General features: G+C 40.2%; 2 protein-coding genes and 1 long non-coding RNA gene across 3 annotated transcripts; all 3 read right to left on the bottom strand.

Annotated features, from left to right (window-relative positions):
* Window positions 1–7,201: 7,201 nt before the first annotated feature.
* On the bottom strand, window positions 7,202–12,282 carry LOC124276908. Its single transcript, XR_006898688.1, has 5 exons — window positions 12,125–12,282; window positions 11,390–11,424; window positions 10,523–10,662; window positions 8,396–8,515; window positions 7,202–7,678 (listed from the first exon to the last, which is right to left on the bottom strand). It is a non-coding gene; the product is annotated as an uncharacterized LOC124276908 (long non-coding RNA).
* A 3,759-nt stretch (window positions 12,283–16,041) lies between these two features.
* LOC124276905 (charged multivesicular body protein 4b-like) lies at window positions 16,042–29,132 on the bottom strand. Its single transcript, XM_046712571.1, has 6 exons — window positions 28,977–29,132; window positions 23,406–23,626; window positions 22,392–22,569; window positions 20,836–20,947; window positions 20,199–20,304; window positions 16,042–17,580 (listed from the first exon to the last, which is right to left on the bottom strand). Exons 2-6 carry the CDS (start codon window positions 23,599–23,601, stop codon window positions 17,504–17,506), a joined length of 669 nt encoding a protein of 222 aa, XP_046568527.1. The 5' UTR covers window positions 23,602–23,626; window positions 28,977–29,132; the 3' UTR covers window positions 16,042–17,503.
* A 2,360-nt stretch (window positions 29,133–31,492) lies between these two features.
* On the bottom strand, window positions 31,493–36,029 carry LOC124276880 (charged multivesicular body protein 4b-like). The gene is made up of 6 exons (XM_046712542.1): window positions 35,904–36,029; window positions 35,025–35,221; window positions 33,881–34,058; window positions 33,130–33,241; window positions 32,712–32,817; window positions 31,493–31,885 (listed from the first exon to the last, which is right to left on the bottom strand). The coding sequence occupies exons 2-6, from the start codon at window positions 35,194–35,196 to the stop codon at window positions 31,809–31,811; spliced, it is 645 nt and encodes a 214-aa protein (XP_046568498.1). The 5' UTR covers window positions 35,197–35,221; window positions 35,904–36,029; the 3' UTR covers window positions 31,493–31,808.
* Window positions 36,030–72,089: the final 36,060 nt, after the last annotated feature.

Below are 72,089 nucleotides of genomic sequence, written 5' to 3' on the forward strand. Positions count from 1 at the left end.
ATGTACTTGAAATGTTACTTTGATTTGCAACCAATCTAATTTCACTGATACAGAGAACATTTGCAAATAAAATTCCCTTGCCATCATGACAAGAGTGTCTGCACATGTCCATATGCTTAAAAAATTTTAATATATTGGACCGTTCATAATTTATGACTAGGGGGGTGATGATGATTTTAGGTGCGGTGTTTCTGGGGGTTGGGGTGTCTCCCAGATTGTTTTGGGAGGCAGGGGAGGGGCCAATTATGTACATGTGAACTAGGGGTGTTCGCTGATTTTGAACATGACAATGTGTGTGTGGGGGGGGTGGGGTGGGGGTGGGGTTTGAATGTGTCTCTGTGTGTGTGACATTCACATTGTACATGTGCCCCTAATATTAAAACCTTGCATAGTGAACAGTTCGTACATTACACGGCAGATCTAGACTATGCCATGTTCCGTAATTATTTTGTACTTACTATGAATCATTTTCGAGGATCTCTCCGTATTTTCGTCAACCACTGCCTTCTTCTGATCTTATTCTTGGGAATATGGTGAAAAAATACCGTAAAATCCTTACGGGCATCACTCCAACGCAAAGGCACACACCAGTAATCTCTCCTTTCCGAGGTCGCCATTTTCAAGTTTGGGTCAACCTATTTAAGCCTCGCTTTCGATTTGACCTCGAGGTCATGCATATTGGCTAAGAATGGTCTATAGCACGTCTATAAGAGGGGCCTCATAACTGTACAGAATGTCAATCAGCCGTGATTCAATTTGAAACGACACGAACGAAACCAGAGAAGTTGAGTTCAAGAGAATGAAAAGAAATAATTCGAAATATCATCTTAATTAATTATTTTTCTAGCAATAGTTCTTTTGTGTTTTGAGCTAATTTACTCTGACTGTATACAATACCTGACGACCATACCTGAAGTGTCATTATGGCATGAGGACGAAACCATGTAAAGGGACGTAACTCTTTCGGGCTTACATTTCAGGGAGGCCGGTTGTGACAGAAAACTTTGTCTACCAATCTCTCTCAAATGTTTATACCTTAGGGGGTTTGTGAACCTTTCTTTTCGATCAGTTTTCATTATCCCAACATGGAGGATTTCTTGAAGCGTTGTTGAGTACCATCCGGACAATGTTAAAGCTGACGTAATTATTTTCGAATATAGAAAACATACACGTTATAACATCGTCAGCGGTCACTTATGAACTGATGACATTCGTAACTACTCGGGTCATTCCGGCAAGACTTCTTGTAGGTCACGGAAAGAGGCGAGTAGTTACGAATGGAACTGATGATTGAGTGGGTATCTGTCGATGAAAGCGGATTATTATACTCAAAATGCCACATTGAGCGTGATTATAGTACCGTTAGGTTCAATAGATATATTTCTTAACTATGTGATTCTGACTGCATAAAAGTGCAGACAATTGTTTAATACTATCACGGCGTATGTGTTCCAGGTGGGACTAAAGGACGAGACCCGTGAAGATCCAGGTTGGAATTGATCTTCAACAACCCATGCTTGTCGTAAGAGGCGACTAACAGGATCGGGTGGTCAGGCTTGCTGACTTGGTTGGCACATGTCATCGTATTCCAATTGTGTAGCTCTCCATATAGCTGGACTATTACTGGATGAAGCAATGCAGATCTTTGGCGGGTAGCGTTTTCCTGAAACCTACGGGTGAGTGAGTTTAGTTTTACGCCACTTTTAGCAATATTCCAGCAATATCACGGCGGGGAACACCAGAAATGGGCTTCACACATTGTACCCATGTGGGGAATCGAACCCGGGTCTTCAGCGTGACGAGTGAACGCTTTACCCACAAGGCTACCCAACCGCCCCCTGAAACCTACGAAACGTACAGTATATAACTTGTCGAACCCATGATGGTAGTTTTGGAGAACGCCTGAGGGACCCATCCCCTCGCTCGCGGCGAATTGCGGCGCCTGAACGACTGGTCCACATGTATCGCCTAAACGCTGCTCCACAGACATGTGTGTGAACTCGTAACTGTCCATGATGAAATATCAGTTTGATAATTTGACATGTGCTGCTATGAAACCATGTGTCCAATATTATATGTACAGCTACGTATGACAATGAGTCGGGCCACAATATCACGTTTCTCGGAACGTTTTCCTTGCTGCCCTGTATTACCTGGTTCAAATCCAAGTTTGGTCCGATGATATTTCCATGTTATCAGCACCATATCCGTGCACGTGCATTTCACCAACGTGGATTACGCCCAAGGTTTTAACTGCCGCCTATGAACCCGACTCATTCATTTACACAAGCATTGTTAATTTCCCTTGTATACCGACCCGCCGTGGCATAACGAGAACAATGTTACAAGCGGCGATGAACCCGATTCACTCACTCATGCATTGTTTCTAGTTCTAGTCCCAGTATCCAATGTTTGGCACTAAAAGAAAGAGCCTATGAAGATTCGGGTTAGAATTGATCTTCAGTAACCCACGCTAGTCGTTAGAGGCGACAAACGGGATCGGGTGGTCAGGCTCGCTGACTTGGTTTACACATGTCATCGTATGCCAATTGCGTTCTCGATGCTCATGCGGTTGATCACTTTCGTCTGGTCCAGATTCGATTGTTTACAGATCGCCGCCATATAGCTGGAATATTGCTGAATGCGGCGTAAAACTAAACTAACTAAAATAAGGGGTGGATGGTTAGATGTGTTTGTCCTGGTTGATTAGGCGGACAGTAAAGAAGGGTTCAGCCACTGTGCCCAGTCCTGATTTCAAAGGAATAACAGGTCCCCAAACATGATGTGTGCCTCATTATGGGATTATACAGTAGAATTAATTGGCAGCCATTTCAACGCTCTTACGTCCGGAGATTCTGAGTAACTTCAATAATCTCAACCCTGTCGTGACACTTGCTTACAACAGATGGACATGTACATTTTGATGAATTAAGTAAATATCTTTTAGATGTTGAATTGTCAGGCATACCCGCTCATGTTGGACTACTTGGAAATGAAAAAGCTGATAAATTGGCAAAAGGTGCATTAAACTTTGATGGATCAGAACGGGATGAGACAATATTGCCCTCTCTGCAGAATTATGCACCGTCAGTAAGATCCATGCTCAAACAAAACGGCAACAGAGATGGACCTCATCCTTAAAAGGACGCTATCTCTATTGCATCGAGCCCGTTGTGACTTAATCAAAGTTATCCCGAAACAATCGTGGTATGCTGCATACCTAAATATTATTAATAAAGATATTTCTGCAAATCGGACAGTGTGTAATCAGCTAGATAATGTGGCTCACTATTTACTGCATTGCCAAAAATATGTAAATCAACGTAAGTCGATTGTGGAATCACTTACAGTTCCCAATACTGACATCTCACTGACTGGACTGTTGTGCTCAAGGAATGTCACTCGCAGTGATGTTCAGAATGTCTTGATTGTACTGGTTTAAACATATTTTATTGTCCAAAAGACAACGGGATTAGACACAAGTGCACCACTTATGATCGCCTTCTCCCTAAATACAATTAAACATATTATTAGATAATACAATGTACAATTTACAATGGAAGCTTGACATTGGGGAAAACATATGCAGTGTTAGTATGTAGTGTGCTGGAAAGTGAAAAAAGTGCATGTGCTTGATTGTACTAAGGCGTGTGGGAGCTTTATTACTTTATAAAAGTTTAGAATCTTAGCAAACCTTTGTGATGGGCAAGGTGTAAATGGACCCCATTAACCTTTTAATTATCTACTAGTATGTATCTGATGAACATGGTGGTCAGCCACTACTAGTGATATCAACCACTAGTCTGCCCGATCCAGTCAGGAACAGGTTGTTATTATGTTGAACTACTGCAGCGATAACTTCGCTTAGGGACACAGGTAACATCATGTATGGTATATACTGAGGTAAACAAATAAGGGAACACCACTTGATTTCAATGTTCCTTTATTTAATCGCAGATTTTCACCCACAGTGCAATACAAAGCTTGCAAGGAAACATGGAAAAGAATAAAGAAACACCATTACTATCTTTGGTACCTTATCTATTTCCCTCAGTACAGACTAATGATACAGGCAAGGCAGTAATTCTATCCGTAAGAGTGATGTAATTAAGACACCCCGACATGGCCCCGTTTCTAACTTGGGTTCCGAGTGAACACTTTTGAACACCGCGGTGTAGTGGTTAGAGCGTCCGGAGAGCGGAAGGTCGAGGGTTCGATCACCGGCCGCGTAATACCAAAAGACTTTTAAATATGGAACTTGTTGGTCCCTGCCTGGCGCTCGGCATTAATGAGTACAACAAGGACTGGTCGGCTCGGAGTCAGTATAATGTGTCTGAGTGAAGTATTCATGCTTCACTGCGGCATGGTATCTCAATGGAACTATCGAGGAACAGCTTTGGTTTCCAAACAAAATTGATTTTAGGTCAAATCCTTTAGTATAAAAATACATAATTTGACGTGTATCTTTGTAAAGAGTACATGAGAAGAAATAACCAGCAGAGTCTTCATAGTTGTGGCCACAAGAGCAAGATGATGTTGGATATATCTTTCATATTTGTGCGCATTAAGGTCACTGTAAAGGTCAAAATAATGATTTTCATTTATTTCACTTATAATGACTCAGTTGGTTTAGGAAGTAAACATTTTAGTTAATAATATTTCCACAATGTTACCATTTCATATTGCACTAGTATTCTGCAACATTAATTAGTAGTAATGGATAAAATGTTTATTTCTATTTCATAGTGTTTTTGAATGCCACATTTCATTTTTTAAGAAGTGCTCATTTTATGTCAACCTTAAGATGAGGGGAGATAATTTCTTGGGGGCAGAATGACCATGTGCTGCAAGCACATGTGACACAGGCAGGACTCATGAGGGTCTCAAGTAATGGTAAGCCAAATGTTATTCACTTATTTTACAATTCATTTGGAAGAATTTAATGCATTTTCTTAACTTGTACCAAACATAATAAGATAATTTTTCATAATTTAGGCTTTATAGCTATTTTAGACTTGACTTGTGGAAATTGAATTTGACTTCAAAATTTATTCACAAGTATTCTTTTGGCCTAAAGTTGGTATGAAAAATGTTTGAAATATTAAGCTTGCTGTTTATTCAATGTAATTAAGATACTGGTTTTGCACATGGTATTGTGAAAGTTTTCAAGTTTGTTTGTACTACAATTTACATTGTCCAAATGTTTGTCACTATGTCGTAGATGTGTAACTTTAGGGAACAGGTTGGCCATATTCTTAATTATATTTTTTCCATTCTGTTACAGTCAATGTAATGTTTGAAACTTAGACTCAAGAATAAGAATAAATGAAGAAACAATAATTCTAGTTTGTTATCAACAGTCACTACATTCAAGTCGGAGACGAGAATGTATGATTTGGCAAATTCTGCTTCAGAACTTTAAGTCAAAATGACTGTAGATATTAGGATCAATTAAAAGTACATTTTTTAGTCTCGATAGGCACGGTGATTCTCTATGTTCAGCCGGTAATGAATTCCATAATTTAACAGTGAAGAAAGGACCTCACATAATTTACAGATTTACAGTTTATAGTCCGAAGATTTGAATCACCGCGCAGATTATAGCCAACACTATCTAGTACTCTAGGCGGAACAAGGTTACTAAGGTAACTTGGCGTAGTGTTATTAACCATTTTGTAAAACATGGTCATTTCATGAAGGTACCCTCTACGACACAACGGCTGATAATTAGTTTCTTTGTAGATTTTATGATGGCTGGTACCACGAACAGCACCACACACGGTTCTTAGAGCATCAAGATTGAGCTTTTCAATTATATCTACTTGCTGTTTAGTACAATTATCCCATATATGACTGCAATAATCAAAAACTGGTAATATTAACTGTTTGTACATGTTTCTAATGTTTTTCGGTTAAAACGATATTTGAGACTTCTTAGACAATTCACCATTGGTGCAGCTTTTTTAGCACAGTCGTTAATGTGTTCATTCCATGAGCAATCATGCGAAACCTTCTCAAGCACGACGTTAAACCCAATTTCACTTCACCTCACCTAGCACACCAAAGGTAGACAACTCTGCACAGTGAGAAATAAACGAGGTACTACTGTTACATTACTGATGTTAACTGTCATTCGGTATTAATGACCCCCTTGAGATTTCGAGCTGGATGTGACCCCTTCATATGGTCTCAGACAGTCAGGCGAGGTCAACCCGACCTTTGCTCATAACCATAATATCTCATGCTGGATTGTCTCGTCCAGACCCAATGATCTACATATCGCCTTCAAATAAGCGTAATATTGAGAGCGTCGTTAACATCAAAGAAATAAATAATAAGAATGGTTCAAAGGTGGGGTATGGAGTAGCTTAGTGGTTAAAGCGTTTGCTCGTCACGCTGAAACCCGGGTTCGATTCCCCACAAGGGTACAACGTGTGATGCCTATTACTGGTGTCCCCCGCCGTGATATTGCTGGAATATTGCTAAATACGGTTTGTTCATTTACTCAAAGGTGTCTTTGGTGTGGTCAATAACCCTTTCATTTCAAATCTGACCAGAAATAATGCAATACCGCATGAAAGCACAAGTGAAGAGTATTACAATTTTTACTGTGGATTTACTGTAATGAAGCCTCAGAAGGACTTGTCGTTCTACAACCAAAGTGTGAAAAATCCGGAAAGACCCAGCCTCTACTACGGGGGACAAAGGAGCTGCATGGTCCGTTGCAACAGTGCGGAGGTTGTGTTGCAGCGTTAGGTTTTGGTTCAAAATAATTTTCAGTATGGACTGGAGTGCTATCACCAGTTGTGAATGTCATGCTCCCTGCATTTTGGGGAGATGATGCTTTTATATTTATGATGACCGGCTTTACTAGTATTTGTTCACCAAACAATACCTTGATAAACAATACATTTGAAAAAACTTGGTATGTTATCAGTGTCATATCCATTTCGCCAAGCTAAAAAGCACAAATTTGGCATCACGAAAAAAAGATATTTATATAGTATTCTGAAATGTGCGGTATCCGATCCCATGAAGTAATGTTTTTCAACCAATGAGATTGCAGCAAAGTCCACCATCGGTGTGTCCCCCCGATTCCAATTCAAACGGAATGAATGAATGAATGGTTGGTTTCTAACCAGTTTGGTAACAACGCTATACGATGCAACTGGTTAATAAACTGAAGAAAACAGCTAGACTGAGTTTCAATCTTTTATTAACGATTAAAGCAACAACTCGATACTTTACATCCAAGCATTAACAGATTTGTTCATTTTACTGTTCAGTTAATTGTAAAAGGTTTAACAACGCCCATTTTTACACTCCTTGCTTTTAAGATGGGCATCTAAAAAGCCGCTATAATTTAAACATACCTACAGGGTGGGAGTACAGTTTTGTAGCATGAGCTATAAAAAGGGCATTTGCCGTCAAATCTGTACAATCCTTCATTTTATACAGTTTGAAATTCTTTTTAATTGCAGTTGCATCAACAGAACATTCTGCAAGGTTATGCAAATACAGGGAGGTTATAATACAGCCTTTGTTGACTGATATGTAGAGAATGAAGGTATCGTCAGGTTAAAGTGTACGTGCTTAGGAGAATAGTAAACAATTTGTTGTCATATCGGCGAGTCTTCCATCAATGATAGAGCTGCCTGTTGCTTCGTGTTGTCTTCATCTGTATCGAGATATGAAAATAATTTGACATATGAATTATTTCTGAACAGGATGTAGGGGAAGCCTATTCATCTAAGACGTCACAAGTCACTGTTGTATTCATATCATCAGGACTGGAACGCTAGAAACATCATCTCGCTAGCAGATTTCACGAAATTCCCTAGGGTTATTCTTGTTTGAGACGGTGCTTCAATGTCTAACCTGTAGTTCATTTCCCTGAACGGCGGACCCCAACCTTTTTCAGACCCAAAAGCCATTACATTTATCATTTCACAAGATGTGTTCATTTTGGAACGTTTTAATTCCTTGGTTAACCATAAGAACAAATTATAGTTTCACAGCAAATTTGTGAACACATTATCTTTGTCCAAAATATATCCCAGATCCTTCCGAACTCACGCCGGATGTCAGATAGTCGACCTCTCAATCATCTCACAAGGCCATCGTGGTAGCCATTGAGAGAGTAATTTAAGTCAGTTACAATTTACAGTCACAACGGCAGTATTTCGGCCATATCGTGAAAGTCGTCAACATAAGTACCTGACAACGAAGGACATTATTAAGCTATACTATCACAGATGAACATTTAAAACTAGCATGTAATCATAAAATGATATCACAACAGGGAACAATATAAATCACCTAAAAGTAGATGGTAGCCACTGAATGCAGCGAGGATGTCTTCAAAAACTTTCTTATAAACGACAAAGATACATACCAATAACACACTGCCTTGATGGAGGATGCTCTGTTATTCATGCATTGAAGGGTGCAGTAGCTGTGTCCTTCACATAGGATCATCCGTTGCCCGCAATATTGTTTGTCGTAAAGGGCCCAACTAAAAGCAAAAACATCAAAACATGAAAAAAAACCTATCAATTCGGTGCGTTTCCAATCTCAATAAAAAAATTAGCCGTTAATAAAATGATGATAGGATGAGTGAATTTGAACTATCATATAAGTGTCACAGGCTAAAATCTGTTTGTCACTAACACTGCACCATACTTTCCAGCACTCTCACTGATGTTGGTGTAAACAGCCCACCTTACTTGCAATTGTGCTCTGACAGGAACATCCTGGTCCTTGGCACATGCAGTCCCTGCAAATGTTGCAGATGCAGGTCACATGACTGCTCTCTATAAAAACTATATACATGTGCCAGGAGCCCAGCACATACAATGTCAGGCATCAACTATACCATGTTGTTGTGATCCAAAGGTATGTTTTGAAATTGGAATCATAATGATTGTTTTATTTAATTATGCGAAAGGCATTTATTTCTCAGGTATGAAGTATGTTCAAGATAATATTAAACAATGTTATCAGGAAATTGCCAGTGATATAATTAATTGTTTACAATACAATTAATTCCATAGAATATATTTTGAGCATTTAATAATTAATCAACATTTATATTGTCTGTGTAGAGACACACCATGTTAGGCAACAACTGTAACATGTTGTGATTTACAGGTCTTTCACTCAATAAAATCAGCCAGAATGGACTTTGTCGTTCCTGCGATATAGACAATACTAGAAAAGACAAGAATCTCAAATGATCTACAAATTTTACATGTGCTGATCAATTTTCTCCATTTGGTGACTGACAAAACAGATTAGAAGAAACCAAAAACTGGACACATCTGCTTTGATTATCACAGCGTTAGGTTTTGGGGCTTTTCAACCTGGTTTTCATCTTTTTTTGAGAATGAATAAGGAGACTTTTGGGTCACCAAGGAAATACAAAACGCACACTGGACATACTTTGAAATTATGAAATTGTAATTTCATTTAGTGCTTTTCATTTTTGAAAAAATATAATGGTTAATATACTGTAGATGGATGTTTAAGAAAATGAAAATCTTTCACTCTCGACTCATGACAGACACATGTTTGATGACCCTTCTTGTTCCTGCGGTTAGATATGCCAGGATACTGCACATTACTTCTTCATATGTCCTAACTATAGCATCCCTAGATCAAATTCATACTTCTTTACCATGTGATTTAACCTCACAATATGGAAATTCCTCAGAGACCGAATGCGTTAATCAAAAGATTTTGGCATCTTTCATGATCATTTTATTAAACAGAAACAATCTGAAATTGAACACTATTATATATGAATATGTAGCTTATTCCTCATACCATACTCACTTCAAACACATAGACTGATATTGTCCATTATCTAGTATCTACTGACCGCCTCCGTGGTGTAGTGGTAAGAGCGTCCGCCCGGAGAGAGGAAGGTCGCGGGTTCGATCCCCGACCGCGTCATACCAAAAGACGTTAAATATGGCACTTGTTGGTCCCTGCCTGGCGCTCGGCATTAATGGGCACAACAAGGACTGGTCGGCTCGGAGTCAGTATAATGTGTCTGAGTGGGTTATTCATGCTTCACTGCGGCATGGTATCTCAGTGGGCTAGCACTATAAAACCAGCTTAAGTCTGGTCTAGTACACGCAGCCGCACATACATATACACACGCATGCACGATGTCATATGAGCGAAATATTCTCAAGAACGACGTTAAACCCAATTTCTCCTCACCTCTAGTATCTACTATCTATTTCCTGATTGTACTACTTTCATTTGTGATTTTTCTGTATAACTGGAGTGTACAAGTTACAGAAAATACATATGTTTCAACCAAAATGAAGATGTTTCTTCTTTAAAGAACATAAAACACTTAGTCAGTCACAAAATTAAAAAAGAAAGACTCTTTAGAAACACTGGGTCTAATACAAGATATTCAGAGAAAAGGAGGGAAGGCATTTTTCCGAATAAAACATTAAATCCTTCGGGAGAGGAGGATGTCATTTACATTGAGTACATCTGTACTTACTTTCCCTCGTGTACAATGGCCGAGGAAACCGCGTTGTCTAAACATCTTAAATCTGGAACATCCCCGAAGATTTGAAGATATGTACCGCAAAAATTGGGTTTCTCGTAGAGCGTCACTTTGGGACAGGCGCACCAGCTTGCCTGCAACATTTTCTTATATAATAAACACTGTGACGTTCCAACATAAAAAACTGCTAGGTACAGGAAAGTAAACATGCGAAGATTGGATATGCAAAAACATTAAAATGTTAAGAAAACGTTACTATGCCAAAATCTGTCGCCAAAACACCGATAACACAATGTAACAGACACATCTACGACAAGCGTTTAGCATCATGGAACACTGATTTCGTGTTTGTGTCATTTTAGCCACTTTCAAACATGTAGTTAAATGGATGTATTTTACATGAGATATACGTTTAGAAATAATAACAATTGCTATTAAACTTAAAATAATGCTAAGAACGTGATATAACTTGACTTCGCGCTTCAAGTGACTGGGATCTTAGATAGACATACAATCGGATTTCACAATCCACTTGAAAACATTATTTGTTCAGAAGAACGTGGCAAACGATTTGTTTTCATAAAAATATTTTCGGGGGCCGGGGGAGGGGGGCATACGGCACGTGCATTTTACTTACTTTGTTGCAGTGTTTTCTAGAAGAAAATTACTATTTAAAAAATATCACAATCCTTTTGGTCGATTGCTGCCCACCACCCGCGACCACCCATCAGTCACCAGACCATAAACAAGCAATATCATATGGCAGACCCTTTTTTTTTACATAACTGACATTATTGTAATTGGTGGGTCAGCTTGTCTTATTGCTTGTAAACTAAACGAAAAACTTAATAATTAACATACCATTGTTCCTGCAGCTTGTTGTTAGGGTTCCAAACCTGAAAGGATATGCATAAATTAAACGAAGTAATGAAGCCGTGATACTAAAAGATCAAATATTTGAAAATATTTCCACGGATCACGAGGTATTTACCCATAAACACATCTACGACAAGAGATGGGGGCCAAAGGACAGTTCCTAGTATCTGCATAATGTGGACTATGGCGGTAATTTTCAGGATTTTCGCAGTTACATAAATTACGTAAAGGTCTGACTTGTACAACATAGACAGTTCACGTATTTATCAGCGATAAGGCTGATACGTACTTTTTCTATATTAAATAGTATGATGGTTTTTTGCCTATCCAATCTTGTATTAAATCTTTGAAGGGCATTTAGAAGTGGAATGGCATTATGCATAAGAAAAGCAAGATTTATGGATGTCAACTTCTTATTGTGAATAACACGACGTTTTGGAGTGTATGCTTACCGCTTTTCTCAACCTTGTATTGTATTGACATAACAAGAAGTGCTCTGTATGACAGTTTAGCTTCTGATATTGCGTCTGTCAAGCATCCAACAATGTCCTCATATCGCTAAATTACCGAATTTTTAATATGAAAATTTAATATAACAAGCAAAGACGATCGTAAATACACGACACAATTTGTCATCTTAAAACCAGTATATTAATAAGCTCGCACCACAGGCAAAATTCTCCAATGTCTTAACAAAGCAAACGGAAAGATCAATATTACCTAGAGTTGTAGATGACCGTGATGTCTTCTGTGTCTGGTCCAGGGCTGGAGTGAAGAACTTGTGTGGTGGCAGCTATTTATAGTTGGCTAGATCCGTAAACCCATGCATGTTCTTACTTTAGAAGATCCTGTTTATTGCCTGAGTTGAACAGGACACGACTGGCTCTGGGATGTGTGTGTGTGTAAAGTGGGCGGCTGCATCCTGCTCGCAAAGGTAAACAGGTCTATAGTACAGCTCCTTGAAGTTGCGTGGACATGTGCGCTGTATAAATATCCTATAATAATAATGTATCCAGGACCACACTTGGACAAAAGTAATACATTCTCTAATATCTCTGATGTTCACTTGGGATCAAACAGTGTATTGTCTAAATGCCTGAATCCCACTAAGACAAAAGTAATACATTCTCTAATATCTCTGATGTTCACTTGGGATCAAACAGTGTATTGTCTAAATGTCTGAATCCCACTAAGACAAAAGTAATACATTCTCTAATATCTCTCATGTTCACTTGGGCTCAAAAAGTGTATTGTCTAAATGTCTGAATCCCACTAAGACAAAAGTAATACATTCTCTAATATCTCTCATGTTCACTTGGGCTCAAAAAGTGTATTGTCTAAATGTCCGAATCCCACTAAGACAAAAGTAATACATTCTCTAATATCTCTCATGTTCACTTGGGCTCGAAAAGTGTATTGTCTAAATGTCCGAATCCCACTAAGACAAAAGTAATACATTCTCTAATATCTCTCATGTTCACATGGGCTCAAACAGTATATTGTCTAAATGTCTGAGAAGCGACAAAACCCTTTCCACATCCAGAAGAAATCTCTACTAAAAGCGGAGTCCACTGTACAATTGTGACTTAATCATGATTATATATTTGTTTCAGCAGTATTACAGCTGCACGGTGTTGTTTGTAGACAAATCGAGTCTGGACCAGACACTCCAGAGCACGTGTTTATGAATTACCAGGAAATAGTGATGATACGAGGTGTTCGCAAAAAGGTGAGCGTATCCTGACCCACCGGTGGCACCCGTCATAAACATATGCAAAGTCTGCTGTAGTCAATCGTTCATCTGAAATAATTCGGGAACGTGTATAAGTCCAAATAGGGAATTGCATCTGGCATCATTTTTGTCACTGATGCCTCAAGTTTTTAAATTTCCTCCACATGTCTACAATAAAACTTCTTGAAAGCTTTACTGAGGCTTTGGATGTTGTAACCTTGATCAAACAACTTCTGAGAAAGAGTGGTACGACGCCCTTTGAAATCCTGATAAAAAGAGCACGTTCGATGGTACCTCAAAAGTTGAGAAATGTAAACACCAATGGCTGGTGCTGATGGAATTTTGCTCGACATCAAAGTTGATTATTGGAAAGTTGTAACCATCCTTTTTGTCATACGGCCTTATTTAACGGAGTGTTTTTTGTCACTCTGAATCTTTATGTATAGATCTAAATGTGAAACAGTTGAGGCGGTCTCACTTGCCTCCTTAATTTCAATACCCGTGAAGATCCGGGTTAGAATTATCTTCAGTAACCCATGCGTGTCGTAAGAGGCGACTAACGGGATCGGGTGGTCAGGTTGACACATGTCATCGTATCCCAATTGCGCAGATCGATGTTCATGCTGTTGATCACTGGATTGTCTGTCCAGATTCGATTATTTACAGACCGCCGCCATATAGCTGAAATATTGCTGAATGCGGCGTAAAACTAAAATCACTCACCTTAATTTCAAGTTCAGGTAGGTTAATCAGTGGAAGGCAATTGGCTATTTGATGGTTATTGAACGATATTAGATCATCGATGTACCGGAAGCTTAAGTTAAACTTCTTGGCCAAATTACCTTGTTTTGCCATTTTAGGTAGGTAAATCAGTGGAAGGCAACTGGCTATTTGATGGTTATTGAATGATATTAAATCATCGATGTACCGGAAGCTTAAGTTAAACTTCTTGGCCAAATTACCTTGTTTTGCCAACCGATACAGAAATTCTGATTCACATGCATGAAGAAACAGATCCACCAGGAGGGGGCACAATTGGTGCCCATGGCGATGACTACTTCTTGGTGAAATGTTTTACCCCCAAATTTAACAAAAAAGGTTATCAATGAGAAAGGCAGCATTTCTCATATTGTTTTCTCGGTAAACTTCACATGGCATTTGCTTTTATTTTTGACAAATTGTCCTGAACCTCTGAAGATAGATATGTAGGTATATCTGTGTTCAACACATTTGTTTACAAATGTCACATGGATCAAGGAATGAAGTTTATTCTTAGGTTTGTCATGAGGAATTGTGGCATAAAATGTTCAAAAATCAAATGTGCGATTCTAAAAATGTAAGCAAATCCTATGACATTTTGAGAATCTACATTGTACTAATTCCGCCTGTCTCAAATATTTTCTGTTAAAGTCCTTCCTTGAGAGTATCCAAGATTATGGTTAATCTTTGAGACAGGCCTTTTTGCGGTACATTTGCTAAAAGTAACACGTTGTCTAGCCTTACTGACGTTTACTTGGGCTTATAATGTCTGAATTTCTGAGTCACACTTGAGCAAAATGTAATACACAGTCTAACCTCAAGACTGGGATTCAAACAGCATATCAACTTAATGTCTGAGTCACACTTGGGCAAAAAGTAGTACCTTGTCTACCCTCTCTGATGTTCACTTGGGCCCATACAGAATATTGTCTTATTATCTGAGTCACACTTGGGCAAAAAAGCAATTAATTGTCCAACCTCCCTCTAATGTTTGCTTAACACAGTGTAGCACTTTGTGTAACTGGTTGTGTACGGTACATACCGTATTTAATCTATTAAGCGCCGGGTCTCTATTAAGCGCCGGGCTTCTAATAACCGCCGGGGATAAAGCAGTGTTTAAAGAAATAACCGCCGGTCTCTAATAAGCGCCGGGTATAGACCTTTGCATTTTTTCCCAAATGTATTCTCCCTTGGTCTAAAAATAAATATATTAAGGAATGATCCCGTAAATCATAACTTCATGTACTCATCCCCGCTTTTAAAAATACAGGGTATTTTAATAAGCGCCGGGCCTCTAATAAGCGCCGGGTCTGGAGGTCCGTTGAAAAAATAAGCTCAGGGGGTCCGCTTATTAGAGGAAATACGGTAAATAGATATGTCTCTTTGCAAAGAAAAGTACCTGGTTTAGTACTCTGTTGACTTGTAAAGTGACTACTATTTTTTCACTAACAGATGGCTAATGAATATTTCATGTGGCAACAGTTGCGAAATCGTGACAGGTAATTCCATTCACTGAGCATGGATTTTGTAATCACCACTTAAGTTCGGACTTCATGTGTGAGTTTTCATATTTTATTTGACGAATGTTATATATTCCTGTAGATGGGATTGAATCCAAACCGGATCTTCACTGGTCCTTTGTGACTAAGAGTGATTTCGGTCGTGAAAACCAACTCTACATGAACCGTTTGGTCGACATTACCTACTGACCCTGTGAGGAAGCAGAAGGCTCGTACAGCACTCCAAACATATTAGAGTGAGTGAATTTAGTTTTATCACGCTTTTAGCAATATTCCAGCAATATCACGGCGGGGGCAACATGTAGGAAATCGAACGTTTTTGGCGTGACGAGCGAACGCCTTAACCACTAGGCTACCCCACCGCCCACATTTATATTAAAAATAATATTCGTTACCGTGTGTTTACTTTCTTGAAAAGAGGGATGTTTAGTATCACCGTGAATTCTCTACGTCTTTTACTCTGCAGAGTATTCAAGATCACATCAACATCAGTTTTTCTCTGCTGGCCAGTAGAATGCTGTATTCTTAAATCTACTTTGACACAGAAGGCTGGGAAACACTCAACTATTAAACAGCAGCAGATGCATTAATTTCACAGAAATGATCACACATTGTCAAGAAACATGTCCTTCCATTTCTTTTATGAGTCAACACATACCATACATTTTTATGTAGTATTATTGCTATATGTGATAATCTAATATTCCTGTACAAATGCAAATGATTTTCAATGTATGAACAATAAGCAATATGTTGTGAGGATAACACGAACCAAAGACAGATGATTTTGTACATGTAACTGCTGTGAAGCGTTGGACATATGTACACCTCATTGAGAAAAAACCCTCAAATTCGGCCAATCCTGATGTCAATCCAGCTTTTAGCAGACAAACCACATTATCAGGTCAATCCCGCTATATGCAGACATACCACACTATCTGGTCAATTCCGCTATTAGCAGACATACCACTCTATCCGGTCAATCCCGCTATTAGCAGACATACCACAGTATCCGGTTAATCCCGCTATTAGCAGACATACCACAGTATCCAGTCAATCCCGCTATTAGCAGACATACCACACTATCCGGTTAATGCCGTTATTAGCAGACAAACCACACTATCCGGTCAATCCTGCTATTAGAAGACATACCACACTATCTGATCAATCCCGCTATTAGCAGACATATCACACTATCCGGTCAATCCCGCTATTAGCAGACATACCACACTGTCAGGTCAATTCCGCTATTAGCAGACATACCACACTGTCAGGTCAATCCCGCTATTAGCAGACATACCACACTATCCGGTCAATCCCGCTATTAGCAGACATACCACACTGTCAGGTTAATCCCGCTATTAGATGACATGCCACACTATCCGGTCAATTCCGCTATTAGCAGATATACCACACTATCCGGTCAATCCCGCTATTAGCAGACATACCACACTATCTGATCAATCCCACTATTAGCAGACATACCACACTATCTGATCAATCCCGCTATTAGCAGACATACCACACTGTCAGGTCAATCCCGCTATTAGATGACATGCCACACTATCCGGTCAATTCCGCTATTAGCAGACATACCACACTATCCGGTCAATCCCGCTATTAGCAGATATACCACACTATCCGGTCAATCCCGCTATTAGCAGACATACCACACTATCCGGTCAATCCCGCTATTAGCAGACATACCTAACTATCAGGCATCATGTCACGCTGTGTTGTATACCCATTTATTAGATGTCATATATCACACAATAAGGCAACACTGAGACTTAAGACATCTATTGAAACTTACCACATACATTGTACATATAATGGTATATGCATACATATAACAGATCTCATAACTAAATTTAGTAATAAATCGTGATGCATGCAATATTGCCGAGGCCATGTAAAGCTGTATAGTAATACAACATACATTTCTGTATTTAACAGTTACTATGTGCATACGCCATCTACTGTACAAGATTCCACACTGAAAAATACTAGCATTAAATACTAGTAGACGGGAGATAACACCCACTGGATCGAACAGAATGATGTGACGTCACCCCTTGTAGAGCCACGTCACATCCATTCAGCCAACTTCCTCAGTTCTTCTTTTTCTTCCTCTTCCTCTTTCTCTTTCCCGGTCTTCTTGTCGTCTGGAATAAATGAAAGTGGACATGTTAATAGTGATCACGTGAGTATAATTTTACGCCGTATTAGTAATATTCAACAAAAATAACATCGAGGTACTCCAGAAATGGGCTTCACACAGCGTAACCTTGTGGTCCGGAATCCAACCCATGTCTTCGGCGTGACGAGCGAACACTTTAACCACTGGGCTTCCCCACCTACTGTTTATAACACGCTCTATGTCTTTGTGTGCACGCTAGAGTGTGTGTGCGCGCAAGGAGTCATTATGATGCGGTAGATGCCTCCTTTTCCTATATGGAGGCGGTGGGGTAGTCTAGTGGTTAAAGTGTTCGCTCGTCACGCTGTAGACATGGGTTGGAGTCTCAACATGGGTACAGTGTGTGAAGCCTATTTCTGGTGTCCCCCGCTGTGATATTGCTGGAATATTGCTAAAAGCTGCGTAAACCTAAACTCACTCACTCACTTTTCCTATATCCATTCAAATGCATTGTCTTTCTCACAGACTAGCACAGGGTTAGTCTTCTCCATCCTCGATAATCTCCAGGGTATACGTCACGATCACTCTCCACTATACCCTGAATGCATCCACGGCTTAAAGGCCCGATCATTATTTTACCTCCCTTGGCATTCTACTGCATTCTCACAGTAGCCAATCAGCTAAGCCGCCGTTACATCCGAGCTTGCCAGTGTAAACAAAGATAGCAGTCGCAGTCGCGAAGGTTTGTACGCAGTACCACTAAGATTTTTGAGGAAATAATACAGACAAATTGTCAGATCTGAAATTTTCAAAAAATATATACAAGAACTCCTACCTCTTTCAGAGTACCTCTGCATCAATTGTGTTGCCAAGTTTAAACTGTTAGATAATTAAGAAGCGAAAGTGAGTTGTGATTGGTTCGCTCAATTTCCCAGTGTAGACACCTGATGTGATGAAAAGCCAGCCAAGGGAGGTAATATAATTATCGGGATGCATAAAAAAGAGCCGTGGATGCATCCAGGGTATAGTGGAGAGTGATCGTAACGTAAACCCTGGAGATTATCGAGGATGAGTCGTCTCAGGCCCCGCAGTTTGTTAAGAAAAAGTTGCGTCAGTTGGGTTAGAAACCTGTGATCGAGGGTTCGAATCACGGCTTGACTGGACTATGCCTTGTTTGCTTGTTTTAACGCCGCACTCTAAGACTAAGCATCGAACTAAGCCATTGGGATACGATAACATGTGTCAACCAAGTCAGCGAGTCTTGACACCCGACCCCGTTAATAGTTATTTATGACAAGCATGAAAAACAATCTAACCCGAATCTTCACGGGTTCCCGATTATGCTTCTTGTGTCTGTCAGCAGGATACTGTGCTTAGGTTAAGGTACTTCTCGGGTCACTACTTCTGGCTTTTAACCCACATCAAATTGAAACACACACACATTGAACAATAGCAAATTAACTAAAACCATATGTGTACTGGTTGAAAAGGCAGCAAAAGCAATGTTCTTTGCATTAAGCCAAGGTAGAAAACGTAACTTTTCAATGATTGTCACTTGAAATTGTTTGATTGTATGGTCACGCCAATTCTTTTATATGGATGTGAGGTCTAGGGTTTTGAACTTCCTGCTTTGAAAATGTTCATCTACGCTTTCTCAAATATTTAGCATCACTCAGGAAACGTACACCTAACTTTATGGCATATGGCGAGTTTGGCAGATTCCCACGCATGTAAAAGTTATCAAGAGCAGAATGGTATGTTTTCGGGCTACACTTTTATCCGGAAAATCGTCAGAAGTGTGCTTTTTTACTTATAAATTGATATTCAACGATTACATATTTGGTAAATGTGAACATAAATGAATTTTTGACGATCTTGGACTGAGTTTCATCTGGAAATCCCAAATTTTTTTAAAGTATATTTTGGCTTAAAACTGTTATCAAAAGTAAATTAAAAGACATTTATCAGCAAGCATGGATGTCAACAATTGAAACCACTTATAGCATTTTCAAAAATTCATCAATTTTAAACAATACCTGCAAATAACTTGTTAAAATTTCGAACTTCAAATCATTTTCTTGGTATCAAGACAGGTTGATAGTGACAAATCCCAGTAAATGACAGAAAGTGTACTCTGTAACTTACATGACATTGGTGACGAATTTCATTATTTATTTATTTATTTATCGCTTTGTCCTAAAAAAGAATTCGAAAGAGAAAAATATATTCACAAGTGTCGTTATATCAAACTAAATGTGTATAAAATGAATATCCCATGTAACACCAAAACGCTAGGAACTTAAAGAAAACTTTGGGTAAAATAATTATCGCTCTATTTAAGAAATACCGTCAATACCTTAATATGTAAATTGGTCGATGTACATTGCATCATCATACCGTTTGTATATTTATATGTTGTTTGTTGTATAAATGTAAATATTGTTTATGTACCTCTTATGCCGCAGTTCGCAGCCTGGGTGAATTAAGTTCAGTTAAAACCGGATTTGAATCCGACTGCCTGGCTAGTCTACGTGTCCTAACCTAAAGTGAACAATTCATTTCAAGTTCTCGAGAAAACGTCTTTGACGCGGTTGTCCCTTTTGTATAGCATGTCAGTTTAACCTGTTCCATATTAAGAAATCTCACCTTTTACCTTGACCTTCTCAGTGGGCACAGAAGGGAACTGCATGTTGCACAGTTTGTCTGTGAGCTCGTTCTGCTCCATTACCTCAAGCTCCGCCAGAAGATCATCCTGAAAAAAACCCAGAGTAGCTCTGACTGTGTGTGGGTGTGGAGTAAGTGAGAAAAGTGGACGGAAGATGTATTAGTGGGGCTTAGGACCAGCATGGGCTCAGTATGTGATAGACTAATGCTTAGCCTCTGAATATATATAATTTTGATAGTAACAAACAAGCCCATTTAAATTGAAAAGGAGACCCGGGGTGACCAGAGATTCAGAACAGACCCTGAACCTGAGGAAATCTAGACTTGCTTTATATAGGGCTTTAGCACTGCAGAGAGGGCTTGGCAGGAGGGGAAATAATGTGGTTCAGGGACTGTGAGACAGAGTAAGTATTTGAAAGTGGTGCGTGTTGGTATGTGTGTGAGTGTGTGACAGAAGAGTGAGCAGAGCTGCCTGGTCCAGATTCGAACCGTCGCAATAAAACTGGAAAAATGCTGAGTACCGCATTAAACAGAAATAAACTTGCTAAACAATTTGATCAGACAACTTGCTGCTGGAAACAATTATTCGGCAACCCCTGTCCTACACAGCCATACATACGTCATCGAATTCCTCGCCGCCAAGAGGCTGTGCCAGGATGCCCCCGATTTCCTCTGCATCCTCCATCATGTCCGACACCTCATCTCTCAGGTCCGCCACCTTGTCCGCTGTCCTGATCACGGCATAGATAAATTATATGAATCAGGTCATATTGCACTCATCATAGATCAATGAGTGAGGGAGTATGGTTTTACGCCTGTTTTGGCAATATTCCAGCAAAATGTCGGGGTGGGATACCAGAAATAGGTTTCCCACATTGTACCGAACAATACATTGGAATGACAGGACTTTAAAATATTGTGACCCCAAGGAAATAGATACATTACGTGCGGCGATCAAAAAGTATGTAGAATCACCAAGAAAACGATACACATGCAGTTAATTTTATGTTTTATTTTTCTACATATTATCTGTGGAGCTCAAGCATTTTGGTTTTGCTATGTTCCAGTCTCACCATCCACATTTTGTTTGACCTTTTATCTTGGTACCCTCAAAAAACGCAAAATCTACAATAAATGCATTAAAACTTCAGGATGTAAAATATGCAAGTAATATTTTGTGTGTTTGAGACTGATCGAAGTCTCCTAGAATCACACTTAGATATTAAAGTTCATAAAAAAGCAATTTGAAATTACAATCGCTTGTTAAAGTGACTCCCCCCTTCATGTTGACTGAAAGGGCTTGTTTAGGAGACACTACCCATCCACCTTTCAGATGACGTAATCAAAAGGGCATAGCTTATTCTAATGCTTTCACTTATGCATACGTGATGCCAAGGTTTCAAACTAAATACTGAATGGTTACTCAAGTGCCAGCTTGAATATCTGGACACGATGTTTTGAAAGATGAAAATGGGGGTGTCCTTAAAACATAGCCCCGACTAAATATAAATCAGGCAATCCAAATCTTTGACTGTTGATCATGACGGGAAGTCATCCAATACTATACTGAACATATTTTATATGACATTATCTGAGAGCATACCATTATCCAAGAGGTACCAAAAGACAAATCGTTTTTCATTTTCATTTCATTTTGTTAGAAATATTATACCCAAATGTGTTGTGATGACAACTATCTGGTTAACCACATTACCCACACATGTAAAATTTTGGATATGGCTTTGCTAACGATTCCTTCAAAATAAAATGGAACCTTTGCAAACATTGGGAACCGAGAATATAGTTAGGCTACGTACTTTTTGATCGACCCTCGTATCTGATTTTCAGGTGAAACTAAAACCTTATCTGGTCTCCTCACAAATCCTCCCACCACCAGCCTGCACCCTCTTCCCTTCCCACGACCCGTTCCATAAAGCGATCGGTGCCCTACGACTGTCGTAACGCTATGTGAAAGTATGGGAGTGACGACCAGCAGGTTCGCTTTGTGTAAAGGAACCAAGGATATTAAATGATAGTTGCGCTGCATTGTGAAAGAAAATATCTTTTGCATTTGATTTCCCTGGCCTTTTTTGTGTTTCTTTCCAAAACTGACAAAAAATGTTGTGTAGCCCTATTATATTTCAGTTGATACGACTTATCCACTGTTTCACGCACATGTTGCCGAAGGTACGTTGCATCGTCTCTGACGTCAACTTCAGGCACTTCACGACTTCGGCATTCACCGAAGCCGATGTTAATGCCTCCAACTGCACCTCCAGTGACGCCGTCGTTCCGTCCACTTGTTGCAGCTGCTTCTCATATCGCTTACGACGTCGCAGGGCCTGGAGTGCGGCTGTAACGACATATCAACGTGACACCTGTAACTCCACTTTTACTCTGTCTGTAAGAACATGCGACATTTATAATAGATATGTAACACCATCCACGTTACACCTACTAGTCCTTTAACACCTTCCACATGACACCTGTAACACCACTTATATGAGATATGTAACATCAACCACGTGACACGTAATACATCAGTCATGTGACACCTGTAACACCACTTATTAGTAATCTATAACATCATCTATGTGATGTATAACATCATCTATTTCAGATGAGATTTGTGAATGTGTACATGAGACCCAAAGCATGAATGAGATATAACCAAACCGATCCGTGTAACACCATCTGTGTGACACCTGTAACACCATCTGTGTGACACCTGTAAAGTCATCTGTGTGACACCTGTAACACCATCACTGTGACACCTGTAACACCATCTGTGTGACACCTATAACTCCATAATGTTTGATACCTGTAACACCATCTGTGTGACACCTGTAACACCATCTTTGTGACACATATAATACCATCTGTGTGACACCTATAACACCATCTGTGTGACACCTATAACACCATCTGTGAGACACCTGTAACACTATCTGCGTGACACCTGTAACACCATCTGCGTGACACCTGTAACACCATCTGCGTGACACCTGTAACACCTGTGAGCAATCCGTAAATCAGTTTCTTGGTGAAATTTGTTGTAAACTAAAGTAGATCAATTTCACCAGTAACACATTTCCTGCACTCAGATGTTTAGCAGATGACATTGAAGGGATTCAATACTTCCAATATTTCCCCTGCCATAACCGAAATTTGATTCATTATTTGACTTACCTCTCTTATTCTTCACTCTGTTTTCCAATGCAGTTTTCGTTTCAGCATCAACTTTGTTTTCAAGGTAATCGGTTTTTTTAGACAGAAGTTCTTGCAGATTGCGAAGGCGCTCTATCGCTTCCTCGGGGGAAATCCCGTCCTGTCGTTTCCAAAACATCAGCCTTTGTGCCACACCCATTTTACCCTGAGTAGTCATCTTGCCCGGGTGCCTTGCCGTGTGCCTGTATATATGAAGAAACAAAATACTACTGATGTGTGCGTGCCTGTTAGCAAGAACATAATCTCTTAAAGAATCTCTTTTGTAACTCAGACCTGTGAAGAGCCTTGTTAGCACTGGGCTCAGGAACCCATGTATGTCATTAGAGGCGACTAACGGGATCGGGCGGACGGGTTCGCCGACTTGGTTGATACATGTCCTCGTATCCCAGTTGCGTAGATCGATGTTTATGCTCTTGATCACTGGATTGTCTGGTCCAACTCGATTAGTTACAGACCGCCGCCATGTAGCTGGAATATTGCTGATATGAGTGCGGCAAACAAACACAAGCAACATATATTATACGTCCGCTTCCTAAAGTTTATCGTGATTTATCGGCTTGTTGATTGGTGTTTTATACAACAGACTGAAAACAGACAGACGAGGGCTACAAATTCGATCCCCTTGCGAAATAAACGCTCATTTATCGTTTGGGTTTACACCACTGCAAATATACTCAGCAGTAAAAAAATAACGAATTCAAAATTAGACAGGCACTGTAATCAAATCATTACAGAAATGTACATAATAAGCGGATCAAAAACACTCTTTGTGTACCATATCTTGACACATCAATGAATAACTCAGCACAATTTCAAGACATTGAAGGTTTGCAGTCAATTCAGACTCTTGACTTCAGTATCTCGTGTGACCACCACGAGCGGCAATAACTTCAGCACAGCGTCTGTGCATGGGGTGCACCAATCGATTGATGAAGGCCACTGGCACCTGGAACCACACTCTGAGAAAGGCCTGGCGCAATAAATCGGCTTTGCTGGGCCTTGGCATGACATTGTTCAGTCTCCTCTGAATTTCATCCCAAAGATGTTCAATTGGGTTTAAATCAGGACTAAGGCCTGGCCACTGGATAATGTTGACACCGTTCTGCTGTAGGAAGTCCCGTGTAGCTCTGGCAGTATGGGCCAGGGCGTTTTCATGCTGGAAAATGTTGTTCCGGTGACGTGTGAAATGCGGTATGACGTGGGGTCTGAGAGCTTGATCGATGTAGCGCACCGATGTGATGCCGCCTCCTCTCCCTGGACCAAGGTTCTGGAACACCACAGGACCCACTCTCTGGTTCAGGCCTATTCCACCCCATATGATGCTTGCACCTCCCCATGAGTCTCCTTCCATAACACATTGGTCTGAATAACGCTGGCCACGTCGTCGCCATATTCTTGTTCTGCAAACTGAAGTTGATACGTAGTACCGACTCTCATCTGTGAACAGACCAGTTCTCCAATGCCTTGATCGCCAGTTTTGGTGTTGTATGGCAAACTGTCGACGTTCATGACGATGACGAGGGGTGAGGATAGGTCCACGGTAAGGTCAGGGCAATGGAGGTTCCCGCTGTTAAGACGTCGGCGGGTACTGATTGGTCTTCCGTGTGTTCCCACTGTCTGACGTGCTGTTTCGGATGCCTGCATGAAGTGATTCTGTACATGCTGTCGCTCAACATGGCGGTCTTGTCGTCTTGTCACCTTTGGTTTGCCAGTACGGGGGCAATCATTAGTGGTGTTGGTGGCCCGCAAACGTTGCTACAGCCTGTAGATGGTCCCAACATTGACCTGGAGGTGATTGGCAACGGCTTGTGCAGTGTGGCTAGCTTCAAATCTTCCTAGCGCCTGTTTCCTCTAAGGTGTCGTGAGTCGCAGCATCCTGCTGACGTAATGTGAATGTTTCAAGCAGGTTTGGGGTTGCATTTTATAGGGCTGGTCCTTGTGAACAGCACGTGCAGCATGAGTTGCATTAAAAACATGGAGAACACCGTACCATCTCCGAGATCAGGTTGCGTTTTTGAGACCATTTCCTGGGTTCAATTCTGAGTTTGGGAAGGAATTTCTTTGCTCAGGTTAAGTTGGAGATGTTGTCAAAAATATACAATCAATACGTTAAATGGGTTTACAGTTATCCGTTTCTGCGAAGGAAAATTCATCATACACATTATAATAGCGACTCGTGAAGATCCGGTTAGAATTGATCTGTAAATAGTATCCCATGCTTGTCGTTAGAAGTGACTAATGGAATCGGGTGGTCAAGTTCGCTGACTGGGTTGATACATGTCATCTTATCGAAGTTGCGTAGATCAATGCTCATGCTGTTGATGACTGATGACAGTAGGGCTGTACACTCAATTCCAGCCCCAACTGATAGAAATATCATCGGTGCAGATGTAGAATGTATATTGATGTGTTTGGACATGCAGAGAGTACTAAAAATAACGCTCGAAGTCACCTGACCGTCGATCCTAATGGAACTACGTAACAAGATGAGTTGAATTGAGTTTTACGTCGCATTGCCATTATTTCAGCCATATAGTGACGAGGCTAAGTCTGAATACATAAACATTTTAGGTACAAAGGTTAAATGAGTTGGGTTGGTGTTTTTAAAAAACAACAACATATTTACAGACAGACAGAGTTTATTTCCAATAAAAGGACGTACATTCAAAAGGAAATTCCAGTGTAGTCAGGGGCACAATGATCAATCAAGTGTGTTTGTAATAATCCTTTTAACATAAAATTAATTATATTCTTTTCAAGTCCCTCCTGAATGTTGAAACTTATCTCAGTTAAGGTATTGCCCCATATTTCAGAAATTGTTTAACAAAATTTAGATGCGATAAATTTAAACTTATTTCTGATACCGGTAGATATAACAATGTCCCTTATTATTCTCGATTTTGTCCTTTTTGCTACCAAAATAATCTTAATTTATAAATTGAAGATGAAATACATGTTTTACTTTATTGTAAAGCCTACTTAGATATAAGGAATAAGTTTCTGGGTAAAGATTTGAAACATCCTGTTTCACAACACAGTTATATAACATAATGACTTCAACAAACATAAATGTTATAAATAATTTGTGCCTATTTTCATATAATGTTGGCAAAATAAGAGATTCTGATGTTTTTATGTAAAACCAGGGATAATCTACAACATTATATAGTCTCCCGGGCAAAACACATGTAACTTCTTATCATATTTATGAATGTATTTTGGGCCAGTGACCTATTACTGAATAAAATGTCTGTTTGTCTGTCTGTCTTTAACACGAAATAGATACAAGGCAACAGATTTTACAGTGTCTACATAAGTATTCTTGAAAAGATTTGCTAAAGAATATACAGTATAAGGCTTTTTAACACATTTTGTAATAAACTTCTCTCTTAGTTGTGAATAGGATTCACAAATGAACAGTGCATGGAATTCATCTTCAATATAGGTAAGACCTCTAGATTTACCTGATGTACAAAATCTTTGATTAAAATCAGTGTTGTTATAACGCCCAATTCTACAGTTGTGTTAAAATAACTACACCTAAACTGTGCTAAAACAGCTCTTAAATGTGTGGAAAGGTTAAACGATAAATAACATTCAACATTTAACGCTGATTTAAAATACTGATAATAGTTGCATTTCGAGGAATTACTCAGGGAAGAGTACAAGGAATGTTTTAAATTATCTGATAATCTTTGCTTAAATAAGCTTAAAGACATCTTTACATCACCAACAGCTTTGCTCACCCAAACATTTCCACAACTACAATTAGGAAGAAGACTTTTAACTTCTGATGCCCATGTTGTTCTACAATTATCATCTAATGACGTAATCATAAGGTAGCTTTGAAAAGGTAATCTATCATGAGGAAGTTGTAACAATCTACACCGATATTTGATTACACGGGTCATATAATTAAACATTCAAGGGCAATCTGCTACATTCACACAGGGCCATGTAATTACAAGATGACCTATTTATTTTAAGATACTTTTTACAAAAATCAAGCTGTACCAATTCAATACTTTTACAATATGAAGTTCCCCATATTTCTGAGCCATAGCATAATGTTGGTATGATCAGTGCATCAAAAGTTTTGAATAAATCTGTACAGTAAATGTTTCCGAATTTCTTTTGAAAGTGTTTAACTGATAAAATTGCCTTTCTAGTCTGAGATACTAAACACAATTGTGACCTGGACCAAACAAGCTTTGGTGTAAATATAATGCAAAGATATTTGTAGAAAGAAACTGTTTCTATTTGTTCCCCATTAAAATACCACTTTCCATAAGATCAAAGAGGCCCTCCATTTCTGAAAACAACCACTTTTGTTTTCTTAAGGTTTACTTTCATTCCTGTTTCCTTGCCAAATAATTCAAGGGTATTCATCTTAAATATATTTATCCATTACATAACTATTTACAAACAGAAAAGTCATAGCACCAGATATATAAACAAACAATCCGTCATTCACATTACATAGTTACAATTCATGGTACAGGGTGCCGTTGTACAAAGCTATCTTAGCGCTAAAGTGACCGTAACTCCCATGCCTTAAGGTAGTCTTAGCGCTAAGGTTGTTTTGTGAATCCCTTGCAATATGAAAAGTCCACACAGTCAAGCAGAAAATGCTTGATAGTGAACCCTTCACACAGAGATACACATAGGAGGTCATTCTCCATCCTTTTGCAACAGAAAGTCATGAGTAAACCGACAATATATCGGCGTAAAATTACGTCATCACGTTTTGACTGACAAGCCAGGTACAACCGATTACTACGTAACAACAGTAAATGACGATGTTTCTCGTTTGCAAAACGCATGTTTTATTAGAGACCATTTTTAACAGCTAAAGCACGAAGCTATCTTTGTTCATTATGTGTCATGATTCTGCTTTAAGTGGCAATAACACCAAGTGACCACACATAGCGTTACATAAACATACAGAGTAGACACAGTATAATGGTAATTTTTCGGAAATATTTTATTTAGGAATAAATTAAACTATTCTATGCCTTTACTCGTTATTCATGATAATACCTGTTGGGTAGCCCAGAGGCTAAAGTGTTTTCACTTCAAGCGTAACACGCAGGTTGATTCATCATAAAAGGAACTATGTGAAGCCCATTTGTGGAAACTCCCGTCGTCATATTGCTGGAACTGTGTTAAGAGCGGCGTAAAACAATACTGGCTCACTCATGCTCATACCACAGTTAAACCTCATTATTCATTACCATAACAGTTTGAACATGGTTTTCATGATCATATGAAAGTTACACATCATTATTCGTTATTGTATTACAGTTAAACCTTGTAATTCCGGGCACTTCTAACAACAAATATACAAATGAAATCCTTGGTTCGTTGATCAGGGTGAACGAATGGGTTTTCAGTGAGTATGCAACTATATTTCAACATTTTCCGAATATCCACCACACTGTTTTCTCAGCCTTCCGCTACTATTCGTAGACATTATCGATAAAATACACTGATTCACTATATATAAAAATAGGGGGTGTGATGGTAGCTTACCTTGCTTGTGAGAAACCTGTAGTTGAATCTGAGCAATACCTCAACACCGACGGTTATATATAAACATCTACAGCAAGTTCACTGAGTCAAAATGCATTTATAAACCTTCGTTCACCACCACAGAACATAGAGGATAAGTATATAAACACACCAAGATTCACGCTCACGCGGTGGTGAATGACGTTTCTATTAATAGAACTGGGATTTTCCCTTGTTTACATATTTCGTATCGTCGAGCGCTGAACATTTAGAGCAAGCTTATTGTGGTGGTGACGTAACAAGTCAAGTGCTTTGGAGGGTTGCGGGATCACTAACAATTATAAATATCAGGTCGATAGTGAAAGATACGAATGATTACTCAATGTAAAATTTGACCTGGAACTTCTCGATTGTACGAAGCAGCTGCGTGGTTATTGGGTTTATCTTGCGCCGTATTTTTCACACATTGTATGGCTTATTTTGGGTCTCAGTTTTGGCGTCATTGTCAGTCTAGACACAAGGCGAAGAAGTCACCGAATTTTCCCTCAAAAAACAGCTAACAATGTTGTAGTTGTGACGACATTAATGGTGAGAGTTGTTGTATTCTGGACAACATATTTTCATTACTAGGAGGTGGTCCAATGAAGGAAAGGGACGTCTTTACGTTATTATTCATGTATATCTATCTCAAAGCTCAGCAACATTCTGTTTGTGTAAATATTCTCTCTGTGTCATAAACACTTCATATTCACTCTGAGGTTTATTTGTTTGTTCAGTGAGGTGAGGTGAAATTGGGGTGCTTGAGAATATTTCGCTCATATGACGACGTGCATGCGTGTGTATGTGTATGTGCGGCTGCTTGTACTAGTCCAGACTTAAGCTGGTTTTATAGTGATAGCCCACTGAGATACCATGCCGCAGTGAAGCATGAATACCCCACTCAGACACATTATACTGACTCCGAGCCGACCAGTCCCTTTTGTACCCAGTGATGCCGAGCCCCAGGCAGGAACCAACAAGTACCATATTTTAACGTCTTTTGGTATGAGGCGGTCGGGGATCGAACCCGCGATTTTCCGCTCTCCGGGAGGACGCTCTAAACACTACACCACGGGGGCGGTCGTTTGTTCAGTAAAGCGGTTTAGCAGGTACAGCATTATTCCAACTATATGGCGCCGGTCTGTAAATTATTGAGTCTGGACCAGACAATACTGTGATCAACAGCATGGATATCGATCTACGCCATTGGGATACGGTGACATGTGTCAACCAGGTCAGCGAGCCTGACCACCCGATCCCGTTAGTCGCCTCTTACGACAAGCATGGGATATCATTCTAACACGGAACTGTCGTTCATAAAGCAGTGGCATATCAGTGGCTGATTTATGGTGGCTGATTAGGGCCATCGCTTTCTCGCCTTAAAATTCGGAGGCGAGAAAGCGATATCACGAGACGCCCTAATCAGCCACCATAGTCAAGCAGTGGCAGATTACCCTAGTTCCATAATGAGAATGTCTCATATTTACACCTGCAGGCGTTAACTGACTGACTGACTGACTGAGTTTAGTTTTACGCCGCTTTTAGCAATATTCCAGCAATGACACGGCGGGGGGACACCAGAAATGGGCTTAACACATTGTGCCCATGTGGAAAATCGAACCCGGGTCTTCGGCGTGACGAGCCAACGCTTTAACCACTAGGCTACCCCACCGCCCCCGCAGGCGTTAACAACCTTTAGACCTTTGACGGTCTAAAATCGGAAAACGGCGTCCGACTGTACATTGTATCACCGCTTGTACTTGTGTGACGAAGCGAACTTGAAGCTTACAGGATGTGGAATTAATAACGTAACACGTATGATATTGTAAAACCAGCTGTAAGATGTAGTAAGCAAGAGGCAAAGTGAACGCTTTATATCAATACCACATTGATGAAGATGATGAATGTCTTTATTTCCTCCAGATAGTTCAGAAGACCCTCAAAACATTATGGTTATGTAATTACAATGTATAGAATTAAGTACATGAATACCTCGCGCACGCACGCACGCACGCACGTACGCACGCGCACACACACACACATATAATATGGGAACATTTCCCCCAATATATACAGGTTATTAAGGCTATGACCACAAGTGATTGAGGATGTCCTTTAGTTTAAATTAATATAATACATTATATTCTTTATTCTATAAGGCTGGACCACAAGTGATTGAGCATTTCATGCTCTCTCTCTCTCTCTCTCTCTCTCTCTCTCTCTCTCTCTCTCTCTCTCTCTCTCTCTCTCTCTCTCTCTCTCTCTCTCTCTCTCTCTCTCTCTCTCTCTCTCTCTCTCTCTCTCTCTCTCTCTCTCTTTGACAATTCTATAATAGTAGCTGGTATTGGCTTCAACAAAGAATGCTAGCATGTCATGCTCTTCCATCATCTCTGTCTTGACATACATTTCAACATCAATTACAAGATTATCGATGGGAGTTGAAAGAATACCCTCCCTCCCTCCCTCCCACCCTCCCTCCCTCCCTCCCTCCTCTCTCTCTCTCTCTCTCTCTCTCTGTCTCTTTTGGGGTACATTCTTTTGATGTTGTGCTACCGGATCCAATCCTTTTTACATGCTGCAATTCATCTCTCGATCCTATAGGTAGAGTATGGGAAATGGAGAATAAAACCGACTGGATTGTAAAAAGTGGATTTGGGCCACACGTCACATCTATTTTTGTATTTAAGTTACTTTCTGTACATATCATCTATAGATTCCAACTTGACAAATACAAGTATTAAATACTAGCAGAAGGGACATTAAAACCTACTGGATCGTAGAGGATGGTGTGACGTCACTCCTTGTGGAGTGACGTCACATCCATTCAGCAAACTTCCTCATTTCTCTTTCTTCCTCCTCTTCCTCTTTCGCTTTCCCGGACTTCTTGTCGCCTGGAAACAATGAGGGTGGGCATGTTAATAGTGACTGTTGATAGTGAGCGCTTTAAACATTAGGCTACCCCGCCGACTGGTATTAACACACTTTGTCTCCGCATGTGCTTGTGCGTGTGTGCGCACGTAAGGAGTCGTTATAAGCAGTAGATACCTCCTTTTCTTGAATCCATTCACAGACATGGGACACAGGCTCAGTCTTCTCAGGCCCTGCAATTATTTGTGCAGAGTTGCGTCCCTTTGGACGCCAGAAACCTGTGATCACAAGTTCGAATTCCCGATTCGTTTGGATTATGTCTTGTTTGTTTTAACGCCATTTTCCAGCCATAAGACAGCGGGTTGTATATACTCGACAGAATACCCAGTGACCTTCGAAATACGCTATTGGGATACGCTCGCATGTGTCAACCAAGTCAGCGGGTCTGACAACCCATTAATAGCCTCCGCCCTGATCTTCACAGGTTACGTAAGTCCCAAAACTTTGATCTACCGCATTTTAGTGGCTAAATCTAAGCACAATCTTCTATGGCTGAAAGGGTGGTGTAAATCCATGCAGGTAGCAAAATTACTGTAAGTCCCCATGGACCCTAGTATGGTGATCTACCTTCAGTTAACGGCGATATATAGCCTGTTTCTATACTATGAGTTGTTTTAATTCTAACTGTGATATTCTAGTTGCGTACTCCCCTTTGACGACAGGCTTCATAATGTACACATATTCTTTATTGACGTCAAATCTGTTCTCGTATCGATGTGGCTGAAACATTGCCGATGTGACGTCAAATATTAACTCACTCACTCACTCACTCGTATAAGGAGATCTCACCTTTTGTCTTGAGCTCCTCGGTTGGCACTGAGGGCAACTGGATGTCGCTCAGTTTTTGTATGAGATCATCCTGGTCCATTTCCTCTAGCTCCGCCAGAAGATCATCCTTAAAAAAATGCAAACATGAGTAGCTCTGATTGTGTGTGGGTGTGGAGTAAGTGAAAAAAGTGGACGGAAGATGTATTAGTGGTACGTAGAACCAGTACGGGTTGTGTAGGTTGAGAGTGGTGCGAATGGGTTTGTGTGTTAGTGGGTAACATGACAGAAGAGTTGGTAGGATTGCCTGGTCAAGATTCGAACCGTCGCAAAAAAACCTGGAAAAATGCGAGTACCGCATTAAACAGAAATCAAAGTTGTCAATAATAATTTTGATCAGACAACTCGCTGCTACAAACATGGCCTACGCAGCTATACATACGTCATCAAATTCCTCGCCGCCAAGAGGCTGTGCCAGGATGTTGCCCATCTCTTCTACATCCTCCATCCTGTCAGACACCTCGTCCCTCAGGTCCGCCACCTTGTCCGCTGTCCTGGCCACGTTATAAATAAATGATATCAATCAGGTCATATTGCAATGAGTGAGTGAGGGAGTATGGTTTTACGCCTGTTTCTGCAATATTCCAGCAAAATGTTGGCGTGGGATAGCAGAAATAGGTTCCACACATTGTACCGAACAATATATTCGGACAGAGGTTAAAATATTGGGACCGTAATTTAAGCAAACAGATATATTATCTGGTTTTCAGATGCAACTTAAACCTTATCTGGTCTCCTTACAAATCCTACCACCACCAGCCTGCACCCTCTTCCCTTTCCAGGACGGTGGGGTCGCCTAGTGGTTAAAGCGTTTGCTCGTCACGCCGAAGACCCGGGTTCGATTCCCCACATGGGTACAATGTGCGAAGCCCGTTTATGGTGTCCTCCGTCGTGATATTGCTGGAATATTGCTAAAAGCGGTGTATAACTAACCTCAGTCAGCCCTTCCCTTTCCACGAGCCATTCCATAAAGCGATCGGGACAAGCTATCAAATGGCCGTTGCGCTGTATTGTGGAAATAACTATCTTTTGAATCTGACTTCCCTAGCGTATTTTTGAGTTTGTTTCTTTGCAAAACAGAAAAATATGTTTTCTATCTCCAGCGGATACGACTAGCCCAGTGTTTTACGCACATGTTGCCGAAGGTACGTTGTATCGCCTCTGACGTCAACCTCAGGAAATTGGCGACGTCGACATTCACCGTAGCCGATGTTAACGCCTCCAACTGCACCTCCAGTGACGCCGTCGTTTCGTCCACTTGTTGCAGCTGCTTCTCATATCGCTTACGCCGTCGCAGGGCCTGGAGTGCAGCTGTAATGACACGTCCGCGTGACACCACTTATTCTAGATCTATAACATCATCCACGTGACCCCTACTAGACCCGTAACATCGTCCACGTGACATCTGTAACACCATCTGTGTGACATCTGTAACACCATCTGTGTGACATCTGTAACACCATCTGTGTGACACCTGTAACACCATTATGTGAGACACCCCTAACATAATCTGTGAGACACCTGTAACACCATATGTGTGTCAACTGTAACGACTACTGTGTGACACCTGTAACACCATCAGTGTGACACCCGTAACACAATCTGTGTGACACCTGGTAACACCATAATGAGTTACACCCCTAACACAATCTGTGAGACACCTGTAAGACCATCTGTGTGACACCTGTAACACCATAATGTGTGACACCCCTAACACAATCTGTGAGACACCTGTAACACCATCTGTGATACACTTGTAACACCATCTGTGTGACATCTGTAACACCATAATGTGTGACACCTGTAACACCATCTGTGTGACACCTGTAACACCATCTGTGTGACACCTGTAACACCATCTGTGATACACTTGTAACACCATCCGTGTAACACCTGTAACACCATAATGTGTGACACCTGTAACACCATAATGTGTGACACCTGTAACACCATCTGTGTGACACCTGTAACACCATCTGTGTGACACCTGTAACACCATAATGTGTGACATCTGTATCACCATAATGTGTGACACCTGTAACACCATCTGTGAGCGACCCGTAAATCAGTTTACGTGATATTTCTTTTGGTGAAATTTGTTGTAAACTAAAGTAGATCTATTTCATCAGTAACACATATCCTGCGCTCAGGTGTTTTGCCTTGTTCTTAGCTTAAAAACGTAATACTACTATTTTGTACTATTAAGTACGACATGCTCCCCTTCATTATGTACAATTGACAACATTTTCCTTGCCCAAAAAATCATTTTCTACTTACCTCTCTTATTTTTCCCTCTGCTTTCCAATGCAGTTTTCGTTTCAATATCAATTTTCTTTTCAAAGTAATCAGTTTTGTTAGACAGAACTTCTTGCAGATTTCGGAGGCGCTCTATCGCCTCCTCGATCGAAATCTCGTCCTTTCGCTTCCAAAACATCAAACTCTGCGCCATCTTGCCCGAGTGACGTGCCGTGTGCCTGCATATGATGTAAAAATAATTACTGCGGGCGTGCGTTATCTGAAATAAAACTCAGTCCTGAAGGAGTTGTAGCATGAAACGAATCTCTTAAATAACCTCTTAGCAAGAACATATAGATCCGGGTTAGATATGGTCTTCAGGGACAGAGATATGATGATAAAACGTGGGCGAAAATATCGAGTTCATATTTTACATACGATGCACTCGGGCAAAGTATCACTTCGTCATGCTGGCGTGACGTTATGACGTCACGTTTCTTCTGTGACGTTGTGATCTACATGCCGCGACGGCGGCTAGCCAGCCTATGTTTGAAAGTATATTTGGGGATATTTTCCTCAATTTGACGACTATAGTAACACACAGAATATCATATTCGTGCCCATATCATGCTATGTTTACGACACTCGTGCCTAAATATCGGTTTATCCCTCGCTCTTGAACACTCTTGACGTAAACATACTTATGACATGGGCACTCATATAATATGCTCTATATCTCTTTATATAACGATGGGGTTTACATTATATATGCATCTACATTTCTACAGAAATAACATTTTCCGGAAAGGATTTTTAAGGCTTCCTCTGCTATTCGAAGGCATTTACTATTTAGGTCGATACACTTCATTGACACACTACATTCTTAGAAATGGGGAATGTGATGTTATCTATGCAGCTTACCCTGCTTAGGAGAAACCTCCAGTGAATATGAGCAATACCTCAACACTGACAGTTGAATATAAACATCTACGGTAAGTCCACTGAGTCAAAATGCTTGTATGAACCTTTGTTCACCAACATAGACCACAGGGGGTGTGTATCAGCAACCCAAGATTCACACTCACGTGACGTGAATGACGTTACTATTTATAGAACTGGGCTATCCTCAAACTGTCATGACGGTGACATGACAATACGCACGCTTTTGAGGCTTGCTCGGTTAGTTGAACTATTCAGTATAGTGACTAGCAATTCGATATTGAGAGATAAGATAAATCAGTTTAGTCAGACCTAAAACTGGTCACTTTTACTGAATAGCTGCTTTGCAAATTGTCGTTTGTTTAAAACACTGTGCATTGTATGGCCTTTATAATGTGTCTCCGCAGTTAAGTGTTGGCGTCGCTCACTGTTAGAAAACACACAAGGCAAGATTTACACCTGTGGGGTTTTTTTCAGACAAAAACAATCAATTAATTATAACATCTTGTGGCTTTCTGAAAACACTAATGGTAAGAGAACAGATGTGTGTATACTGACTGTTTTACGTCATTACAAGGCAGTACCTGTGAATTTTTGTTCAAACAAAAGGGTGGACTTTACACAGGTTTAAAGAACAGGAACATATTCTGTTTATCTATATATTATTTCTGTAATACACACTTACACACAGCACGTTTAAGAGGGTTGGAGGGTCATGAGCCTGGGCCGTTTGGAACGTTTTATTGAGGTCGTTGAACACCGCTGAACTGAACAGTGGTATATGTACATCATTATTATGTCAAATGTATACATGTTAAGTACATTTATGATATACAAAACGGTTATATATACAAATCAGTTGGTTGCAAGAATAAAATATGTGTATAGATGCATTTAACCAGTTAAATTAACAATGTAACAATCAAACGGTATTTTTTTCTTAAATTTAGACGTTATTGTATTGCAAAATTTGGCTACTTTCCTAATTGCTCCTATTTTATTGAAGTGAAACAGTGACATATTAGTCAAGCCGTTAAAGATGATCCTAGTTACATTATATATTATAGAGACTGTTTCCGTCTTACACTTGTAGGGGGTAACAACATTTAGACCTTGGATGAAAATCGGCGCCCAGCAGTTGATTGTAGCATCCCTTTTGTTGTTTATGTTTTAAACATATTGTATTCATGAGGAAAGGATTGGGTACAAATTATACAACATAGAACACCCTCTTCGTAGTGTTTACATAGTACTTAAATTGATTACACAAGATGGGCAGGCAAAAACAGAAAGATGGGAAATAGTGGAACAATTGCAATAATTTAATCTTTTTGATTGACAAATATATGTTTGAACAATTTTAAATATATTTTGATTTATGCGAACAGTGGGATCTTCATTGCCATGTAATAGTAACTCATAGTTTATAATCTTATTGGTAACACTGCGTAAATTTGTCATCATGGCAGTTCTCTATACAGTATATAACTGACACTCAAATATGTAGTGTTAAGAATTTTCACAAACATTTCCACAAGAACAACTTGGGTTATCTTTTATACCAACACGGAATAGATCATAATTCAGTTGACTACACATGTAACATAGGTTTGTAAGGACGATATCAGTGATTCTCGGTCCAAAATCAAAGAATTGAGGAGCAGTTGTATGTTTTTTAACAATATTAAAGTTAAGAGAATTCTTAACGAATATTTTAATCGTGAGAAAGGGAGTGAAACATCATCAGAGTTACGAAGACTATATAGTTACTTTTAGATGCTACGAACACCCTTGTACTTATGTGAGGAATCGAACTCGAGGCTTACAGGATAAGGGTAGCATTTATAACGTAATCAGCTGTAAGGTGTAGTCAGCAGATCTTTTACACTAGAACGAGGATTCGACAAGGATGTATTTTATAGTAAATTTTATTTCTTCTGTATATTGAAGCACTTGTTGAGGACACTGTAAACAGTGGTTACAGTTGGGCTGCTGCTGGCGAAGCTGTGAATGCGCTGTCTATTCTTTTATATCCCGACAATGTTGCTATATTTTGTGCCAATGTTATCAACTCACAGAAAAGGTTGATGTGTTCGAATAATCCTGCAGAAAATGGGGATTATTACAAGGAATACAAGGGCGTAGTCTTCAAAATCGGTTGCAAACTGAGCTAAGCTGCAATTATCAAGTGTTGGATTTTCAGTTGAAAATGTGATAATAATAATAGTCCATTTGTCATGCACATTTCTCCTCGCATAATGCATGCTCGACACACCCAAGCAATCTGTGTATTATTATAACCACGGATAGCCCAGGCTGCCTGTGAAGGTGCTAGAAGGTTAATAGTCTTATGACTTCTTCCACCGGGTACCCATTTTCTGCTGGGTGAATAGAGGCAATTTTGAACAAACAAACTTCCCTAAGGTGAGACCATTTATATCACATGTGCTTTGTTGTGGGGCAGGACTGAAGTCCTCTCAAGTTACAGACATTGCATAAAAATGGCAACTTTATTTTCGCTTTGTTTTCGCAGAACTCAAAGAACAGATATGTGGTTTTTAAATAAAACTTTATTTGATTTAAAACTTTTATAATGAATCGTATAACAGACAACTGATGATGTTTCATCTTGAAATTAATACTTTTTGCCAGCATAAATTCACAAAATTTCAGACAAGGTATGGCCATATGGTTGAAATCAATCGATAGTGAGCAATGCTGCTAGTTATATTGTTCACTAGATTTGTTTTATATGGCCACTCAGTAATAGATGGCTTCTCGCTTACTGCAGTGTTACACAACAAACAAACGTAACACACACTGACTGAAATATTCAGATATTCTTGATTTTTTAAGGATATATAACATTAGTAATAGCCACAATGGGCTTCCCAAGCACCCGCAGTTGAGCCCAGTAGTAGACGATATACCCGAAAGGTGAAGGAGACTGGGGAGGAACGTGTAGTTTTGTCGTCAAAGGGAGACAATTCAATATACGGTTTCATGTTTTCATCTTTGGTTTCGTATTTTACTTTGCGGAATATATGCTGAGAGAATACGTTATATGTTATGCTATGTCATCTTTGCGCAGGAGTGTGCGCGGCTAAAGCTTGGCTCCGTCTCTCACATTAATATTGAAGCTTTGCCCGACGATGCGATTTCATTTACAGGCATTGTGTGGCGTTGATGGTCAAAGGGAAATAACTCAAAATCATGTTTACCATTGTAAGAGGATTACCTACCTTTCGAGAAGGGCCATAACTCTTGATTTATCGTACACGTTTAGCTCCCTTTGATTCAGGACACGCAGTGTGTGAAGTTGAACATGAGGCACTGTGGGGAGTAAATGCATGGGAGTTAACTCTTGTCCTTGTTCGTACAGGATTACCCCCTGTTGACCATAAAGCAAATCCGCTTTAAAAATTTAAGTTTATCCAGTACGAAGAAGGCTATATTCGGCCTTAATCTCAACTATAATTTACATACACTTTTATCACACGAAAGCCGCTTAAACAACATAGCAAGATGAAGAAATTCTTTTAACTAAATACTCTTAAAAACAGTGATTCCCTATCTTATCAACAATCTTCTTGAAATGCTTTGGATGCGTGATATAGGAAAAGGTTTTCAACTACAGACTCGTGCCATATATATTCGGAAACTTGACGTAATTTCCATACACTTGCATGTTATTTCAGTACTAGTGTAGCATAGATAATTTTATGTTTATGATAGATCTTTGTAAAATTTGACAGGCAAATTTGAAATCATCTCTGCTCTGCGCACATAATTTCAGTTCAATTTTCCGACCACTATTTAACTAATGACGTCACATTTATCAACTAAGGTATAGTTCCACAATGCCGCCATGTTCACGGCACTGTACATATGTTGATTAAACTGTTGCCATTCAATAAATAAGCAACGGAAAATTAAACAGAAATGATGTGATTGTAGGTAAGATGATTCCTCACAAATGTGCAAACTTTGACTTGGATCATGCGAAAATTAAATTCATGAAAAATATTTATGCTACACAAAATTAACATGTAAATTGTGACTTACAGGAGAAATAAAGACAGTGGTATAAGTAGCTGTATCTGTATAAATTGTAATCTTGGAGCGACTGAAGAGGAATACCATGTGTTCATGCAATGTTCAAAATATAATGAAATTCGGCAAAAGTACTTGCCACAGCTGAATGCCATGCCTCAATGTGAACAAAGCATGATAAATGTATTGAACTCTAAAGATTCTTATGTTGTTACATCAGTTGCTCTGTTTTTGAAACATCTGTTTAAACATTATGCATGAAAATATCACGTGGCATTGTAAATATTGTATCTTTCAATTGTATTATATGCCGTTAGGCCCGCATTACTGAATAAATATGTCTGTCTGTCTGTCTGTCTGTTTCCAGAAAATAATGATTCTTAAAATATATGAAATATATTTAAGAATTGCGGAAAATTCTATAAGTATATTTCTGAACACATAAATTAAAATAAGTATTTTCAGTTATTTAAAAATTACAAATAGCTGGCGTTGTTTCTGTTTGACAAATACCAGTTTGGTCTGTCGTTGATAATGTTTTTCGTTTACCTAGAGAATAATGCTACTGATTGATTGGCAATGTGTATTTACATTTTATCTGCACGATATTTGATAAACAGTTACAATTAGGTATGCATGAAGGTTTGGATAATTCTATAGCACGTCTATAAGAGGGGCCTCATAACTGTACAGAATTTCAATCAGCCGTGATTCAACTTGAAACGACACGAACGAAACCAGAGAATTTGAGTTCAAGAGAATGAAAAGAAATAATTCGAAATATATCATCTAAATTAATTATTTTTCTGGTAAGAGTTCTTTTGTGTTTTGAGCTAATTTATTGTATACATACAATACGTGACGACCATAAGTGAAGTGTCATTTTGGCACGAGGACGAAACCATTTAAAGGGACGTAACTCTTTCGGGCTTACGTTTCAGGGAGGCCGGTTGTGAAAGAAAACTTTGTCTACCAATCTCTCTCAAATGTTTATACCTTAGGGGGTTTGTGAACCTTTCTTTTCGATCGGTTTTCATTATCCCAACATGGAGGATTTCTTGAAGCGTTGTTGAATACCATCCGAACAATGTTAAAGGTGACGTAATTATTTTCGAATATAGAAAACATACACGTTATAACATCGTCAGCGGTCACTTATGAACTGATGATTGAGTGGGTATGTGTTGATGAAAGCGGATTATTATACTCAAAATGCCACATTGAGCGTGATTATAGTACCGTTAGGTTCAATAGATGTATTTCTTAACTATTTAATTCTGACTGCATAAAAGTGCAGGCAATTGTTTAATACTATCACGGCGTATGTGTTCCAGGTGGGACTAAAGGACGAGACCCGTGAAGATCCGGGTTAGAATTGATCTTCAACAACCCATGCTTGTCGTAAGAGGCGACTAACAGGATCGGTTGGTCAGGCTTGCTGACTTGGTTGGCACATGTCATCGTATTCCAATTGTGTAGCTCGCCATATAGCTGGACTATTACTGGATGAAGCAATGCAGATCTTTGGCGGGTAGCGTTTTGCTGAAACCTACGAGTGAGTGAGTTTAGTTTTACGCCACTTTTAGCAATATTCCAGCAATATCACGGCGGGGGACACCAAAATGGGCTTCACACATTGTACCCATATGGGCATTGGAACCCGGGCTTCAGCGTGACGAGGCGAACGCTTTAACCACAAGGCTACCCCACCGCCCCTGAAACCTACGAAACGTACAGTATATAACTTGTCGAACCCACGATGGTAGTTTTGGAGAACGCCTGAGGGACCCATCCCCTCGCTCGCGGCGAATTGCGGCGCCTGAACGACTGGTCCACATGTATCGCCTAAACGCTGCTCCACAGACATGTGCGTGAACTCGTAACTGTCCATGATGAAATATCAGTTTGATAATTTGACATGTGCTGCTATGAATCCATGTGTCCAATATTATATGTACAGCTACGTATGACAATGAGTCGGGCCACAATATCACGTTTCTCGGAACGCTTTCCTTGCTGCCCTGTATTACCTGGTTCGAATCCAAGTTTGGTCCGATGATATTTCTATGTTTTCAGCACCATATCTGTGCACGTGCATTTCACCAACGTTAATAACGCCCAAGGTTTCCATCACTGCCGCCTATGAACCCGACTCATTCATTTACACAAGCAATGTTCATTTCCCTTGTAAACTGACCCGCCGTGGCATAACGAGAACACTGTTACAAGCAGCGATGAACCCGATTCACTCACTCATGCATTGTTTCTAGTTCTAGTCCCAGTATCCAATGCTTGACACTAAAAGAAAGAGACCATGAAGATCCGGGTTAGAATTGATCTTCAGTAACCCACGCTTGTCGTTTGAGGCGACTAACGGGATCGGGTTGTCAGGCTCGCTGACTTGGTATACACATATCATCGGTTCCCAATTGCGTTCTCGATGCTCATGCTTTTGATCACTTTCGTCTGGTCCAGACTCGATTGTTTACAGATCGCCGCCATATAGCTGGAATATTGCTGAATGCAGCGTAAAACTAAACTAACTAAAATAAGGGTTGGATGGTTGGATGTGTGTGTCCTGGTTGATTAGGCGGACTGTAAAGAAGGGTTGGATGGTTGGATGTGTGTGTCCTGGTTGATGAGGCGGACAGTAAAGAAGGGTTGGATGGTTAGATGTGTGTGTCCTGGTTGATTAGGCGGCAGGAAAGTAAAGGGTTAAAGATGTGTGTGGTGGTTGATGAGGCGGATGGTTGGATGGTTGGATGTGTGTGTCCTGGTTGATTAGGCGGACAGTAAAGAAGGGTTGGATGGTTGGATGTGTGTGTCCTGGTTGATTAGGCGGACAGTAAAGAAGGGTTGGATGGTTGGATGTGTGTGTCCTGGTTGATTAGGCGGACAGTAAAGAAGGGTTGGATGGTTAGATGTGTGTGTCCTGGTTGATTAGGCGGACAGTAAAGAAGGGTTGGATGTTGAGATGTGTGTGTCCTGGTTGATTAGGCGGACAGTAATTATAAAGAAGGGTTGGATGGTTGGATGTGTGTGTCCTGGTTGATTAGGCGGACAGTAAAGAAGGGTTGGATGTTCAGATGTGTGTGTCCTGGTTGATTAGGCGGACAGTAAAGAAGGGTTGGATGGTTGGATGTGTGTGTCCTGGTTGATTAGGCGGACAGTAAAGAAGGGTTGGATGGTTGATGATGTGTGTCCTGGTTGATTAGGCGGACAGTAAAGAAGGGTTGGAGTTGGATGTGTGTGTCCTGGGTTGATTAGGCGGAGAAGGGTTGGATGGTTGGATGCGTGTGTCCTGGTTGATTAGGCGGACAGTAAAGAAGGGTTGGATGGTTGGATGTGTGTGTCCTGGTTGATTAGGCGGACAGTAAAGAAGGGTTGGATGGTTGGATGTGTGTGTCCTGGTTGATTAGGCGGACAGTAAAGAAGGGTTGGATGGTTGGATGTGTGTCCTGGTTGATTAGGCGGACAGTAAAGAAGGGTTGGATGGTTGGATGTGTGTGTCCTGGTTGATTAGGCGGACAGTAAAGAAGGGTTGGATGGTTGGATGTGTGTGTCCTGGTTGATTAGGCGGACACAGTAAAGAAAGATGTGTGGTCCTGGTTGATGGTTGTAAAGATGTTGGTGTCCTGGTTGATTAGGCGGACAGTAAAGAAGGGTTGGATGGTTAGATGTGTGTGTCCTGGTTGATTAGGCGGACAGTAAAGAAGTGTTCAGCCACTGTGCCCAGTCCTGATTTCAAAGGAACAACAGGTCCCCAAACCTGTTGTGTGCCTCCTAGTCTGTCGTACAGACCCTGAAGTAAATATATCCAAGAAAGCCCACACAAGTCTAGAAAATGTGGCAAGTCTAGATTTCCTCAGCTTCAGGGAAGTCTCAGGGCTCCATTTCATTATATATATATTATTTTTTTACTATGAACTTTTTTTCAGTAAAATATGTTCATTTCAGAGACTAGTTGTTAGTCTATGTGCCTCCTTATGGGATTATACAGTAGAACTACTTGGCAGCCATTTCCACCCTCTTACGTCCGGTGATTCTGAGTAACTTCAATAATCTCAACCCTGTCGTGACACTTGCTTACAACAGATGGACATGTACATTTTAATGAATTAAGTAAATATCTGAGGGATCAGAACGGGATGAGACAATATTGCCCTCTCTGCAGAATTATGCACCGTCAGTAAGATCCATGCTCAAACAAAATGGCAACAGAGATGGACCTCATCCTTAAAAGGACGCCATCTCTATTGCATCGAGCCCGTTGTGACTAAATCAAAATTATCCCGAAACAATCGTGGTATGGTGCATACCTAAATATTATTAATAAAGATATTTCTGCAAATCGGACAGTGTGTAGTCAGCTAGATAATGTGGCTCACTATTTACTGCATTCCCAAAAATATGTAAATCAACGTAAGTCGATTGTGGAATCTCTTACAGCTCTCAATATTGACATCTCACTGACTGGACTGTTGGTGCTCAAGGAATGTCACTCGCAATGATGTTCAGAATGTCAGTCTTGATTGTACTAAGGCGTGTGCAGCTTTACAACTTTATAAAAGTTTAGAATCTTAGCAAACCTTTGTGATGGGCAAGGTGTAAATGGACCCCATTAAACTTTTAATTATCTACTAGTATGTATCAGATGAACATGGTGTTCAGCCACTACTAGTGCTATCAACCACTAGTCTGCCCGATCCAGTCAGGAACAGGTTGTTATTAGGTTTAACTACTGCAGCGATAACTTCGCTTAGGGACACAGTTAACATCGTGTGGGATATATACTGAGGTAAACAAATAACGGAACACCACTTGATTTCAATGTTCCTTTATTTAATCCCAGATTTTCACCCACAGTGCAATACAAACCTTGCAAGGAAACATGGAAAAGAATAAAGAAACACCATTACTATCTTTGGTACCTTATTTGTTTCCCTCAGTATATACTAATGATACAGGCAAGGCAGGAATTCTATCCACATCAGTGATGTATTTAAGACACCCCGACATGGCCCCGTTTCTAACTTGGGTTCCGAGTGAACACTTTGTGAACACCGCGGTGTAGTGGTTAGAGCGTCCGCCCGGAGAGAGGAAGGTCGCTGGTTCGATCCCCGACCGTGTCATACCATAAGACGTTAAAATATGGTACTTGTTGGTCCCTGCCTGGCGCTTGGCATTAATGGGTACAACAAGGACTGGTCGGCTCGGAGTCAGTATAATGTGTCTGAGTGAGGTATTCATGCTTCACTGCGGCATGGTATCTCAGTGGGCTAGCACTATAAAACCAGCTTTAGTCTGGGCAGGGAGACTATATAAGGGGCCCTGTTGTAGAGTATCCCTGGTCTGGGCTAGTACAAGCAGCCCCACATACACATACACACGCATGCACGTCGTCATATGAGCGAAATATTCTTAAGTACGACGTTAAACCCCATTTCACCTCACCTCACCTTTGTGAACACAAAAGTGAAAGTCATTCTCAGACTTAATAAGAACAAAAACGATCATCCAGCATAGCTCTTGTGGATAGTAAGATAGGAAGCCCAATGTTTTGTAGACAGATTACGAAACCTGAATGGTTTTATCTGTTTATAGTTAAACAGTTATAGTGGGATTAAACGTGTCTGGGCTGTCACAACCTGGAGTATTCGCGGGGCACGCGTACGTTGTACTGTGAGCTGATAGTACAAAAGTACAGTTTAGCTTGACGTGTGGCGCGTGCATGCATCAACAGCAGCAGCTACAGCAACAACAACAACAACTACTACTACTACTATTACTACTACTTTTACTGCTGCTACTGCTAGTACTACTACTACTGCTACTACTACTACTATTACTACTACTACTGCTGCTGCTCGACTACTACTACTACTACATCTACTACTACTACTACTACTACTACTACTACTACTACTACTATTGGGGCGGTCGGGTAGCCTAGTGGTTAAAGCGTTTGCTCGTCACGCCGAAGACCCGGGTTCGATTCCCCACATGGGTACAATGTGTGAAGCCCATTTCTGGTGTCCCCCGCCGTGATGTTGCTGGAATATTGCTAAAAGCGGCGTAAAAACCATACTAGTTAGTTACTACTACTACTATTACTAATGCTTCTACTACTACTACTACTACTATTACTATTACTAATGCTACTACTACTACTATTACTAATGCTACTACTACTACTACTACTACTACTGCTACTGCTACTGCTACTACTTTATTAGTACTACTACTGTTGATGCTTCTGCTGCTGTTCACTCGTCGCGGCAAACCCCCTGGATTGATTCCCCACGTGTACAAAACCCATTTCTGGTGTCCTCCGCGGTGTTATTGCTTGAATATTGCGACGTAAAACCATACTCACTCACTACTGATAATAACAACATTTTCTATCACATCATCAGTATACGGTTGGACACCGAGGGAGGTAAACGTACTGGTCCAGTTTCACCACACTTCTTTCTTAAATCACTCTTGTAGTATTTCACACGAGCCACCTTCAGCTACACTGTACCGTATTATAAAGACCAACGTTTAGGCCTGTTGTATACATTTCTCGTGTCCCGTCACCCATAATATGTAACAACATCTTTCAGCAACGTTAAGTCACTTATTGTGAGGAACTCATTGGGCATCGTGAGCATGGTGACTTAGCGGATTCTTAGTGGCCATCGTGAGCATAGTAGTTTAGTGGCCATCGTGAGCATAGTGTCTTAGTGGTCATCGTGAGCATAGTGTCTTAGTGGCCATCGTGAGCATGGTGTCTTAGTGGGTACTTTGTGGTCATCGTGAGCATGGTGTTTTTGTGGCCATCGTGAGCATAGTGTCTTAGTGGTCATCGTGAGCATAGTGTCTTAGTGGCCATCGTGAGCATGGTGTCTTAGTGGGTACTTTGTGGTCATCGTGAGCATGTCTTAGTGTGTCTTAGTCACTTTGTGGTCATCGTGAGCATAGTGTCTTAGTGGCCATCGTGAGCATAGTGTCTTAGTGGTCATCGTGAGCATAGTGTCTTAGTGGGTACTTTGTGGTCATCGTGAGCATGGTGTTTTGGTGGCCATCGTGAGCATAGTGTCTTAGTGGGTCACTAGTGGTCATTGTGAGCATGGTGTCTTGTCTTAGTGGGTCCTAGTGGTCTTAGTGGGTCACTAGTGGTCACTGTGAGCATGGTGTCTTAGTGGGTCCCTAGTGGTCATTGTGAGCATGGTGTCTTAGTGGGTCCCGAGTGGTCTGTGAGCATGGTGTCTTAGTGGGTCCCTAGTGGTCACTGTGAGCATGGTGTCTTAGTGGGTCCCGAGTGGTCATTGTGAGCATGGTGTCTTAGTGGGTCCTGAGTGGTCCTGAGCATGGTCACTTAGTGGTCATTGTGAGCATGGTGTCTTAGTGGGTCCCTAGTGGTCATTGTGAGCATGGTGTCTTAGTGGGTCCCTACTAGTGGGTCAGTGGGTCCCTAGTGAGCAGTGGGTCCTGAGTGGTGAGCATGGTGTCTTAGTGGGTCCCTAGTGGTCACTGTGAGCATGGTGTCTTAGTGGGTCCCGAGTGGTCACTGTGAGCATGGTGTCTTAGTGGGTCCCGAGTGGTCATTGTGAGCATGGTGTCTTAGTGGGTCCCTAGTGGTCATTGTGAGCATGGTGTCTTAGTGGGTCCCTAGTGGTCACTGTGAGAGCACTGTGTGAGCATGGTGTCTTAGTGGGTCCCGAGTGGTCATTGTGAGCATGGTGTCTTAGTGGGTCACTAGTGGTCACTGTGAGCATGGTGTCTTAGTGGGTCCCTAGTGGTCACTGTGAGCATGGTGTCTTAGTGGGTCCCTAGTGGTCATTGTGAGCATGGTGCATGGTGTCATGGTTAGTGGGTCCCTAGTGGTCATTGTGAGCATGGTGTCTTATTGGGTGTCATTCCTTGAGTGGTGAGCTAGTGGTCTGTGAGCATGGTGGTAGTGGTCACTGTGGAGCATGGTGTCTTAGTGGGTCCAGTGGTCACTGTGAGCATGGTGTCTTGGGTGGGTCCCGAGTGGTCACTGTGAGCATGGTGTCTTAGTGGGTCCCTAGTGGTCATTGTGAGCATGGTGTCTTAGTGGGGGTCCCTAGTGAGTCTTAGTGGGTCACTGTGAGCATGGTGTCTTAGTGGGTGAGCCCTAGTGGTCACTGTGAGCATGGTGTCTTATGGTCCTTAGTGGTCATTGTGAGCATGGTGTCTTAGTGGGTCTCTAGTGGTCACTGTAGTGGGTGGTCATTGTGAGCATGGTGTCTTAGTGGGTCCCTAGTGGTCACTGTGAGCATGGTGTCTTAGTGGGTCCCTAGTGGTCACTGTGAGCATGGTGTCTTAGTGGGTCCCTAGTGGTCACTGTGAGCATGGTGTCTTAGTGGGTCACTAGTGGTCACTGTGAGCATGGTAGACTTGCCAACCTTATAGATATGCATGCGACGTACAAATGTATTTGTTTCAAGGTCTGTAAGACATATGCAAACTAAAGAGGCGTCATTAGTCAGCAAGACGCACACTATATAGGTTTCTAATCGTAAACGTCAAGCTAACTTCATATGGCATCGAGTGGCCGCCTCAACATCTAACAGTTTTGAAAATATGAAAGAAAAGCTAATACCTAATTTATTGTGTCTTTGACAACGTGTTTCGTAGATCATGTTTACATTTTCCTATGTCCCTACCACCCGTGAAGATCCGGATTATAACTGGTCCATCTATTCTTTTTCCCGTGAAGATCTGGGATTCACCAACCCTTTTCTTGTCGTAAGATGCGAGTAACGGGATAGAGTGGTCACACTCGCTGACTTGGTTAATGCAATCTCCCAATTGCGTAGATCGATGCTCATGATGTTGATCACTGGATTGTCTGGTTCAGACTCGATTTATTTACTGACTGCCGCCATATACATGGGATATTGCTAAGTGATATGATAAACAGCCAGCCAAAGCAAAGAAAACGTATGTCCCTACCAAATCGAATGATAAAGAGGAAGGATAATTCTTTATAACAAAATATGCAAATATAAAGAGCTTAACACAGTTTGACAAGGAAATCATCGGCAGATCGTGAAGTTAACACTCATTCTCAGCTTAGAGTAGGGTAGGGTAGGGGTGGGTATTGCAGGGAATTTTCATATTGCGATATATTGCGATGCGATGGGGGTGGGGGTGGGGGTGCGCACCCGGCCGCCTATGTAGTCGGATACGTTACGCGCCATATACCTATTTAGTCTCAGATATGATACATTCCTCCAGCTTCTGTATCAAAATAAGTACCATGTTGTATGAAGAAGAGGTTCGTCCTTGGTTTGGAAAGGTATACAATCTATTAAGGACTGATCACAGAGGCTCATGCACTAATACAAACTTGTATTTTAAAAGACACTTTTTACAATTCTCAAAATAATAACAACAAAACTGACTGAACCGTGATGAGCCGTTTAATCATAATGAGAACAGTATGAATCATATGTCAAAAGTATCACCCATGAAAACCAGTACAAGTTCTGGGTATATGAAAAATAGTATACTGAAATTGCAATTAAATTCTGCAACTGTCAAAACGTAACGTATTTGATGAAATTTTAACTAACTGAGTTTTTGTTGTTCGGAAACGAATGAGAAAATGCCTTTTCAATACATGATACATCAGCTGTACCAATGGTGAATTTGCGTGTGCTTTCCCAATGGCAATAGGATCCTCGATGAAACAAAGTACATCATTAAAATTGATCCAGATTTCATCAGGATGAGTTGGCCACTTGTATGTGTCAGAGTTGCCCTTGCCTTTTGATGTCTCCAGGAAGGTTACTTTGGCATCACGGTCATCAGTGTCAACCTCAAGAATTTTCCCAACATACCATTTTCCATCGCAAGTAGCAGCAAGATATCTTCCAACAACTGGGATGGAAGGCAGTGAAGATGACGAGACATCAGGTCCAGCAGCTGGTTTATAAGTTTCCCCATATCTCAGGGATACGGTCTAGACACCATGGTGACAATGCTAACTTTTACACAACTCGGAGACATCCGGCACAGTAGCAAGTAACAATGTTTGAGAAGAGCACACCGTCTTTGATCAGAACTGCATTTTGTTTGAGTGTCATGGAACGACTTAGGCTTTCGACATTTTTAGGTGCTGTGCAGTTTCGTCTATCTCAACCGTGGAATAGAATCTATACTGGGTAGATTTTTATTCGTATTGCCCTGTTATAAAAGTCTCGAGCATCCTGAATCGTTGCTTTGCCTTATTTCACCGTTTCTAAACGCTTGTCGTTTACGAGAGAGAGAGAGAGAGAGAGAGAGAGAGAGAGAGAGAGAGAGAGAGAGAGAGAGAGAGAGAGAGAGAGAGAGAGAGAGAGAGAGAGAGAGAGAGAGAGAGAGAGAGAGAGAGAGAGAGAGAGAGAGAGAGAGAGAGAGAGAGTCCAGAATCTTTCTATGAACATATGTTGGTCTTTACATGTTCTCTGATACAAATCGCCATGAGACAAATGGAAATAAATAAGATCACTGTTTATGAAACATTTTTACCCTGGATCATAGCACAGGGGCGTGTCACGCTTAGAAACAGCGTTAGTATAGAACGACACATATAGAGAATCTCACCCAAGTGTCTTCTGATATCAATTATATCAACACGAGTTGATAAAGTTACAAATATCCGAGGCTTGCCGAGGATATTTTCACTTTTATCAACGAGTGTTGATATATTTGATATCAGAAGACACGAGGGTGAGATTCTATTTATCATCCAAAATCACTCTTCATTAATTTTCAATGAAAAATGTACATCTCTGAACATGGTACTGCCATTAGACTTGCAGTGCAGCGATGTCATAGCATTGTGACGTCATCAAGTACATGACGTCATAGCATTGTCAGGGCATTGTACAAAATCTACTGTCAAAACGATATCTCCTAGGAGATATCGTTTGATCTCACACAAGCGATATCTCCTGTGGAACACAGTTTTGGATGATAAAGGTATATAGACCCTACCCTAGTACTATATAGCGGGTTGCCACAATATTACGTACATTGTCCATATTTTTTAGTAAGTTTAGAAATTAATCTTACTTTGAAACGATCGCGTTTGAAAACTAACTCTCTAAACGTAACCAATCTTAGCGAAATAGTAGAACCGAACACGCCCTATCGTCACGTGACATTCACGCGACTGAAAAAAGTCGTCTGCTCGCTTCCGTCTGCTATTTTCGTCGACATGGGAAAATCTCAAGACTTGCCTTCGGCCGTTAAAACTATTATTGTAGAACGATATCAGGATGGCCAAAATTGTTCAGCTATTGCAAGACATTTTGGCTTGCCCAGAAGTACTGTTTATTCTTGTGTAAACCGTTTTCAACGAAGAGGCTCGATTGAGAATCGCCATCGAACAGGTCGTGCTGCCAAGGTGTCACGGAGAGGTAGGAGACAGAGAGAGAAATCAGGGATATCTGGCAAAACACGCCGGTTAACCACATACAGAACTTGTACAGATCAATTCCACGGAGAATAGTGAAAATTCTGAGGAACAAGGGTCATATGACCAAGTATTGAGGTAAGTCACCCTTTATTTCATGCTCTATCACCATTTGAATAAACCGCGCTGACAGGAGGCGTCGCACTCGGCCGCCATCAATGTACGTAATATTGTGGCCACCCGCTGTCTAACGCTGTTTCTAAGCGTGACACGCACCTGTGGATCATAGGTTCCTCAAATACGTTATGTTATCATCAAATACGTTATGTTATCAAATACGTTATGTTATCATCAAATACGTTATGATATCATCAAATACGTTATGTTATCATCAAATACGTTATGTTATCATCAATACGTTATGTTATCATCAAATACGTTATGCTATCATCAAAATACGTTATGCTATCATCAAATACGTTATGCTATCATCAAATACGTTATGTTATCACCAAAAACGTTATGTTATTATCAAATACGTTGTTATCATCAATACGTTATGTTATATCAATACGTTATGTTATCATCAAATACGTTATGTTATCATCAAATACGTTATGTTATCATCCAATACCTTATGTTATCAAATATGTTATGTTCTCATCAAATACGTTATGTTGATAAAGTTGCTCACATGGTCAGAATGGATAACCCTAAATTACTTAATTTTTCATGATCCTTTAAAATAATACCATGTCATGTAATTTAACATCTAAATTTGAAATTTAAGGTTAGATATCATTTGGAGTCCGATGACACTTGCTACTTACCAATTATGAATGGAAGTTTACAACTGGTCTTTTCCTATGAGGGGCACATTGTTCTATGGAAGTAACAACTAGATTGGGATGTCTTTTGCGCTATATGTGTTCTACGACCGTGAATGTGCATAACGTATCTGACGAAAACCAGCGTACCATATGGCAAGAATGTCTATCTTATTGTGGTCATATTGCTATTAGTCGCCTGTCAGAAAAATGTTAACAAGTTAAGGATTTATTATTATAAACATAATCGTACGAGCTATTATTTCAACCACTGTTGATAAAAGTCAAATGTGTCCGAACCACATGAAAATCTGTAACGTATCTGATGGTAAAAGTTGGGACAACTGAACTTTGAATCTCAGTATTGTTTTACAGGACTGGAGGCTTCTAAACTACTAAATATGATGGCACACGATTGAATGTATACGTTAGAGGGACACAATTTTGAGCAAGTTGCTCTTTGATAATCCCTTCGTCAAACCGCAATTCTGGAAATGTTGAATTCCTTGAAATACTAAACAACATGCTCCAAAACCCATAAACACGAAGAACGACAAGCATATTTCTAGTTTGGATAACGATCTCGTGTCCCGCGTAATAGTTTTTTTTGCCTGATTGTATAATCGTTTTGTAAAACATTAAAAAAAATTTGTCCGGTGGAAAATTTGTTGGGATTTTACACAACCTCAACTTGAATTCGGTTTTTATTCGATATCAAACTTTTGAAGTGGCCCCTGCATGCTCACTGTGGTCATGCGTAGTGGAGTTACTTCGTGCAGAGACCATATAATATGGTCTCTGTTTCGTGGCAGTGAGAATGGTAACGGATAGATATTAATTGAATCGTTTGCGGCCTGATATTATGAACTAAGTATTTTAGGTAAATATCACTATTATTTTCCAAGTTGATACGCATTGGAGAGGACCACGCCCTTCGTCTGTCATTGTACACGGAACGAGTGTCTCTTACATGTAGTCACGTGTCAACAGTTCCCTAGAATCACTCAACAAAACAATGTGAAGTCTTCAAGAGCTTGAAAAGGTACATTTCTTCTGTAATGAATATATCCCCCTGGGCTCATTATATTATTATATTGAAAGAGTTTTATTTATTTTAGAGCCTAAAATTTATTTAAATTTGGAATGAGTGTCACAATGTGATATGAGGGTGTCAACCCGCCACTGGTAGACTGAATGCCAAATCCTCTACGTGGTATTTACCAGATGCCATCATACAGTACGCCAGATACCAATATCCAGTTTTCGTCTTTGTTGCTTGCATAATTTGACAAATCAATGTAATATTAAGCTTGAATTTTATGTGCCTGCTGGCTGTCCATTCTGTCTGAATTTCGAGTTTTATTTACTGGTACCAGCTGTGCTCACTGATATCTATGTCTCAAGCGGTCATAAACTGGATGCTTAGTCAAATTAACTTGTACACAGGATGCCTAGAGGGGCGGGAATGGCACTCTCATGGATGTTGTCCTGAAATAACATCATCCTGTGTGATCTGATATAGAAGATATATGTTGAATGCAGCGGTCTGTTGAGCTACAATTTGTTTTGCAGAGTTGTCTCCCTTGGGCATACTACGATTTGCTGATTGTGGGTTTACATGACTATGATCCATGGTTGTCACTGTCTTTATCACAAGAATGAGTGAGTGAGTGAGTTTAGTTTTACGCCGCACTCAGCAATATTCCAGCTATATATGGTAGCGGTCTGTAAGTAATTGAGTCGATCTGGACCAGACAATCCAGTGATCAACAGCATAAGCATCGATCTACACAACTGGGACACGATGACATGTGTCAACAAAGTCAGTGAGCCTGACCACCCAATCCCGTTAGTTGCCTCTTACGACAAGCATGGTTTACTGAAGATCAATTCAAATCCGTCTTCACAGGTCATATCACAAGAAAGTATGGTGACAGGCACAATGCTGAAATAGTTACTGTTAATTAATCCATATTTATTCACCCTGCCCACAGTTATTTGGGGGACATATAATCCGAGTTTCTCTTCAAGTTCTAGTGTTATATGAAGTTTTAACTCACTCCCATGTTGGGTGCTATTTCTCCGTCATAAATTAGAGAAGAAATTGTGCTCAGTTGTATTTTTCTAAGTTTTTATCTAAGCTTAAGCATTACTGACACTCAACTGGATAAGTGTTCATCAATTTTTTAAATCCCGGTTTTGTTCTTTTGTTTCTTGTAAGCAGTCTGTAAAAAGTAATGACAAATGTATAATTTAAGTTCAGAATTGATCCTCGTCTTTCTTCACTATCCACTCTTGAGCTGCCAATAATATCTTAAACCATTTGTTATTGATTTGCCCAGTGGCAGCCTTTAGGCCTGCTGTGAACAGCTTTGAAGTAATGTTGCACTCATGGACATAGTAAAGGCAAACAGGTTTAGATCTCAGTTGTTAAAATGTGTAAGAATTGTAGCTGTGATTCTTGTCTGATATACGATATTTAAGGCGATTCCACGAATCAGCAGTATCTGTAGAATGATCGTAACTCCCATGCATTAACATTAACTTACGACAGGTGTAACGACAGGTGCAACTGTAGATATAAGACAGATTAATATTTAAATATTTTTTTCCTGAAATATGTGTTTTTGTTAAAGATGTATTGTTCATAGTTTATGATTAATGTTTGTAAAATAAGGATAGACTTGTCTGTCAAATAGGACTACTGAATTCAGGGTATTTCTTTAGAAAACCCTTTAGATAACAATGAATATTCTTTACAAAAAGGTTTCTTACTGCCTTGATAACAGCTGAGAGCAAGAAGACATTGGAAATATGCTTGTCAACAGGATGTGGTGTCATCCTACAGATGTCACCTTGTTCATGAGGATGACCTCTTTGGTCAAGTGGACAAAGATTCTGATCTTGGATCAGAAGGTCCAGGGGTGGATACAGCTTTATGAGAAGTGTGTGGGGTGTGCACACTCTTGAGAAAGGGGGGTGCACACTTCATTTCACACGCGAGTTTCAATGGTCATTACAGGGTTGAGAATGTCCATGTCCAGTTTGAGCAAAGTAAGTCCCCTGACTCATACCCTGCTCTGCTGCAATGTACATGCCTTATGTTCAGGGGGAATGAGCCCAATGTAGAATGTCAATTATGATTTCATAATTGACATTCTACATTGGGCTCATTACTTAAAAACAAATATATTATGTTATTTTTCAGTTTCATATGCTTGATAAAATCATGGTATAGCAAACTGTTGTGCAACTTCATTGTTCAACTTGTTTATCTCAAAGAAAACATTTTGGTTTGGGGACTTAAGAAATGCAGGTTTTTAGTCAACATTATGAACATTCTGGTGATTGAAAGTTACAGGCCGGGAGAGCCACATTTCCGAAACAGATAGCCTAAATTAATGTGGCTCTCCCGGCAATAGTTATGGTTGCGTGAACATGGAATGTGGCTCTCCAGGCTATGCTGTCAAAACATGCATAGTGATACAAACGCGTTACCGTATTTAACAAAACAAGACATGTTTCCTCATAATTTTCTTCAGATCACAACAGGTTTTGTTTCTATACTTAGCACAATATGATATGCTAATAGGTATATTACATATAATAATAATATCACAAAATTAAATGTGTGCATCTTAAATTCCTTAAATTAGCTACTGGTCTTAGATATAACACCCCGAAGTTTATGGTTTATGGAGAACTTTGAAGACAACCTATTCAGCTCCAAAGAGTATGTAACCTTTGTAACCGCAGTTAACTGGGGATGAATTCTATTATATCTTTAGATGTTCATATTTTAGCCAACAATGCATCACTCACCTAAAAGATAGCTCTTGTTCCTTCCCTAATCTCTCTACATGTAAAAAATTGATGTCAAGTACTAAAATGTCATTGCATATATTCCCTGACACCTTCTTGCATACTTTGTATATTCTGCATTCCATTTTATGTACTCGTGTACCACCGGAGGTGGTTCCATTTTGAGTAATAAAGTCTGAGTGAAGAAGCTAAACACCGAGCTTGTGAGTAAGAAAGATTATTAGTTTCTTGTGAAAACAATATTTTACAATGTGGTTTAGAATCATAAATAGGGATAGTCTTTAAGCGCAATTGCTAAACACCACGCTTGTGAGTAAGAAAGATTATTCGTTTCTTCTGAAAACAATATTATACATGGGGACACTCTTTTACCGGTTACGGTAATCCATTACCTAATTAATCTATTACTTAATTAATCTACTGGAAATGTGGCTTTATCGGCTACAGTCAATTTTGAAATGTGGCTGTCCTGGCCTGACACCGATTGAAACATTTTGTAGAGAAGAAATTACATATTCTCTGAAAGTCCCTTGGATGTTTTTGTTGGAACTGTACTAACTCATCAGAAATATGTCAAGTAGTTTAGATGGATTTAGTTGCATCAGATGTTCTGGATTCCAGTGTAATGTGATGTTCTGGATTCCTGTGTAATGTAGTGTTCTGGATTCCAGTGTAATGTAGTGTTCTAATGTGGTGTTCTGGATTCCTGTGTAATGTGGTGTTCTGGATTCCTGCGTAATGTAGTGTTCTGGATTCCAGTGTAATGTAGTGTTCTGGATTCCAGTGTAATGTGGTGTTCTGGATTCCAGTGTAATGTGGTGTTCTGGATTCCAGTGTATTGGATGTTTTGGATTCCAGTGTAATGTGATGTTCTGGATTCCTGTGTAATGTGTGGTGTTCTGGATTCCAGTGTAATGTAGTGTTCTAATGTGGTGTTCTGGATTCCAGTGTAATGTGATGTTCTGGATTCCTGTGTAATGTGGTGTTGTGGATTCCAGTGTAATGTGGTGTTCTGGATTCCTGTGTAATGTAGTGTTGTGGATTCCAGTGTAATGTAGTGTTCTAATGTGGTGTTCTGGATTCCAGTGTAATGTGGTGTTCTGGATTCCTGTGTAATGTAGTGTTGTGGATTCCAGTGTAATGTAGTGTTCTAATGTGGTGTTGTGGATTCCAGTGTAATGTGGTGTTCAGGATTCCTGTGTAATGTAGTGTTGTGGATTCCAGTGTAATGAGGTGTTCTGGATTCCTGTGTAATGTGATGTTCTGGATTCCAGTGTAATGTAGTGTTCTAATGTGGTGTTCTGGATTCCTGTGTAATGTAGTGTTGTGGATTCCAGTGTAATGTAGTGTTGTGGATTCCAGTGTAATGTAGATGTTCTGGATTCCTGTGTAATGTAGTGTTGTGTAATGTAGTGTTCTGGATTCCAGTGTAATGTGGTGTTCTGGATTCCAGTGTAATGTGGTGTTCTGGATTCCAGTGTAATGTGGTGATCTGGATTCCAGTGTAATGTGGTGTTCTGGATTCCTGTGTAATGTGGTGTTCTGGATTCCAGTGTAATGTAGTGTTCTGGATTCCAGTGTAATGTAGTGTTCTGGATTCCAGTGTAATGTGGTGTTCTGGATTCCAGTGTAATGTAGTGTTCTGGATTCCTGTGTAATGTGGTGTTGTGGATTCCTGTGTAATGTGGTGTTCTGGATTCCTGTGTAATGTAGTGTTCTGGATTCCAGTGTAATGTGGTGTTCTGGATTCCAGTGTATTGGATGTTTTGGATTCCAGTGTAATGTGATGTTCTGGATTCCAGTGTAATGTGGTGTTCTGGATTCCAGTGTAATGTGGTGTTCTGGATTCCTGTGTAATGTGGTGTTCTGGATTCCTGTGTAATGTAGTGTTCTAATGTGGTGTCCTGGATTCCAGTGTAATGTGGTGTTCTGGATTCCTGTGTAATGTGGTGTTCTGGATTCCTGTGTAATGTAGTGTTCTGGATTCCAGTGTAATGTAGTGTTCTGGATTCCTGTGTAATGTAGTGTTCTGGATTCCAGTGTAATGTGGTTATCTGGATTCCTGTGTAATGTAGTGTTCTGGATTCCTGTGTAATGAGGTGTTCTGGATTCCTGTGTAATGTGATGTTCTCGATTCCAGTGTAATGTAGTGTTCTAATGTGGTGTTCTGGATTCCAGTGTAATGTGGTGTTCTGGATTCCTGTGTAATGTAGTGTTCTGGATTCCAGTGTCAAGTGGTTATCTGGATTCCAGTGTAATGTGGTGTTCTGGATTCCAGTGTAATGTGGTGTTCTGGATTCCTGTGTAATGTGGTGTTCTGGATTCCTGTGTAATGTGGTGTTCTGGATTCCAGTGTAATGTGGTGTTCTGGATTCCTGTGTAATGTGATGTTCTCGATTCCAGTGTAATGTAGTGTTCTAATGTGGTGTTCTGGATTCCAGTGTAATGTGGTGTTCTGGATTCCTGTGTAATGTAGTGTTCTGGATTCCTGTGTGGATTCCAGTGTAATGTGGTGTTCTGGATTCCAGTGTAATGTGGTGTTCTGGATTCCTGTGTAATGTGGTGTTCTGGATTCCTGTGTAATGTGGTGTTCTGGATTCCAGTGTAATGTGGTGTTCTGGATTCCTGTGTAATGTGGTGTTCTGGATTCCAGTGTAATGTGGTGTTCTGGATTCCTGTGTAATGTAGTGTTCTGGATTCCAGTGTAATGTGGTGTTCTGGATTCCAGTGTAATGTGGTGTTCTGGATTCCTGTGTAATGTAGTGTTCTGGATTCCAGTGTCAAGTGGTTATCTGGATTCCAGTGTAATGTGGTGTTCTGGATTCCAGTGTAATGTGGTGTTCTGGATTCCTGTGTAATGTTGTGTTCTGGATTCCTGTGTAATGTGGTGTTCTGGATTCCAGTGTAATGTGGTGTTCTGGATTCCTGTGTAATGTAGTGTGATCTGGATTCCAGTGTAATGTGGTGTTCTGGATTCCAGTGTAATGTAGTGTTGTGGATTCCAGTGTAATGTAGTGTTCTGGATTCCAGTGTAATGTGGTGTTCTGGATTCCAGTGTGTAATGTGGTGTTCTGGATTCCTGTGTAATGTGGTGTTCTGGATTCCAGTGTAATGTGTGGTGTTCTGGATTCCAGTGTAATGTAGTGTTCTGGATTCCTGTGTAATGTAGTGTTGTGGATTCCAGTGTAATGTAGTGTTCTGGATTCCTGTGTAATGTGTGGTGTTCTGCATATGTCAGAAACAAGCTTTAGTTCCTGACTAGGATGGTCGAGTTGTTGATGAACTGGCTTTATCACCAAGTCGCTCATCACCTTGTGGAACTTAGATATTATTGTAGTCTGTACTTTGTGAGAACATAAAACCACAAAGCTCTCTTTGGAATGGCAGAAATGTCAAAAGTTATTGTGAGCTCTTATTCTAAGAGGAGAAGATAGGTCTGTCATTTCTAAGATAAGAAGACAGAATATGTGGAATATTACATTGTTTGCCTTCAGGTGTGTACTAGCCCAAACATCCATACCTCACTAACATTTTTGTTTGCAAATCTGAAGCTGTTGCTGTTCAGGTGTCCTGGCACTGTAAATGTGTTACCCAAGTTCATGTGAAGTCGATGCTGTTGTTCAGATGTCCTGACACTGTAAGTGTGTTGCCCAAGTTCATGTGAAGTCGTTGCTGCTGTTCAGATGTCCTGACACTGTAAGTGTGTTGCCCAAGTTCATGTGAAGTCGATGCTGTTGTTCAGATGTCCTGACACTGTAAGTGTGTTGCCCAAGTTCATGTGAAGTCGATGCTGTTGTTCAGATGTCCTGGCACTGTAAGTGTGTTGCCCAAGTTCATGTGAAGTCGTTGCTGCTGTTCAGATGTCCTGACACCCAAGTTCATGTGAAGTGTGTTCAGATGTCCCAAGTTCATGTGAAGTCGTTGCTGTTGTTCAGATGTCCTGACACTGTAAGTGTGTTACCCAAGTTCATGTGAAGTCGATGCTGTTCAGATGTTCAGATGTCTGTTGTTCAGATGTCCTGACACTGTAAGTGTGTTACCCAAGTTCATGTGAAGTCGTTGCTGCTGTTCAGATGTCCTGACACTGTAAGTGTGTTACCCAAGTTCATGTGAAGTTGTTGCTGCTGTTCAGATGTCCTGACACTGTAAGTGTGTTGCCCAAGTTCATGTGAAGTCGTTGCTGCTGTTCAGATGTCCTGGCACTGTAAGTGTGTTGCCCAAGTTCATGTGAAGTCGTATGAAGGCAATTGCAAAAATCTTACATTTATTGATACTAATTGACTAATTGCTTTACAATTAGCATGGGCTTTTGGGGTGTTTCCCCGAGAAAAAATTCATTTGAAAAATAATGTGAAGATACAAAGTACCATGTACTTTGGAAATCTATTCCTTTTGCTGTGCGGATCCAAGTAAGAGGGTCTTCAGTAACCCATGCTAATAAGTCACTAACGGGATGGGGTGGTCAGGGTCTCTTACTTGGTTGACACATGTCATCGTATCCCAATTGTGTTGATCGATGCTCATGCTGTTGATCACTTGATTGTCTGGTCCAGACTTGATTATCCACAGACCACCGCCATATAGCTGGAATATTGCTGAGTGGCTTAAGTCTGACTGGGAGTAGGGTAGATTTGAGATGATGGTGGGCAGATCTTTACTAACATGTTCATATCTTGTGTCCACTTCAGTATATCATTATCACAGATGATGTGTACTGAGTGTCCAATGACTCAATGACTAATTGAGAGGAAGTTAATTTTAGCATATAGGTTTGAGTTTACTAATATTTCTTTGGTGATTAGAAGTACAATCAAAATAATTATACCATCTTCTGAAAAATCATAACATTTTCTTAACTCAGTCAAAATGTTTTCATTCATTCAAGGAAGTACTTAAGTTTAAGGCATCGCAAATTATTCATATTCTATTTGTTGTTTGAGTGAGTGAGTTTAGTTTTACGCCGCACTCAGCAATATTCCAGCTAAATGGCGGCGGTCTGTTAATAATTGAATCTGGACCAGACAATCCAGTGATCAACAGCATGAGCAATCTGCGCAATTGGGAACCAATGACATGTGTCAACCAAGTCAGCAAGCCTGACCACCCGATCCTGTTAGTCACCTCTTTATTTCTTGTTTGAACAGTGATCACATGTAACTGTTCACCACAGCCAAGGACCACCAATATATGAACAAACTTTGTGATAGAAGTCTTCTTGGTGGCAATGTGATACTGCTCAGAGCATGGTGGCTTTCATGTGGGTTCTTGGACAGGTTTGGGGGCATTAGCTTTGATAGCAATATGGACTTGTATGTCTAGGAATCATTCCCAGAATGCTTTGCACCACTGAGATGACTCTTGGCTCCTACTAACCAGACAGCGATGTTCTTCTAATAGCTAACAGTTACCCACTTCCTCAAGCCCATGCCATCTTCAAACAGAGGACTATTGAGAGAATGAATGTCTTTTCACTAACCCCTTTTATTTACATCTGGTGCCAATTTCAATAAACATTTAAAAAGAAGAAAAACACATCTGTATTAATTTATTTTGTTGAGTTTAACATTGCGATGAGTCCAATAAAATCTTTTTCTGGTGTTTTCATAATGAAATGTATTTGAGATCAGAACATGCATACTTCATATGATCATTATGAAACATAGTAATGCGTAAAAAACATTGATGCATCATGCAAGGGAAATAGCCAGGATGTAAATATGATATACAATATGCAGCTTATAGACTAGGGACCTGAATATTCAGGCTTGGTATGTGTAGGAAAACAAGTGAGGGTGTGGCATTTGGCAACGGAGGGAGACACAGGAAAAACACATTACACACTTAACACTGAGTGGTGCATAGATGGGCTGGTTATGCCATCAACAGGAACAGCGACTGCTGACATTACGTGAATGCTAAACATCCACCCACACCGCTAGTTCCGACATGGCCTGTGTTACGGAGGCAAGTAGCTGTCTCAGTGAGTTTATGTTGGCTTCATCATCCCTGTAGCGGCAGCCATTGACCTGAGTCTAACTCATAGATGCTGTAAGAAGCTGCCAAATGTTATATGAGAGTGATTGTTTATAACACTGGTTCATGGCATACACTGTTTGATACACAATAAAGGACGACCAGTAAACAATCTTATTGGTTGTAAAACCTGAGCCTAAAAGCTTTTTCCTGTATTTCCGTGAACAAAACATTTTTTGACATGATTTCTTGGCTTGTTATGGCCAACTGGCTGGCTGACTCACTCACTCACTCACTCACTCACTCACTCACTCACTCACTCACTCACTCACTCACTCACTCACTCACTCACTCACTCACTCACTCACTCACTCACTTTTGTTTGTTTGTTGTTTACTGCCACACTCTGTACTGTGGTCTGTAATAATCGACTAGACAATCCAGTGAACAATATCATGACCATCAATCTACGCAATTAGGATAAGTCAGTGAGCCTGACATAATGACACGAGATATTGACTTTGTTACATTAAATTATGCCAAATATCAACATTGTTGTACCACCACTCTTACCTGTTACCTGGTATGGGGGATTTGTCGATGAATTTGCTTTGATAAAACATTGATTAAATGATTGTCCATGTAATATAATTTCAATTTATGTAGCACAGTTACCTTTTTCCAGTAGTACTCGTAAAGAAGATCTGTTGTTCTGTATTAGTGTTAAAGAGGGCTGAGGTGTTACTAAACCGAATAAGAATCAGTTGTTCAGACAGTTGTATCTGTAGAGAAGACAAAACATGCAGACAGAAACTTGCACGCTGGAATTGGGTCATACTGTGTAAAATTCATGTTTTTAAAATATTAACCCTCCAGTAATTAGAACTGGCAATTTCTTTTAAATATTTAGTGGGTTTTTAAAACCCGAATACTTCTGCTGAATGTGACCACAGATATTTTTCAGGAAGTGACGACTGGCGCAAAACTGGGATTGGTTTGTTTACCTTCTGTACTTGAAAACCTAACTTGCGAAGCAAATCAATTTTTTTTTATCTAAAATCAAGCTGTGCAGACATGTATATTCATGCAATGCCTATTTAGTATCTGGTTATTTGAAAAGAACTATAAATGACTACGGGAAATCAAAAGGAAAACATTGTTGGTGGTGAAACAGCTGGAGAACCTGACAGTGAACATTGATGAGTGCTTGACACAGTCAGCCTCGGTGCCATTACAGAAAGCGATGTTAGTGACAGTCGTAGTGCTGGGGTTGTTTTGTACAACAGTATCCAGATGATTGGCATTCTCAGCCTTAGAGCTATTGTACAAAAAAGTCCTTAGCGCTAAGACTTTTGTAAGATTTATGTTAAGGTGTGGGGGTTATTATCAACTTAGCACTAAGATCGCACTGTACAACAGGATCTCGTCTGCAAATATTCAAGCTCGACACAGCATGCTCAATGGCATATTTAACTGTCATTTTGGATTAAAGTTTGATTATTTTTGTGTCTGTCATTACCTAACTACTTTTGTCTTTGTGACTAAAATATTTACCTACCTGCTTGCCATTGTACCAAACACTCGTAGCACTGAGACTGCTGTAAATCGATGTTATGATATTTTAGTTTCGATCACCTTAGAGCTAAGATTGCTTTTACAATGGCACCCTCACCTTAAGAGAGTATAAAACGATGTGTGCCATAGGTGCATTTGACATTATGTTAAGCTTGGTATCATGGGTTTGAATTTTCTTGTTTTGAACGGCACAGTGACTACTGGGCCACCTTGAATGCAGTCATCAGAAATATTACTATACACTGTGGACAGGACAGTGGGGTAGCCTAGTGGTTAATCGTTGTCTTGTAACGCCAAAGACCTGGGTTCGATTCCTCACATGGGTTACAATGTGTGAAGCCCATTTCTGGTGTTCCCTGCTGAGATATTGCTAGAATATTGCTAAAAGCAGCATAAAACTGAACTCACTCACTCACTCAGTTGCATACTTATGCTAGGGCGGGTGTGGTGGCCTAGTGGTTAAGCCCTCGCTCATCACACTAAAGACCTATGTTCGATTCCCACATTGGTACAGTTTGTTCAGTCTTGTGTTTCCCCCTCCCATCCCCACTGTAATGTTGCTGGAATATTGCCAAACATGGCATAAAACCTCACTCACAGACACTTATCCATGCCAAGATCCTGTAATTATTTGCTCTTATTTCAGATCGACCTCGAGTACAGTACTGGTTTTGTCGACACCATGCCGATGCTGGTGGCTTACACCAATATGGTAAATATCAATGACCTGCATTACCTTGGGCTTTCTTCCACAGTAAGCTAATAAGCCATGACATGAAGAAATACTGTTCAATTTGGCGTTAAACCTAGCTCCCTCACTCGTCTCAGAGGTCTCCATGGGGAGTTAATGAGAACTGATGATGGCAATAACCTTTCGTGCTTCTCTGAGGGATTAAAAGAAAATCGCAGGTGTTTTCTTTGATGTTACCTGCTTGTTATCATAGTGCATCACATCAATGTTTTGTAGAACCAGGTTTGGTAGATATCAGGAGTGAATCGGTTATTTGCTTGCATCTGAAGACCACACTGATGTTCGGGAAAAAGACATTGCTGATGCACCACTGAAATCAACATCTAAGCTATTTGCTTTCATTATTTACAAATTCATTAACATTTACAGGGTGTTTTCAACTGGGAGAAGATGCATAAGCACTGAGTAACGATCAGCTGTTCTTGCGTTGGTGGTAGATTCTGATCATGCCGAGAGCGTTCCCAAACAGTTGGTTCTGCCAAAACATGAATATATTGCCGGGATTGCACTTCCTGAATTCTGCTGCAGATTCGCTGCACATTTTGTTTGTGTATTTTTGCAGCTCGGTGTGAGTAGATTACAAGTGGGTGTGATGTTACCGATACACAGATGGTAGGCGGGGTAGAGCAGGGAGGGGCCGTTGCTGCAGACAACGACGGACAAAAGACCTGATGCTGTCTGATTGCACACACACACGCATCCAATTGTGTAAGTAATAGCCTTATGTTTTCCCATGCTAAATGGACAAGGTGTCTGTTCAAGGATGTAAGTGTATCTGAAGCTAACCTGGGTTTGACAATAAAGTGTCGGGATACTTGGGTGTCTACAAATATGGAATTTATTTAAGTAGGAAATTGAGACATTATATTTATTTATGTAGGAATTGAGTCTTCATGGGTGGTCACAGATTCGAGGAATATTTAGGTGCTTGGTCAGTTTGGCCACCCATTCCTGACTGTTCCAGTATGACTAATGGAACCATGAAAATCCGGGTTAGAATTGATCTTTAGTAACACTTCAGTAGAGGTGACTAATCGGGTGATCAGACTTCCTGTCTTGGTTGACACATGTCATCAATTGTGTAGATTAATGCTCATTCCGTTGATCACTGGATTGTCTGGTCCAGACTCAATTATTTACAGACCGCCACCTTATAGCTGGAATACTGCTGAGTGAGGCATAAAACTTAACTCACTCACTAACTCACTGGTATGACTTATGGGGAATATTTCAATCCTATACTCCAGCAGATCAATCATGATCTAAAAGTGTTTGCTAAATGACATGGAGTTTGGGTTTGATTCTCTCTCCTCCATTGGTACAGTGGTATTGTATTGGGATACTTAATGTGGGCAGTGGGGGAGTTGGGTAGCCTAGTGGTGAAGCATTAGCTCTTCACGCTGAAGACCCGGGTTCGATTCCCCACATTGGTACAATGTGTGAGGCCCATTTCTGGTGCCCCCACGCCGTGATATTGCTGGAATATTGCTAAAAGCGGCGTAAAGCCAAATTCACTCACTCACTACACTGTGTGAATCCCATTTCTGATACCCTCTGCCTTGATATTGCTGGAATATATCTAAAAGCGGCGTAAACCATAATCACTCACTCACTCAAGTCAGGTGGAAACTTTTTCACTTAAAATATTTCATAGCATATTTAAAAACAAAAGCTAGCGGATGAATGTCATCGTATCCCAGTTGCTTAGATGAGTGCTCATGATGTCAATCACTGGATTGTCTGTTCCAGATTCAGTTATTGCTGAGTGTGGCATAAAACAATACACAAACGTGGTGTTCTGTATAATCAGATGTAAACTGATGTCTTATCGAGGCAGGCACGCATCTTATTGCAGACTGTAGAGCACACTCTGAATGTAATGAACAGAGCATTTGGCCAGAGAACAGAATTTGATTGGTCCTCTGACCAGGTCAAACCTAGAGACATTAAAAGATAGTGCTTGTTGTTGCCTTGACTGGTGTTCATCATTAAGTGAATCAGACAACTACAAGGACTACCAGTGAATGTGCGAGTTAGAATGAACCTTCGCTAACCCATGCTTGTCATAAGAGGCGACTAACGGGATCGGGTGGTCAGACTCGCTGACTTGGTTGACACATGTCATCAGTTCCCAATTGTGCAGGTCGATGCTCATGCTGTTGATCATTGGATTGTCTGGTCCAGACTCAATTATTTACAGACCGTCACCATACAGCTGGAATATTGCTGAGTGCATCGTAAAACTAAACTCACTCACTCACCCATACAAGGACTGTTGACTGTTGGTCTGTATCGTGTTTGTTCTCATCTGGGCATAATATCTCAATAGACAAGCATGTGAAGCCAGCATACATTGGAACAAATAGAACATCCATAGACACACACATTTTCACATCTCTACCTGTATATACTGTAAGTAAAATAAGCTTGAACGTAATAACCTCACCTAATAGCTTCAATAAACCATACCCACTCCTTCACTCATCACAAGGTTGTGAATCTCATTAAGACATGGAAATGTTCACATATTCTTTTCAATCAGACATGATTCATTTTTAATAATAAAGTAATGTATCGTAACGAGCTGCCTGTAGGCCATACACACTAATGCTTATTAATTCCAGCATGTACTTCAATGTCTGATCTCTGTAATGATGTGGTTTTGATAACGTCTAATCACCAAGCAGGGTTGGTAGGTAGATAAGCAGGCTCCAACTGAAAACCTAGACTAACGCTTAGTCCCTGAATGTATACAAAAATGATAGTAACAAATAAACCCATTTAAATTGAAAAGGAGCCCTAGTTAGTTGGGATATTCTGAACCAGGGGGTCGAGTTGCTTCATTTCGGGCTTGGTGGAAGGGAAAATAATGTAGTTCCGGGACTGTGAGAAAGTTAGCAGGGTTTACTGAATATTTACAAATGTGGAAAGGGTAGGGTCTGGTACTTGGAACCTCATCCATGTATTTTTGGCCGAGGAGTGACAGACTATAGAGCCAGCCAGGCAGGATTAGAATGTTTGTCATAAATGAAGGCTTCGAGCAGTACTAGACTTGCACAAGTCTCTAAGGCCGACCAATTTTATTTCTTGTTTTACAGATCCGCCAGTCGTATTTTTTCAAGAATAAGAAAAAAAAGAAAAATTAATTAATATTGATTTAATCAATAGTTTAAATGATAATTTCTAACAACTAAATATTCCTCTATCAGACTTGTGTACTGTCCACTTATCTAGACTTGCGTCTCTTGAAGATTGAATCACTATACAACCATGGGCTCAGCATTCAGTACAGCCTTTCACCAAGGCTAAGCAGTTACTAGTCTGTCTCACAGTCCCTGAACCACATTATTTCCCCTTCAACCTAACCCTTTCTGCAATGCTAAAGCCCTAAATGAAGCAAGTCTAGATTTCCTCAGGTTCTGAATCTCCCAACCCACTGGGTGTCCTTTTCTATTTAACAGAAATTACTTATTTCTACCACAATTCTATATATTCAGACACTAAGCCTTAGTCTAAGCAGCTGCTGCTGATGTGAGGTATCGCACTGAAAGATGGTGAGATTATGCATAAGACATTAATAAATATCCAGCTGATGAGAGCTACAATCTGGCACCTTCACAGGAAGAGAAAAACTGGCAGACCTGTTAAGCATGCATCCCAAAGAGAGGATAGTAGTGCACACGAACTCTTAATTAGGAAATAGAAAGTAAATCAGTGTTATCAGCTACAAATGTTTTATGTTACTATGAACGAGTTACTGATCAGTCTTTTCATAAAAAGAAAGGTATGCTACTTTATGGATGACAACTTCTTTAATACTTTAGTGAGTGAGTGAGTTATTATTTAACGTCACATCGGCAATATTGCAGCCACATCGTGACGATCTTTAATACTTTAATATGTTATGATGCATCGTAATATAATACAGAAGTTGTCATCCATAAGTATCATACCTTTCTTTTTATTCATTAACTTCTAAAATGCCAATCAAACAGATCAGTCTTTTCACGCTGCAGGATAGTTATAACATGATATTAATGTTATATGTGTAGTCTTGTGTGGCTTGTAATTTTGCCAAAATAATATTCTTGCTTAAATAGTGTTGATCTAACTGCAAGTATCTGTGATAATGATCACTTTACTATCATGATCACGGAAAAACACTTTTTTATGTAAGAAAAGTGTGTTTCAGAAGTGATAGAATTATGGTCACATTCTTCAGACAGGCATCGTCCTCACCCCATTTGACACTGCACACATTCTACAAATTAGATACTGTTTACATGAGATAAAAGGGTAATTGGAAATGTTCATGGCCACATAAAATCACTTGAGAATTAGAGGTTTTTACACATTATGTTTCATTATTTTTTTCACTTCAGTATATGAATTTGATATGTGAACTTTATTATCTGTGTTTGGTAGAGTCTTTTGGGTTTTCTCCAAAGTGCCTCCATGGTAACAGTAACTGGTTGGATTTGAGTAAGAGCAAGTGAGAAGAGGGCACTGGCACTTCCCGAAGTGTGCTCAGTAGAGGTGAAATGGTATGCTGTAATGCAATCCCCAAAATTGGCATTTTCGGTTTTCATGCCATCATTTTACTACCCTTTTTAAACCTTTTCTAAAATGTCTAGAAATCAAATCATTTTGTCAAAATCTATTCATTTCTTAGCAATATTCCAGCTATATCATACCAAGGGACACCAGAAAATGGGCTTCGCACGTTGTACCCACGTGGGGATTCGAACCCAGGTCTTCAGCGTGACGAGACGATGCCACTAGGCTACCCATCACCCCATATGGAGTATGAAGTGTATCAGTTATGGTCAGCTATGCTGTGGAAAGCATTCCTATCTGTCTTATACAAATACAAAAACAAATATTCATCTGTAACTTGGTGTTATGTCTTCCAAGAGATTATATTTGTCATATGTGTGTTAATTAATCCGTACAATACTCAAAGTAATATTTTTTTTACCATGATGTTATTGATTTTCGTTGTGAATATATTGTGTAAGTTCTTACCACTAAAACAAAATAATGGCATTTTTTTATATACACAGAACTGTAACCTAAATTCGTGGATAACCTTGATTCGTGGATCGCGGAAATTATCATACTAGCTCGTAAATTAAGTTTCGACTAACGTCACGAAGCGGTACTTTTGATGTACATACAATGCCACGCCTCGCTGACAAAAAAGTTCCGAATCTCTGCATTACATGCAAGTACACTAAATATAATTGTCCAGCATTTAGATAAATAGCCCCAGATCACTAATACCACCATTACCAAATTATATTTTTACAAAATGTCAAGCAAAAAAGATACCGTTAGCTCCAACATTCTCACTTCTCGTTGTCTGCTTTCCTTGGTGTCAATACTTACTGCAGTAGGATGTCGTACAGAGTGGTATAAATTTACCCGACTATGTAATCCACGAAACAAGGTGACGTCACATTTTGTCGGCACACAAATGGGTGATGATTGCAAATGGCGTCCGTAAACAAACGCATCATTCACGAGTGGAATATTAGGCGTTTTCAGTTTGCTGAAACAATGAATAAAATAATCAGTGCGTATACAAAATGTATACATTATTAAAATATGAAGTTTGCCGCACTTCCCTTATATCCATGAATCAAGGTTACGCGAGTGTATAAATGAAATCCATTTTTACGCTTGGGTGAGCTTGTCATACAAAGAGACACATTTCACTGTGAGTTGCATCCCACATGCAAGAACCTTTAGGTTCAAATTCCTGATTTGTCGTGATTGTGCCTCGAGACTTGTCATCACCATGTAGTAAATATCTGCAACACGTCAGGCTCTCCTTCAATGTGACACACTGTGATATAACTGAAATACTTTTCAAAGTCGCGTTGAACCAAACCTGCTCATTGTTTCACACAAAGACATTTTAAAGCAGGAATAATGAAATTGAACCATATGTTTAGACAGTTCATAGTGGCATTGATCAAAACGATGAGCCTGTGCAGGTGTCTAGTTCTACTGACACAACCATTCCAGGATGAGTGTGTGATCCTGGCTTGTGTCTTGTTGTTTAACATCAGTTATACCGCTACCAGGGGGAGTGATAAATACTCTAACACCCCAGCGGAAATGATTTTTTACAGGCAACTTAAACTTTTGATGGATTTTCAAGAAATTGAACCCTTGTCTGCTTTCTTGCTGAGAAAAAGACATGTCAGACTCCATTTCAAGATCTGATTTCTTCATAAAGAGGTGAACTCCATTTTATAAGTCTGTTCCCAGAGTGCATCAGGAAGCGAGATAATGAGAAATGTGTGCTGGTATGTGTGTGAGATGCTGTGATTGTCAAGGTGTAGACTGTTGTAGGTAAGAACATTATTACTGATGAGCATGCGCTCCTGTGGAGCTTTTGTTTTCAGTATGTTGATTTTGTTTACATATACAGCGGAGTCAGTTATGTCACAGTGAGTGAGTGTAGTTTTACGCCGCTTTTAGCAATATTCCAACAGCATCACGACAGGGGACACCAGAATGGGCTTCACACATTGTACCTATGTGGGGAATCAAACCCAGGTTTTCAGCGTGACGAGCGAACACCTTAACCACTGGGCTAACCCCGTCAGTTATGGAACCTTGTGTTTAAGTTCGTGGTCATGACGACTAAAGGACAGGGTTAGATCCCCACCTGGGTATAATGTGTGAATCCAATTTCTCATTTTCCTCACTGTGATATTGCTGGAAAAGTGCTAAAAGCAGCAGAAAGCCATACTGCCTAGCTCTTTTCTATTTACTGTAAGTGTATGAGTTGGCAATTTGTTGGATACATACAGCTGAATCTTGTTAAGTAGAAACCAGTAAATAGAGAAACTGAAAATCTAGCTGTCTAGCTCTCAACACTGTTTTGTCTGAACCAGACTTGATTATCTACGGGCTGCAGTATTGTGCTGGCTGGGGTTTACCAGATGTAATATGTAATAGGGCTGCAACGAATACACTATGTGGTGAATATGATATGTATTATGAATATTGGGTAACGAATACGAATAATTATTCACGAATACAGTATTGTAGTTAAGTGATTGATTTACAATATGAACGCCCATGTTGACAGTTTTGATTTGTCACAGCAATAACCAGTGATCTCATGACACTCAAATTTGGTATGTAATAGTTATAGTCGACAGTACCATGTGTGGCCTTGGCTAACTAACATGATTTGCGCTACTGCATTGCTAGTACATATTCAATCCTTGCATATCTCACTTTCCAAAAGTACACAAGGGTTCAAGTAAAACATGCTTCCTTAAAATAATCGTTCTGGTGACCACGAATAACGAATTGAATTCATGAAGGGCTTCGGTTCGATTCACCGAATATGCGAGTGAATCGTTACAGCCTTAATATGTAATACTCAAAGCTAAGGATCGCTACTGTAAGAGGTAATATGTCAGTTTGTGTGCATCTTTATACATGTCCATGGTCATGCGCCACACCAAGCCAATAGACAACATGTGACCCAGAATCAGTCAGATCACCTGTCAAAAGGACAATATCAGACCAAATTTGAAGCATTGAAAATTATAAAAGCAAATTCATTTTTCCCCAAACCAGGTCTGTAGTGCATCTGTTGTTCACATAATGCAACCACGGCCAGGTAGGGTGGTGGGGTAGAATAGAGGTTAAAAGCATTCACTTGTCACACCAAAAACCCAGGTTTGATTCATGTGGTGTAATACTAAACATGCTCGCCCACTCACACA

The sequence above is a fragment of the Haliotis rubra genome, unplaced genomic scaffold, assembly GCF_003918875.1.
Source record: "Haliotis rubra isolate DU_JTF1 unplaced genomic scaffold, ASM391887v1 Scf215, whole genome shotgun sequence".
NCBI classification, from domain to species: Eukaryota; Metazoa; Mollusca; class Gastropoda; order Lepetellida; family Haliotidae; genus Haliotis; species Haliotis rubra.

Coding starts and splice junctions, on each gene's coding strand:
- LOC124276880 (XM_046712542.1), bottom strand. CDS start 35,196: ATGGCGCAGAGTTTGATGTTTTGGAAGCGAAAGGACGAGATTTCGATC. Junction 32,818..33,129: donor GCGGCGAGGAATTTGATGAC/GTATGTATAGCT, acceptor CATTTTTTTAAG/GATGATCTTCTGGCGGAGCT. Junction 31,886..32,711: donor CGAGGAGCTCAAGACAAAAG/GTGAGATCTCCT, acceptor CATTGTTTCCAG/GCGACAAGAAGTCCGGGAAA.
- LOC124276905 (XM_046712571.1), bottom strand. CDS start 23,601: ATGACTACTCAGGGTAAAATGGGTGTGGCACAAAGGCTGATGTTTTGG. Junction 22,570..23,405: donor CAGAGTGAAGAATAAGAGAG/GTAAGTCAAATA, acceptor ATGTCGTTACAG/CCGCACTCCAGGCCCTGCGA. Junction 20,948..22,391: donor CAACGTACCTTCGGCAACAT/GTGCGTGAAACA, acceptor TGCCGTGATCAG/GACAGCGGACAAGGTGGCGG.